The 72089-nt window shown below is 50.8% G+C and overlaps 1 protein-coding gene across 1 annotated transcript; it reads right to left on the bottom strand.

The window, feature by feature from the left end:
* Nucleotides 1-21513: 21513 nt before the first annotated feature.
* On the bottom strand, nt 21514-62801 carry tap1 (transporter 1, ATP-binding cassette, sub-family B (MDR/TAP)). The gene is made up of 12 exons (XM_060851041.1): nt 62601-62801; nt 56904-57446; nt 54194-54308; nt 39577-39707; nt 38014-38219; nt 35643-35840; nt 34514-34642; nt 34137-34325; nt 28973-29146; nt 26545-26707; nt 25520-25656; nt 21514-22326 (listed from the first exon to the last, which is right to left on the bottom strand). Exons 2-12 carry the CDS (start codon nt 57415-57417, stop codon nt 22087-22089), a joined length of 2196 nt encoding a protein of 731 aa, XP_060707024.1. The 5' UTR covers nt 57418-57446; nt 62601-62801; the 3' UTR covers nt 21514-22086.
* Nucleotides 62802-72089: the final 9288 nt, after the last annotated feature.

Below are 72089 nucleotides of genomic sequence, written 5' to 3'. Positions count from 1 at the left end.
ATTTGGTTTATTATTGTCACATCTACCGAGATACAGCAAAAAGTATTGCTTTGCATGCTATTCAGGGAAATCATACCTCGGAAACGTACTCCACTTCAGAACGATTGCTGTACTTTTCTTGTATTTGATGTTGTTATCAAATTTTGACCTGCCTTTAAGCCTTTAAAAGCACACATGAACCTTGGGCGAGATGACTGTAAGAGTCTTAACAATTACAAAATACATTCCACACCAGGTACACAGCCCATGGCAAATTCCAGAAAACATAATGGATGTAAAATGTTTCTCTTTATGCCATGAGATGTCTCATTGCATTTTAATTGCTCTGCATTTAGCCCACAGTGGCTGAGTGGTTAGCACGGCTGCCTCACAACACTAGGGACCCGAGCTCAATTGCAGCCTCAGGCAACTGTCTGTCTGGAGTTTGTGCATTCTCCCTGTGTCTGTGTGGGTTTCCTCCCACAATCCAAAGATGTGCAGCTTATATGTGTTAGCCATGCTAAATTGCCCATCGTGTTCCGGGATGTGTAGGCTAGGTGCATTGGTAAATATAGAGTAGGGGAATGGGTCTGGGTGGATCTTCAGAGGGTCAGTGCAGACTTGATGGGTGAAATGGCCTGTTTCCACACTGTAGGGATTCTATGATATACAATGGACATTGTTTGAGAGACACACATTCGGAGGGGTTCCACAGTTTTCGGTCCCTGGCCTGAAGGACTTTAGAGAGTGACCTTCCCCCACTGTCCCGATCTTTAACATGTCAAAGCAGTGAGAGGCAGGAGCCATGGGAAGGTGGCGCTGGTGCAAGGTGATTGTTGGGAAGGCCAGTAAGTCGATTTAAACTTCTTACCTTCAGGCTAGTGAGGGAGGAGCAAGCAAAGGATGTCTGGGAAGGGTAAGTGGAACAGTTCATATTTGCGTGGTTGTGTTCCCGAGATGCTACTCGGGTAGTGTCTCCCACCCACCCTCCTCCTCTAACTGAAAAAAAAGTTGTGTGAGTAATTACTTTGGGAGTTAGAATAGTAGGAATGGAGTGCAGGGCAGTGGAATGTTCCTCCTGCAGAATGTGGGAAGTGAGGGTCACCACTAGTGTCCCTGCTGACTACATCTGCGGGAAGTGCACCCAACACCAGCTCCGGGAAAACAGCGTTAGGGAACTGGAGCTGGAGTTGGATGAACTTCGGATCATTCGGGAGGCAGAGGGGGTTATTGACAGGACTTACAGAGAGGTAGTCACCCCCCAGATAAAAGAAAAAGACAGATGGGTAACAGTTAGGGGACAAAAAGGGAACCGGCAGGCAGTGCAGGGATTCCCTGTGGCCATTCCCCTCAACAATAAGTATACCGTTTTGGATACAATGGGGGGGGGTGTGTGGATGACTTACCAGGGGAAAGCAGTGGGGTACCTGCTGCTCAGAAGGGTAGGGGGAAGAGGAGCAGAGCAGTAGTCACTGGGGACTCGATAGTTAGGGGGACAGATAGGAGGTTCTGTGGGGACGAGAGAGACTCACGGTTGGTGTGTTGCCTCCTGGGTGCCAGGGTCCGTGATGCCTCTGATCATGTATTTGGGATCCTTCGGGGGAAGGGAGAGCAGCCCCAAATCATGGTCCACATTGGCACCAACGACATAGGTCGGAAGAGAGATGGGGACTTGAGCCAGAAATTCAGGGAGCTAGGATGGAAGCTTACAGCTAGGACATACAGAGTTGTTTTCTCTGGTTTGATGCCCGTGCCACGTGCCAGTGAGTTGAGGAATAGAGAGAGAAAGGCGTTGAACATGTGGCTTACAGGGATGGTGCAGGAGGGAGGGTTTCGGGTTTTTGGATAATTGGAGCTCTTTCTGGGGTAGATGGGATCTCTACAAACAAGATGGTCTTCATCCAAACCAGAGGGGGACCAATATCCTGGGGGGGAAATTCACTAAAGCTATTAAGGTGGATTTAAACTAATACAGCAGGGGGATGGGAACCAAAATTGTAGGACAGGTACAGAAGAGGATGAGAGTAGAGAATTCCAAAATCAAGTATCTGACACTGGCAAGCAAGAACCTGGTTTGAAGTGTGTGTACTTCAACACGAGGAGCATCCAAAATAAAGTGGGTGTGGGTTGGTACCCGGGACTTCAATGTTGTGGCCATTACGGAGACATGGATAGAGCAGGGACAGGAATGGCTGCTGCAGGTTCCGGGATTCAGATGTTTCAGTAAGAACAGAGAAGGTGGTAAAAGAGGGGGAGGTGTGGCATTGTTGATCAGGGACAATATTACAGTTGTAGGAAGGATGTTTGGGGACTCGTTAACTGAGGTAGTATGGGCTGAGGTTAGAAGCAGGAAAGGAGAAGCCACCATGCTGGGAGTTTTCTATAGGCCTCCGAATAGTCCCAGAGATGTAGAGGAAAGGATAGCAAAGATGATTCTCGATAGGAGTGAGAGAGGCAGGGTAGTTGTCATGGGGGACTTCAACTATCCAAATATCAACTGGGATCACTACAGTACGAGTACTATAAATGGGTCAGTTTTTGTCCAGTGTGTGCAGGAGGGCTTCCTGACACAGTATGTAGACAGGCCTACAAGGGGCGAAGCCACTTTAGATTTAGTACTGGGTAATGAGCCTGGCCAGGTGTTAGATGTGGAAATAGGTGAGCACTTTGGAGACAGCGATCACAATTCTGTCAGGTTTACTTTAGTGATGGAAAGGGATAGGTGTACTCCACCGAGCAAGAGTTACAGCTGGGGGAAGGGAAACTATGATGCAATTAGGAAAGGTTTAGGAAGCGTAGATTGGTGGAGGAAACTGCAGGGGATGAGCACATTAAAAATGTGGAACTTATTCAAGGAAAATCTCCCTGTGTCCTAGATAAGTATGTACCTGTTAGACAGGGTGGACATTAGGCTGGGGCTGTTTTCCCTGGAGCGTCGGAGGCTGAGGGGTGACCTTATAGAGGTTTACAAAATTATGAGGGGCATGGATAGGATAAATAGGCAAAGTCTTTTCCCTGGGGTCAGGGAGTCCAGAACTAGAGGGCATAGGTTTAGGGTGAGAGGGGAAAGATATAAAAGAGACCTAAGGGGCAACTTTTTCACACAGAGGGTGGTACGTGTATGGAATGAGCTGCCAGAGGATGTGGTGGGAGGCTGGTACAATTGCAACATTTAGGGGGTATTTGGATGGGTATAGGAATAGGAAGGGTTTAGAGGGATATGGGCCGGGTGCTGGCAGGTGGGACTAGATTGGATTGGGATATTTGGTCAGCATGGACGAGTTGGACCAAAAGGTCTGTTTCCATGCTGAACATCTCTACGACTCTATAGAACACGTGAGCTGTGGTTTACTAAGAAAGTGGAATCTATGGTCAAGAAGAAGAAGAAGGCTTATGATAGGGCAAAATGTGATAACTCAGATAGGGCGCTTGAGGGTTACAAGGAGGCCAGGAAAGACCTAAAAAGAGAGCTCAGAAGAGCCAGGAGACATGAGACATTGTTGGCGGATAGGATCAGGGGTAATCCTAAGGCTTTCCATAGGTATGTCAGGAATAAATGAATGACGAAAGTTTAATTAGGGTCAATCAAGGATAGTAGTGGGAAGTTGTGTGTGGAGTCAGTGGAGATAGGGGAAGCACTAAATAAATACTTTTCAACAATGTTCAACATAGAAAATGACAATGTTGGCGAGGAAGATACAGAGATACTTTCATCTACACTAGAAGAAATTGAGGTTCATAAGGAAGAGGTATTGGAATTATTACTGAATGTGAAGATAGACAAGTCCCCTGGGCCAGATGGGATTATCCTAGGATCCTCTGGGAAGCAAAGGAAGAGATTGCCGAGCCTTTGGCATTGATCTTCAAATCATCATTGTCTACAGGAATCGTAGACATTCCTGATGAAGGGCTTATGCCTGAAACTTCGAATTTCCTGTTTCTTGGATGCTGCCTGACCTGCTGCGCTTTTCCAGCAACACATTTTCAGCTCTACAGGAATCGTGCCTGAGGACTGGAGGATAGCAAATGTGGTTCCCCTGTTCAAAAAAGGGTAATAGAGACTACCCTGGTAATGACAGACCAGGGAGTCTCACTTCAGTTGTTGGTAAAGTGTTGGAAAAGGTTATAAGAGATAGGATTTATAACCATCTAGAAAAGAATAATCTGATCAGGGACAGTCAGCACGGTTTTGTGAAGGGTAGGTCGTGCCGAATGAATCTTCATGAGTTTTTTGACAAAGTGACCAAACAGGTAGATGAGAGTAAACCTGTTGATGTGGTGTACATGGATTTCAGCAAGGCGTTCGATAAGGTTCCCCACAGTAGGCTATTATACAAAATGCAGAGGAATGGGATTGTGGGAGACATAGCGGTTTGGATCAGTAATTGGCTTACTGAAAGAAAACAGAGGGTTGTAGTTGATGGAACACATTCATCTTGGTGTCCAGTTACTAGCTGCGTACCACGTCAGTGTTAGGGTCAGTGTTAGGTCCACTGCTGTTTGTCATTTTTATAAATGACCTGGATGAGGGCATAGAAGGGTGGGTTAGCAAATTTGTGGATGGCACTCGGGTAGGTGGAATTGTGGGTAGTGATGAAGGATGTAGTAGGTTGCAGGGAGACATAGATAGGATGCAGAGCTGAGCTGAGAGGTGGCAAATGGAATTTAACGTGGACAAGTGTGAGGTATTACACTTTGGACGAAGTAATCGGAATGCAAAGTACTGGGCTAATGGTAGGACTCTAGGGAGTGCAGATGAGCAGAGAGATCTCGGTGTACATGTACACAGATCCCTGAAAGTTGCCACCCTGATTGACAGGGTTGTTAAGAAGGCATACAGTATTCAAAGTTTGTGAGAAGATTTGTAGCTCGGGTGCTCGTTGTTGTGGTTCTGTTCGCCGAGCTGGGAGTTTTTCTTGCAAACGTTTCGTCCCCTTTCTAGGTGACATCTTCAGTGCTTGGGAGCCTCCTGTGCGGCGCTTCTGTGCTGATTCCTCCGGCATTTATAGTGGTTTGAATCTGCCGCTTCCGGTTGTCAGTAGCTGTCCGCTGCAGTGGCCGGTATATAGGGTCTAGGTCGATGTGTCTGTTGATAGAATTCATGGATGAGTGCCACGCTTCTAGGAATTCCCTGGCTGTTCTCTGTTTGGCCTGTCCTATAATAGTGATGTTGTCCCAATTGAATTCATGTTGTTTGTCATCTGAGTGTATAGCTGGTCGACTAGGGATAGCTGGTCATGTCGTTTCGTGTCTAGTTGGTGTTCATGGATGCGGGTTGTTAGTGTCTTCCTGTTTGTCCTATGTAGTGTTTTGTGCAGTTCTTGCATGGAATTTTGTACACTACATTGGTTTTGCTCATGCTGGGTATCGGGTCCTTTGTCCTGGTGAGTTGTTGTCTGAGAGTGGCTGTTGGTTTGTGTGCTGTTATGAGTCCTAGTGGTCGCAGCAGTCTGGCTGTCAGTTCGGAAATGCTCCTGATGTATGGGAGTGTGGCCAGTCCTTTGGGTTGTGGCATGTCCTCATTTCGTTGTCTTTCCTTAAGGCATCTGTTGATGAAATTGCGTGGGTATCCGTTTTTGTTGAATGCCTTGTATAGGTGTTCTTCCTCCTCTTTTTGTAGTTCTGGTGTGCTGCAGTGTGTTGTGGCTCTTTTGAATAATGTCCTGATGCAACTTCGTTTGTGTGTGTTGGGGTGGTTGCTTTCATAGTTCAGGACTTGGTCTGTGTGTGTGGCTTTTCTGTATACCTTCACTGTGAATTCTCCACTACCGGAAACACCAACACACAAACTGGCTAAAGAGCTACAACAGAAACTGGTTAGCGGATCCAGACACTCTATACAGTCAACACAAGAATTCTTGGACATCATTAGAAATATACACATAGACAAGGAAGAAACCATGGTTTCATTTGATGTAATGGCACGGTTCACTTCTATTGACAAAACCCTAGCCAGAGAAACAATATCCAACCTGCAGGACATACATAACAGACAACAGGACGCTGAACCTGTTAACAAAGATGGCATACTTAAACTACTGGACCTGTGCCTCACAACACACTTCACATTCAACAACCAGATATATGAACAAATCAACGGAACACCCATGGGCTCACCGATCTCCAGACTGATAGCAGAAGCAGTAACGCAAAGGTTAGAAAAAACAGTTTTAACGCAATTACAACCCAAACTCTGGGTCAGATATGCGGACGACAACTTTGCAATCATTAAAAACACAGATATAGAGAACACACACTGGATCATCAACGCCACACTCCCAGGAATCCGATTCACAAGAGAGGAAGAAAAGGACAACCAGCTCCCATTCCTGGACGTGATGGTACAGGGGACACCGAACGGAGAATTCACAGTGAAGGAATACAGAAAAGCCACACACACAGACCAAGTCCTGAACTATGAAAGTAACCACCCCAACACACACAAACGAAGTTGCATCAGGACATTATTCAAAAGAGCCACAACACACTGCAGCACACCTGAACTACAAAAAGAGGAGGAAGAACACCTATACAAGGTATTCAACAAAAACGGATACCCGAGCAATTTCATCAACAGATGCCTTAAGGAAAGACAACGAAATGAGGACATGCCACAACCCAAAGGACTGGCCACACTCCCATACATCAGGAGCATTTCTGAACTGACAGCCAGACTGCTGCGACCACTAGGACTCATAACAGTACACAAACCAACAGCCACTCTCAGACAACAACTCACCAGGACAAAGGACCCGATACCCAGCAGGAGCAAAACCAATGTATTGTACAAAATCCCATGCAAGAACTGCACAAAACACTACATAGGATAAACAGGAAGACAGCTAACAACCCGCATCCATGAACACCAACTAGCCACAAAACGACATGACCAGCTATCCCTAGTAGCCATACACTCAGATGACAAACAACATGAATTCGATTGGGACAACACCACTATTATGGGACAGGCCAAACAGAGAACAGCCAGGGAATTCCTAGAGGCATAGCACTCATCCACGAATTCTATCAACAGACACATCGACCTAAACCCTATATACCGGCCACTGCAGCGGACAGCAACTGACAACCGGAAGTGGCAGATTCAAACCAGTATAAATGCCGGAGGAATCAGCACAGAAGCACTTCACAGGAGGCTCCCAAGCACTGAGGATGTCACCTAGAAAGGGGACGAAACGTTTGCAAGAAAAACTCCCAGCTCGGCGAACAGAACCACAACAGGCATACAGTATTTTGGCCTTTATTAATAGAGGGATTGAGTTCCGGAACCTGGAGCTCATGCTGCCGCTGTACAAAGCTCTGGTACAGCCACACTTGGAGTATTGTGTACAGTTCTGGTCACCGCATTATAGGAAGGATGTGGAAGCTTTGGAAAGGGTGCAGAGGAGATTTACTAGGATGTTGCCTGGTTTGGAGGGAAGGTCTTATAAGGAAAGGCTGAGGGCCTTGAGGCTGTTTTCGGTAGAGAGAAGAAGGTTGAGAGGTGACTTAATAGAGACATACAAGATAATCAGAGGGTTAGATAGGGTGGATAGTGAGAGCCTTTTTCCAAGTATGGGGACGGCAAACACGAGGGGACACAGCTTTAAAGTGAGCGGCGATAGGTATAAGACAGATGTCAGAGGTAGTTTCTTTACTCAGAGAGTGGTAAGGATATGGAATGCATTGCCTGCAACGGTAGTAGATTCGCCAAGTTTAAGTTCATTTAAGTCGCCATTGGACAGACAAATGGACGTACATGGTATAGTGTAGGTGGGCTTCAGATTAGTATGACAGGGCAGCGCAACATCGAGGGCCGAAGGGCCTGTACTGTGCTGTAATGTTCTATGTTCTATGTCGCCAGCACACAGTCTTGGATCTTGGAATGTGCTAGTCTGCAACACCCAACCCAAGGACAAGTCTTGGCATGACTCAGGCCGAGCAAAGATCATTGCTCACCAGATTTTATTGAAGTTAAAATTAACTTCATTTCACTTTCAAATCTCTGACACGTACAGGAGCAAATCAGCCAGTTACTGGGGTGGATAACCATGAGAGAAATGAAAACAACAGAAAACCCTGGGGGAATGCGGCCGCTCTGTGGAGAAACAAAGTTAACTTTCCAAGTCCAGCGACCTTTCTTCATCACTGACGGGTTTGACATGATTAGATAATGAGACAGGGTGAGATGAAACAAAAGGGAAACTCAGGAATTTTGTGGGAGATAAGAACTCAAAGGTGCTTTAGAACACTAGCCAAAAGGACTGGGAGTGGCAGCGGATTGCTCAGGTTACTGGGTAATTGATGAGTGATGCCAAAACGAAGGGTTCAATTCCTGCACTGGCTGAGATTACCCTGAAGGTTTCTCTTTCTTATCCTCCCCTGAGGTGCGATAACACTCTGATTAAACCCTCGTGATTGAATGGTGAATGTGATTTATTGGTGAAACTGGCTGGTAAGCTGTGGGAGACACTTTGAAACGTATCATTGATTCTTAAATGTGAATGCAGGTTTGGTGCTGAGAGTCAGGGTGACTGTCCAATCTGTCCTTTATCCCTAATACTGAGGAGAATAGGCAAAAGCTATTCATTGGCTCACTTCTCAGGGCAATGCCTTGACTAATCCTGTGTATAAATGAACTTAATCAAAACTGAAAGAACTGTGGATGCTGTAAATAGCAATTGCTGGAAAAGCACAGCAGGTCTGATAGCATCTGTAGAGAGAAATCAGAGTTCACGTTTTGGATTGCGTGATCTTTCCTCACAACTGAATGAACTTGTGCACTGTACTTGTTAGACCTGTAGCTGGAGGGTGGTGTACAGTTGTGGGTGTCACACTATAAGAAGGATGTGAATACAGTGGAGAGGGAGGACAGAAGAGGTCTACGTGCATGGCTCCAGGGATGAGAAACTTCAACGATGAGGCTAGATTGAAGAAGTTGGGAGTTTTCTCCACTGAGAGAAGAAAGCTGATTGGAGGCTTGATCGAGGTTTTCAAAACCATGAGTGGGATGGACAGAGTGGAGAAGAGAAACTGTTCCTGCTCATAAAAAGGAACATGTACACAAGGACTTCGATTTAAGGTTATATACAAATGAAGCAAAGCTGATGTGAGAAATGAAGGTTTTCCCACAGCAAGGAGTTAGGGGATGGATTGCACTGACTGGAAATGTGCAGGAGTCAGGTTTGACGAAGATATTCAAGAGGGCATCGATTAGTTATTTGGATAGAAACGGTATGCAGGGATATGGGAAGACGGCACTTGGTAATCGTGCTCATTTAATGAGCTGTTGCAGAGCCTCAATGGGCCAAATGGCTTCCTTCTGTGCCATAACAATCGTGCGATTCTGTGAAAACAGAGTCAACTTGCCTGGTTTAACATATATACAAAGCTTGGTTGTTAACTGTCAGTCATCATTAACAGGTGCATTCACCAGGGCAACACCTCTATCAATCAGAGTCCAATGGCCAACCAATCAGCACCGTCCTCTCAGTCAGTGTAGCTAGTAGCTTGATCTTCGATTTAGTCCTGATGAGTTTGAGTCGAAGAGTTTTGACACAATGCGTCTTTTTTCAGCAAAACTCAAGTTCAGTGCTACCAGGCGGTTAGTTATATCGAACACTGTAAACAAATGGAGTACTTTGATCTTGAGAACATCACCCAAGTCAGTCCTGTCTTGGCTCATCTACTGCTGAAGCCTTCATTTCGCGACCTCTACACCTGACTATTCCCGCTAGCCTCCCACATCCTGCCCTCTGTCACCTGGAGGTCATCCTGCTTCCCATGTCCTAACTTGCAGGAGATCCCAACTCCCAATGCCCCCTGTACTTGATTATCTACAATGCAGCTCCCTCCCTCCTGGCGTAGGAGAAGAATCCCTGCAGTGGGGAAACAAGCCCTTTGGCCGCACGATTCCACACCCACCCTCTGAAGAGTATCCCACCCAAACCCATTCCTCTACCCTATTATTCTAAACTTTCCGCTGACTAATGCACCTAACCTACACAACTCCGAACACTGTGGGGAAATTTAGCATGGCCAGTTCACCTGACCTGCACATCTTTGGACTGTGGGAGGAAACAGCAGCACCCTGAGGAAACCATGGAGAATGTACAAACTCCACACAGACAGTCGCCTGAGTCGGGAATTGAATCCAGGTCCCTGGCGCTGTGAGGCAGCAGGGCTAACCCATGAGCCACTGTGCTGCCACAGATTTTAAAATTCTCTTGCTTGTTTTCCAATTCCGGGATGCGGAGGTGTGGGAGAGAATGTCAGTAACATGGAGAACAGGCTTAACAATGACAATTTCGGCAGTTATCGAACGCGGCATTGACACCCCAAGGATGGTAAAGAGTCAAAGCAGAAAATGAGGTGTTGCTCCTCAAGTTGAGTTGTGTTTGATTAGATTAGACTTACAGTGTGGAAACAGGCCCTTCGGCCCAACAAGTCCACACCGACCCGCCGAAGCGCAACCCACCCATACCCCTTACCTAACACTATGGGCAATTTAGCTTGGCCAATTCACCTGACCCGCACATCTTTGTGACTGTGGGAGGAAACCGGAGCACCCGGAGGAAACCCACGCAGACACGGGGAGAACGTGCAAACTCCACACAGTCAGTCACCTGAGTCGGGAATCGAACCCGGGTCTACAGGCTCATGGTGACAATGCAGCAGGGCCAGGATACAAGATGGCGGCTGATAGGTGCTCATGATTGGGGGCATTAGCGGCACCAGGCAACAGTGACACAGCCATGGCCAGGCTAGACAACTGCTTCCTGTTGGTGGACTGTAACCATGACAGACGTGGAGGTGGTGAAGGGTTGGGGATGGTTTGTCCATGACGTCCCTGAGGAGGAATGCAAGGATGGTGCCTGGCCCCACACTGGCCTGGGTCCACGGCTGGCACCAGTTGGGGCAGAGTGGCCTCAGGAACGGCGTTGGTGGAGGAGGATCCCAGAATCAAGATGCAGTCAGATGGCCAGCAGTGGCAGGATGAGCATTAAGTAAGGAACAAGGAAAGGGAAAGGCCGGAAAGCGGTATGTGAGGAGTGGGGATGTGAGGAGTGGGGGGTGTGAGGAGTGGGGGATGTGAGAAGTGGGGGATGTGAGGAATGGAGGATGTGAGGAGTGGGGGATTTGAGGAGTGAGATGTGTGGGAGTGGGGGCTGTTAGGAGTGGAGGATGTGAGGAGTGGGGTGTGTGAGAGGTGGGGGATGTGAGGAGGGGGGTGGGAGGAGTGGGGGTGTGAGGAGTGGGGGATGTGAGGAGTGGGGGATATGAGGAGTGGGGGATGTGAGGAGGGGGGTGTGAGGAGTGGGGGGTGTGAGGAGTGGGGGGTGTGAGGAGTGGGGGGGTGTGAGGAGTGTGCGATGTGAGGAGTGGGGTGTGTGAGGAATGTAAGGTGTGAGAAGTGGGGGATGTGAAGAGTGGGGGATGTGAGGAGTGGGGAATGTGAGGAGTGGGGGATGTGAGGAGTGGGGGCTGTTAGGAGTGGGGGATGTGAGGAGTGAGGTGTGTGAGGAGTGCGGGATGTGAGGAGTGGGGGGTGTTAGGAGTGTAAGGTGTGAGAAGTGGGGGATGTGAAGAGTGGGGGATGTGAGGAGTGGGGAATGTGAGGAGTGGGGGATGTGAGGAGTGGGGGCTGTTAGGAGTGGGGGATGTGAGGAGTGAGGTGTGTGAGGAGTGCGGGATGTGAGGAGTGGGGGGTGTTAGGAGTGGAGGATGTGAGGAGTGGGGAGTGTGAGGAGTGGGGGATGTGAGGAGTGGGGGTTGTGAGGAATGGGGGGTGTGAGGAGTGGGGGGTGTGAGGAGTGGGGGATGTGAGGAGTGAGGTTTGTAAGGAATGTAAGGCGTGAGAAGTGGGGGATGTGAGGAGTGGGGGATGTGAGGAGTGGGCTGTGTGAGGAGTGGGAGATCTGATGAGTGGGGGCTGTTAGGAGTGGGGGATGTGAGGAGTGGGGTTTGTGAGGAATGGGGGGTTTGAGGAGTGGGTTGTGTGAGGAGTGGGGGATGTGAGGAGTGGGGGATGTGAGGAGTGGGCTGTGTGAGGAGTGGGAGATCTGAGGAGTGGGGGCTGTTAGGAGTGGGGGATGTGAGGAGTGGGGTGTGTGAGGAGTGGGGGGTGTTAGGAGTGGGGGATGTGAGTAGTGGGGTGTGTGAGGCGTGGGGTGTGTGAGGAGTGGGGTGTGTGAGGAGTGGGGTGTGTGAGGCGAGGGGTGTGTGAGGAGTGGGGTGTGTGAGGAGTGGGAGATGTGAGGAGTGGGGGAGTGAGGAATGGCGGGTGTGAGGAGTGGGGGATGTGAGGAGTGGGGTGTGTGAGGAGTGAGGTCTGTGAGGAGTGAGGTCTGTGAGGAGTGGGGGATGTGAGGAGTGGGGGCTGTTAGGAGTGGGGGATGAGAGGAGTGAGGTATGTGTGGAGTGGGGGATGTGAGGAGTGGGGGATGTGAGGAGTGGGGGATGTGAGGAGTGGGGGGTGTGAGGAGTGGGGGGTGTGAGGAGTGGGGATTGTGAGGAGTGGGGGATATGAGGAGTGGGGGATGTGAGGAGTGGGGGGTGTGAGGAGTGGGGTGTGTGAGGCGTGGGGTGTGTGAGGCGTCGGGTGTGTGAGGAGTGGGGAATGTTAGGAGTGGGGGGTGTGAGGAGTGGGGGGTGTGAGGAGTGGGGTGTGTGAGGAGTGGGAGATGTGAGGAGTGGGGTGTGTGAGGAGTGTGGTGTGTGGGATGTGAGGAGTGGGGTGTGTGAGGAATGGGGGGTGTGAGGAGTGGGGTGTGTGAGGAGTGGGGGATGTGAGGAGTGGGGTGTGTGAGGAGTGGGGGATGTGAGGAGTGGGGTGTGTGAGCAGTGGGGGATGTGAGGAGTGGGGGATGTGAGGAGTGGGGGATGTGAGGAGTGGGGTGTGTGAGGAGTGGGGGATGTGAGGAGTGGGGTGTGTGAGGAGTGGGAGATGTGAGGAGTGGGGTGTGTGGGGAATGTGGTGTGTGTGGAGTGTGGGATGTGAGGAGTGGGGTGTGTGAGGAGTGGGGTGTGAGAGGAGTGGGGGATGTGAGGAGTGGAGGATGTGAGGAGTGGGGGATGTGAGGAGTGGGGTGTGTGAGGAGTGGGGGATGTGAGGAGTGGGGGATGTGAGGAGTGGGGGGTGTGAGGAGTGGGAGATCTGAGGAATGAGGGCTGTTAGGTGTGGGGTGTGTGAGGAGTGGGGTGTGTGAGGCGTGGGGTGTGTGAGGAGTGGGGTGTGTGAGGAGTGGGGTGTGTGAGGCTTGGGGTGTGTGAGGAGTGGGGTGTGTGAGGAGTGGGAGATGTGAGGAGTGGGGGAGTGAGGAATGGCGGGTGTGAGGAGTGGGGGATGTGAGGAGTGGGGTGTGTGAGGCGTGGGGTGTATGAGGCGTGGGGTGTGTGAGGAGTGGGGGATGTGAGGAGTGGGGTGTGTGAGGAGTGGGGGATGTGAGGAGTGGGGGATGTGAGGAGTGGGGGATGTGAGGAGTGGGGTGTGTGAGGAGTGGGGTGTGTGAGGAGTGGGGGATGTGAGGAGTGGGGGATGTGAGGAGTGGGGGGTTGTGAGGAGTGGGGTGTGTGAGGAGTCGGGGATGTGAGGAGTGGGGTGTGTGAGGAGTGGGGGATGTGAGGAGTGGGGGATGTGAGGAGTGGGGGATGTGAGGAGTGGGGTGTGTGAGGAGTGGGAGATGTGAGGAGTGGGGGATATGAGGAGTGGGGGATGTGAGGAGTGGGGGATGTGAGGAGTGGGGTGTGTGAGGCGTGGGGTGTGTGAGGAGTGGGGGGTGTGAGGAGTGGGGTGTGTGAGGCGTGGGGTTTATGAGGCGTGGGGTGTGTGAGGAGTGGGGGATGTGAGGAGTGGGGTGTGTGAGGAGTGGGGGATGTGAGGAGTGGGGGATGTGAGGAGTGGGGGATGTGAGGAGTGGGGGGTGTGAGGAGTGGGGATTGTGAGGAGTGGGGGATATGAGGAGTGGGGGATGTGAGGAGTGGGGGGTGTGAGGAGTGGGTGTGTGAGGCGTGGGGTGTGTGAGGCGTCGGGTGTGTGAGGAGTGGGGAATGTTAGGAGTGGGGGGTGTGAGGAGTGGGGGGTGTGAGGAGTGGGGTGTGTGAGGAGTGGGGTGTTTGAGGAGTGTGGTGTGTGGGATGTGAGGAGTGGGGTGTGTGAGGAATGGGGGGTGTGAGGAGTGGGGTGTGTGAGGAGTGGGGGATGTGAGGAGTGGGGTGTGTGAGGAGTGGGGGATGTGAGGAGTGGGGTGTGTGAGCAGTGGGGGATGTGAGGAGTGGGGGATGTGAGGAGTGGGGGATGTGAGGAGTGGGGTGTGTGAGGAGTGGGGGATGTGAGGAGTGGGGGATGTGAGGAGTGGGGTGTGTGAGGAGTGGGGGATGTGAGGAGTGGGGTGTGTGAGGAGTGGGAGATGTGAGGAGTGGGGGATGTGAGGAGTGGGGTGTGTGAGGAATGGGGTGTGTGAGGAGTGGGGGATATGAGGAGTGGGGGATATGAGGAGTGGGGGATGTGAGGAGTGGGGGATGTGAGGAGTGGGGGGGTGTGAGGAGTGGGGGATGTGAGGAGTGGGGGATGTGAGGAGTGAGGTGTGTGAGGAGTGCGGGATGTGAGGAGTGGGGGGTGTTAGGAGTGGGGGATGTGAGGAGTGAGGTTTGTAAGGAATGTAAGGCGTGAGAAGTGGGGAATGTGAGGAGTGGGGGAGTGGGGGATGTGAGGAGTGGGCTGTGTGAGGAGTGGGAGATCTGAGGAGTGGGGGCTGTTAGGAGTGGGGGATGTGAGGAGTGGGGGGTGTGAGGAGTGAGGTGTGTGAGGAATGGGGGATGTGAGGAGTGGGATGTGTGAGGAGTGGGGGGTGTGAGGAATGGGGGATGTGAGGAGTGGGGGATGTGAAGAAGGGCTTATGCCCGAAACGTCGACTCTCCTGTTCCTTGGATGCTGCCTGACCTGCTGCGCTTTTCCAGCAACACATTTTCAGCTCAGCGAAATGTCAGATAAACCATGTTCAGTCCCGAGCTCGCTGCAGATCATCCTGTGTCCACAAGGGGCGGCAGAGGGTGTGTCTGTCTCTCTCTTTCTCCGTGCACGGAGACTGGAAACAAACCTGATTCCATGGACTCTACCCGGCAACACTGACGTCATAGAACAGCTCTTTATTATGATTGGTCTTCATGAACAGCACTGATAGGCAGTGTGTGTCAGAATGAGTGTGAGCTGCTCACACCGGGGGAAGGAAGAGTGAGTGTGTCAGGGTGTGTGTGAGCTGCTTAAATTGTGAGGGAGGGCACATTGAGTGTGAACTGCTCACACTGTGATGGAGGGGACAGTGAGTGTGGGCTGCTCATGCTGTGATGAAGGGAATAGTGAGTGTGTCAGGGTGAGTGTGAGCTGCTCACACTGTGTTGGAGGGACAATGTCTTGTCAGGGTGAGTGTGAGCCTCTTACACTGTGATGGAGGAGACAGTGTCTGTTATCAGGGTGAGTGCAAGCAACTCACACGGTGAGAGTCATAGAGATATACAGCATGGAAACAGACCCTTCAGTCCAACCCGTCCATGTCGACCAGATATCCCAACCCAATCTAGTCCCACCTGCCAGCACCCAGCCCATATCCCTCCAAACCCTTCCTATACATATACCCATCCAAATGCCTCTTAAATGTTGCAATTGTACCAGCCTTCACCACTTCCTCTAGCAGTTAATTCCATACATGTACCACTCTCTGTGTGAAAAGGTTGTCCCTTAGGTTTCTTTTATATCATTCCCCTCTCACCCTAAACCTATGCCCTCTAGTTCTAGACTCCCCAACCCCAGGGAAAAGACATTGTCTATTAATCCTATCCATGCCCCTCATAATTTTGTAAACCTCTATAAAGTCACCCCTTAGCATCCGATGCTCCAAGGAAAACAGTCCCAGCCTGTTCAGCCTCTCCCTAGAGCTCAAATTCTCCAAACATGACAACATCCTTGTAAATCTTTTCTGAACCCTTTCAAGTTTCACAACATCTTCCTGATAGGAAGGAGACCAGAATTGCATGCAATATTCCAACAGTGGCCTCACCAATGTCCTGTACAGCCACAACATGACCTCCCAACTCCTGTACTCAATACTCTGACCCATAAAGGAAAGCATACCAAACGCCTTCTTCACTATTCTATCTACCTGCGACTTCACTTTCAAGGAGCTATGAATCTGCACTCCAAGGTCTCTTTGTTCAGCATCACTCCCTAGGACCTTACCATTAAGTGTATAAGTCCTGCTAAGATTTGCTTTCCTAAAATGCAGCACCTTGCATTTATCTGAATTAAACTCCATCTGTCACTTCTCAGCCCATTGGCCCATCTGGTCCAGATCCTGTTGTAATCTGAGATAACCCTCTTCACTGTCCACTACACCTCCAATTTTGGTGTCATCTGCAAACTTACTAACTGTACCTCTTATGCTTGCATCCAAATCATTTATGTAAATGACAAAAAGTAGAGGGCCCAGCACCGATCCTTGTGGCACTCCACTGGTCACAGGCCTCCAGTCTGAAAAACAACCTTCCACCACCACCCTCCGTCTTCTACCTTTGAGCCAGTTCTGTATCCAAATGGCTAGTTCTCCCTGTATTCCATGAGATCTAACCTTGTTAATCAGACTCCCATGGGAAACCTTGACAGACGCCTTACTGAAGTCCATATAGATCACATCTACTGCTCTGCCCTCATCAATCTTCCTTGCTACTTCTTCAAAAAACTCAATCAAGTTTGTGAGACATGATTTCCCACGCACAAAGCCATGTTGACTATCCCTAATCAGTTGACTATCCCTTTCCAAATACATGTACATCCTGTCCCTCAGGATTCCCTCCAACAACTTGCCCACCACCGACATCAGGCTCACTGGTCTATAGTTCCCTGGCTTGTCCTTACTACCCTTTTTAAACAGTGGCACCACGTTTGCCAACCTCCAGTCTTCTGGCACCTCACCTGTGACTATCAATGATACAAATATCTCAGCAAGAGGCCCAGCAATCACTTCCCTAGCTTCCCACAGAGTTCTTGGGTACACCTGATCAGGTCCTGGGAATTTATCCACCTTTACCCTTTTCAAAACATCCAGCACTTCTTCCTCGAGAGAGGGACAGTGTGTCAGCTGAGTGTGAGCTGCTCACACTGTGAGGGAGGGACAGTGTGTCAGGGTGAGTGTGAGCTGCTCACACTGTGAGGGAGGGCCAGTGTGTCAGGGTGAGTGTGAGCTGCTCACACTGTGAGGGAGAGACAGTGTGTCAGGTGAGTGTGAGCTGCTCACACTGTGAGGGAGGGACAGTGTGTCAGGGTGAGTGTGAGTTGCTCACACTGTGAGGGAGGGACAGTGTGTCAAGGTGAGTGTGAGCTGCTCACACTGTGAGGGAGGGACAGTGTGTCAGGGTGAGTGTGAGCTGCTCACACTGTGAGGGAGGGACAGTGTGTCAGGGTGAGTGTGAGCTGCTCACACTGTGAGGGAGGGACAGTGTGTCAGGGTGAGTGTGAGTTGCTCACACTGTGAGGGAGGGACAGTGTGTCAGGGTGAGTGTGAGCTGCTCACACTGTGAGGGAGGGACAGTGTGTCAGGGTGAGTGTGAGTTGCTCACACTGTGAGGGAGGGACAGTGTGTTAGGGTGAGTGTGAGCTGCTCACACTGTGAGGGAGGGACAGTGTGTCTGGGTGAGTGTGAGTTGCTCACACTGTGAGGGAGGGACAGTGTGTCAGGGTGAGTGTGAGTTGCTCAGCTGTCCCCCCCAAATAAAGTTCTGAGTATTTCCATAGAATCACACCGTATGGGAGCAAACCCTTCAGCCCAGGTTGTTTATGCTGACCCGTTTCCCTAAATAGCTCCATTTGCCTCAAACCTTCCCTATCCATGTGTTCCAAATGTTTATTAAATGTTGGAAAAGTAGGGATTCTCTGAGACTGTGCCCTGTGCTGATTGGCAGTCAAAGCAGGAAGAAGGAAGAGGGAGTTTGAGAGAAGGTGGATTGTGTGATCAAACAAAAGGAGGAATATGTGAGAGAGTAAGAGTGTGATTAACACAGAAAGACAAGAGAAGTTGTGCATGTGACGTAGAGGTTTCAGAATGAGGCGTAGTGAGAAGGAGAGACTGAGAAACATGGAGAAAGAACCACAAGCTGACATAACAGGCTGGATACCAAAAACATGGTAAGAGAGATCTGAAGGGAGTGAAAGTTGAAGAGTTAAACAGTGTCCATTCTGAAGCAGGGAAGACAGGCCCAGCTTAGGCTGAGAGCTCAGCCAGGTCCCACTAATGGATGAGGACAACACCAGACGTGACCTTTCAATAAAGGATGAACACAGAAACATAACACTGTTTCTCCCACAAGGCTGAAAATGTCCCCAAGGCTCCTGTCCCCATCAAAGTGTGCTCGGCCTATTCGGTGTGTGATCACCCTGAGCGCCGTGACTAATCTCTTCTCAATAAATACCGAGGATTCACCAGAGAAAGTGAAATTAATTAGTGGTTGTGAGGAACCCCCGTGTGTCCTTAGTGCCTGCAGACCGTTTGATGTTAATGTTGACGGTGTTGGATAGGGAAGTGGAGCCTGAGATGCAGGGTATCCCTGTTTAAACCCGACACTCTTTCTTCAGGTCTGTTGTTCCCCGGCAAGGCCAGAAAGCACGGCTGTCACCAATAAGCTGCCACTGACTTGGACACACAGGATGGTCATTCAGGATTTTCACAGAATCCCAACAGTGTGGAAACAGCCCTTGGGCTCAAGAAGTCCACACTAATCCTCCAAAGAGTAACCCTCCCAGATCCATTCCCCTACATTTATCCTGACTAATGCACCTAACCTACACATCCCTGAACACCATGGGCAATTTAACATGGCCTATTCACCTAACCTCCAAATCGCTGAACACCATGGGCAATTTAACATGGCCTATTCACCTAACCTCCACATCCCTGAACACCATGGGCAATTTAGCATGGCCAATTCACCTAACCTGCACATCCCTGAACACTATGGGCAATTTAGCATGGCCTATTCACCTAACCTACACATCCCTGAACACTATGGGCAATTTAACATGGCCTATTCACCTAACCTACACATCCCTGAACACCATGGGCAATTTAACATGGCCTATTCACCTAACCTGCACATCCCTGAACACCAAGGGCAATTTAGCATGGCCAATTCACCTAACCTGCACATCCCTGAACACCATGGGCAATTTAGCATGGCCAATTCACCTAACCTGCACATCCCTGAACACTATGGGCAATTTAGCATGGCCTATTCACCTAACCTACACATCCCTGAACACTATGGGCAATTTAGCATGGCCTCTTTACCTAACCTGCACATCCCTGAACACCATGGGCAATTTAACACGGCCAATTCACCTAACCTACACATCGCTGAACACTATGGGCAATTTAGCATGGCCTATTCACTAAGCTGCACATCTGTGGATTGTGTGGCGAAGCCGGAGCACCCAGCGGACACCCATGCAGACACAGGGAGCATATGCAAACTCGAAACTCCATTTTAATTCAAATCAGTAGGAAAAGGCAAAAAGAAAGATTATAGACAACAGAGGAAGTAAAATGTGGATTTATGTGAGTGATAGATAGGGAAATTGAATGAGCTTTATTGTCACATGTACTCAGGAGAGCACAGTAAGAGGTTTACATGTCTCAGGCACACATTTCAGGTGTGTACAACGTACATAATCTTTAGAACAAATTGTTCAGAAAAAATAATTAGAAAACTAAAGAAACAAAAAGTTCAGCATAACTGAATAAATTAGAAAATAGGGAAATAAGAAGTTCAGACCTTCCAGCCAAAGCTATGGAGGTACCTAGCCTCCAGTCCATACCAGGCCTTACCTCCTTTCCATGCTAGGCTTTACCTCCTGTCCAGGCTATGTTTCACCTGCTGGCCACTCTGGAATCATCTCAAGGCCAGAAGTTCACAATGAGGCCATGCTGGGCCAGGCTGGGCATCCAGTGGACGCAGAGATAACCACCCTAGGGTGGGAGACCACACGTCAGGGTGGGACACTATCACGCTGGGCCGGGAGACTATTACACTGGGCCGGGACCCTACCACACTAGGCCGGGAGACTATCACACTGGGCAGGGAAACCACCGCAGTGGGCTGGAAGACTACCACACTAGGCCGGGTGACTGCCGAACAGGGAAAGTGCCACATCGGACTGGGAGACCTCCACAGCAGGCCAGGAGACCTCTGTGTCCTTGTACACCAGCCACTGAAAGTGAATGCAAGAGAAGAAGGTTGTGAAGACAGCGAACGTTACGTTGGCCTTCATAGCGAGAGGATTGGAGTGCAGGAGCAAGGCTGTGGTGAGACCATATCTGGAGCATTGTGTGACATTTTGATGTCTTTATCTGAGGAAGGACGTTCTTGCAATGGGTGGAGTACAGTAAGTGTTTTCCAGACTGGGGTGGCAGTGTGACCGGGTGACTCAGATTAAGGCTAAGAGTTTAAAGGACATTTTGGACTGAGGGAACTAGAAATGTCTTCACCCAGAGAATGGTGAGTCTGTGGAATTCCCTACTGCACAAAGCAAAAACAGCCCAAAAACATTGAATGTTTTCAGGTTGGAATTCGATACAGTTCCTCGAGCTATGAAGATAAAGGGTATGGGGTTGAAAGTGGGAACTGGGTACCCAGTTGGATGATCAGCCATGATCCGAGTGAATGGGGGAGCAGATTCAAGTGGCTTCCTCCTGCTCCTATTCTCTATGTTGCTGTGATGCATGGAAGTGCTACACTGTCCCAGTTACAATGTCAAAAGTGATATAGCTCTCAATATCTTGTCTTTCAGAGAGAGAGAGAGATGAGCGAGAGAGGGTATTTGAAAGAGGGCGGATCAGGACAGTGGACAAGATTTTTAAAAAAGTTATTTACAGGATGGGGGTATCATTGGCAGGAGCAACATTTATCACCCATCCTTAATTACCCAGAGGGCAGTTCAGAGTCAGCCACATTGCTTTGGGTCTGGAGTCATGCGTAGGCCAGACCAGGTAAAGATGGCAGATTCCTTCCCTTATGAGCATTAGTGAACCACGTGGACTTTTCCAGTGATTGACAATTAATCTGTGGTTATCATTTGACCCTTAATTTCAGAGTTTTGTTGAATTCAAATTCCAATGTGAACCTGTCCCCACCCCAGCCACACACCCCCCCTCCCCCCGTCCTCAGCACCTTACCTGGATCTCTGGATTAACAGTCCTGCAATAACATCACTGGGTCATCACCTCCAGTACAACAGACAGAGAAGATAAACTAGATCTAAGGGAGAGAGACTCAGAGAGACACTATCCGAGATTAGGATGAGGGAGAGAGATAATTAAGTATTGAGTTGGACTTTTAGGAGAGAAAAGTAATGTTTCTGATCCAGTGACCTTTCATCAATAACATTCCCATGGTTTCTCTCTGCCAGACCTACTGAGTTTCTCCAGCAGTCTCTATCTGTTTCAGATTTCCAGCATCAGCAGTAATTTGCATTTGGAAGAATTGTACAGGGTGTTTTAACCTGCAGATTTCCAACCCGTGGGGTTACAGAAACAACTTTTATTGAACAGTATCTACAGTCGAAAATACACTCAACGTCAAGCATCGAATGACATAATAATTCATGGACAATTTACAACGCGGAGAATTTACAAAACAAAGTCAGGAAGTGTAAGCATGTACAGTAATAAAAAATGGATTTCCAGTCACCCGGACTGGCCTCTGACCCGATCTGTCACTGAATGTGAGCTCCATCAGTCTTTGAACTGGTCTGTCGTGACTGGCTTCTCTCTGTCTCTGTCTACATCTCTGCCTGTCTGTCCACATCTCTATCTCTGACTATCTGTCTCAAGGTGGTGTCATTGTCTGTCTGTCTGTCTCTCTGTCCATGTTTCTGTCCACCTCTCTGTCTGTCTGTCTGTCCCTGTTTGTCTGTAAATATCTCTGTCTGTGTCTCTGTCTATGTTTTTGTCTGTCTCTCTGTGCTGTCATTGTCTGTCTGTCCACACCCAGTCTCTCTGTCTCCGTCAGTCCCTGTGTACTGTGACCTCCCAGCCTGTCTCCAGCTCCTGGACCTGACGGACTCCCTCAGTTCTCCAATAGCTCAGGCTCTTCCTCTTCCGTAATCTTTCCAAAGCCCTGGAAGTGTTTCTGGAGCAGCCGCTGGTAACAGCCGCCGTTTTCCCGCAGCTCCTGATGTGTGCCTTCCTCCACCACGGTGCCAGCCTCCAACACCACAATGTGGTCAGCCCTCTCGATGGTACTGAGACGGTGAGCAATGACTAACACTGCACGCTGCCGGTTACCATTGTACACAGACTGTAGCACCTGTGGGGAGGGGAGAGGCAGCGGGGTGGTTAGGTACACCGAGAGAATGAGAGAGAGAGAGAGAGAGACGGTGGGGTGGGCGTTAGATACGCGGAGAGAGAGAGAGTGAGAGAGAGAGAGACAGAGGGATGGTTAGATACAAGGAGAGAGAGAGAGAGAGAAGTGGAGGATGGTTAGATACATGGAGTGAGAGAGAGACAGAGACAGGGGTGGTTATATAGAACATAGAACATAGGACAGTACAGCACAGAACAGGCCCTTCAGCCCACCATGTTGTGCCGACCACTGATCCTCATGTATGCACCCTCACATTTCTGTGACCATATGCATGTCCAGCAGTCTCTTAAAGGTCCCCAATGACTGCACTTCCACAACTGCTGCTGGCAACGCTTTCCACGCTCTCACAACTCTCTGTGTAAAGAACCCGCCTCTGACATCCCCTCTATACTTTCCTCCAACCAGCTTAAAATTATGACCCTTCGTGTTAACAATTTCTGCCCTGGGAAATAGTCTCTGGCTATCAACTCTATCTATGCCTCTCATTATCTTGTATACCTCAATTAGGTCCCCTCTCCTCCCCCTTTTCTCCAATGAAAAAAGTCCAAGCTCAGGCAACCTCTCCTCATAAGATAAGCCCTCCAGTCCAGGCAGCATCCTGGTAAACCTCCTCTGAACCCTCTCCAAAGCATCCACATCTTTCCTATAATAGGGCGACCAGAATTGGACACAGTATTCCAAATGAGATCTAACCAAAGTTTTATAGAGCTGCAACAAGATCTCACGGCTCTTAAACTCAATCCCCCTGTTAATGAAAGCCAAAACACCAAATGTTTTCTTAACAACCCAGTCCACTTGGGTGGGCATTTTAAGGGATCTATGTACCTGCACCTCAAGATCCCTCTGTTCCTCCACCCTGCCAAGAATCCTGTCTTTAATCTTGTAATCAGCTTTCAAGTTTGACCTTCCAAAATGCATCACCTCGCATTTATCCAGGTTGAACTCCATCTGCCACCTCTCAGCCCATCTCTGCATCCTGTCAATGTCCCGCTGCAGCCTACATCAGCCCTCTATACTGTCAACGACACCTCCAATCTTTGTGTCATCTGCAAACTTGCTGACCCATCCTTCAATCCTCTCATCCAAGTCATTAATAAAAATTACAAATAGTACAGGGCCAAGGACAGAGCCCTGTGGAACACCACTCACCACAGACTTCCAGGCAGAATATTTTCCTTCTACTACCACTCGCTGTCTTCTGTCGACCAGCCAATTCTGTATCCAGACAGCTACATTTCCCTGTAACCCATTCCTCCTGACCTTCTGAATGAGCCTATCATGGGGAACCTTATCAAATGCCTTACTGAAGTCCATATACACCACATCCACTGCTTGACCCTCATCCACTTGTCTAGTAACATCCTCAAAGAACTCGATAAGGTTTGTGAGGCATGACCTGCCCCTCACAAAGCCGTGTTGACTGCATTTAATCAAGCCATGCTCTTCCAGATGGTCATAAATCCTATCCCACAGAATCCTTTCTAACACCTTGCAGACGACAGACGTGAGACTGGTCTATAATTGCTGGGGATTTCCCTATTTCCTTTCTTGAAGAGAGGAATTGCATTTGCCTCCCTCCAGTCCTCAGGTACGACTCCAGTGGAGAGCGAGGATGCAAAGCTGTTCTCAAATGGCGAAGCAATCACATTTCTCGCTTTCCAAAGCAGCTGAGGACAAATCTGGTCTGGCCCTGGCGACTTGTCAATCTTAATGTTTGTCAAAATTTTCAGCACATAGCTTCCTCAATCTCTATCCGTTCCAGCCTGCACACCGGCTCCTCAATGGTTTCATTCACTACAAGATCCTTTTCTTTTGTAAAGACAGAAGCAAAAAAACTCATTTAGGGCTTCCCCTACCTCCTCAGACTCTATACACAAGTTCCCTATGTTATCCCTGATCAGCCCTACTCTTTCTTTGATCATTCTCTTATTCCTCACATACGTGTAAAATGCCTTTGGATTCTCCCTAATCCTTCCTGCCAAGCCTTTTTCGTGCCCCCACCTGGCTCTCCTCAGACCATTTTTGTTCTCCTTCCTCACCTGCCAGTAATCCTCTAGAGCTGAGCAAGACCCGTGCTTGCTCCACCTTACGTGAGCTGCCTTCTTTCTTTTGACGAGAAGCCCCTCTGCTCTCGTCATCCAAGGTTCCTTGATCTTACCCCTTCTTGCCTGTCTCAGAGGATCACATTTATGCATCACTCGCAACAACTGTTCCTTAAAAAGTCTCCACATGTCTATAGTGCCCTTTCCATGGAACAATTGCTCCCAGTCCATGCTTCCCAACTCACATCTGATAGCATCATAGTTTCCTTTTCATATACAGAGAGAGAGAGAGAGAGAGAGAGAAAGAGAGAGAGACAGGCATAGTTATATACATATAGAGAGAGAGAGAGAGAGAGAGAGAGAGAGAGAGGGGGGTGGTTGTATACATGGAGAGAGAGAGAGAGAGAGAGACAGGGGTAGTTATATACATGGAGAGAGAAGGGGGTGGAGAGGGGTGGTTGTATACATGGAGAGAGAGAGAGAGAGACAGTGGTAGTTATATACATAGAGAGAGAGGGGGGTGGAGAGGGGTGGTTGTATACATGGAGGGAGGGAGAGAGAGAGAGAGAGAGAGACAGGGGTGGTTAGATACGTGGGGGGAGAGAGAGAGAGAGACTGAGAGGTGGGGTAGTTAGATACACGGGGAGAGAGAGAGAGAGAGAGACGGGGTGGTCATATACATGGAGAGAGAGAGAGACAGGGGTGGTTAGATACATGGGGGGGAAGAGAGAGACTGAGAAGCGGGGGTGGTTAGATACATGGGGAGAGGGAGAGAGAGCGAAAGAGACAGAGATGGGAGGGGTGGTTACATACCCGGAGAGAGAGAGAGAGAGAGGAAATAGATATAAAGTGTGAAAGACTTGGGGATTAGACCCCAGGCGGAGAGACAGAGAGAGAGACATGGGGGTTTGACATGGGGATGTTGGGGGGGGCGGTGGAGGGTGTGTGTGAGGGGGTTAGAGGGAAGTTGTGTGTAAAGGAGAAAAAGCGAGTGTGAGGGAGGAAAAGGAAGAGAGTGTGTGTGTGTGCGGGAGTGTGTGGGAGTGAGGTGATGAGAGATAGTGCTCAGGAATGACGACCCCTCCCACACTCACCGTGTTCTCACTGATTCCGTCCAGGCAGCTGGTAGCATCATCGAGAATCACGACAAGGGGGTGTCGGATCAGAGCTCGGGCAATGGCCACTCGCTGCTTCTGACCCCCGGAGAGCTGTTTGCCCTTCTCACCGACATCTGCAGATTGATGGGAGAGAGAGAGAGAGAGAGAGAGGAGTGAGGGGGCAGCTCAGCCAGAAAACAAGACACTGTCCCCAACAGGAGCACTCGGTGCTCACAGCACACAGGCCCTCACTCCGACACACCGAGAGGGGCACTCAGCAACAACAACACCACCCACCCGCCAAAACCCCAGCCTCCCATGGGACTCTGAACCCCCATCACTCCGTGTCTGGTTGCCCCCCACGCCCCCAACTCCATGCCCAGTTATCCCCTCGCTTTGTGCCAATTGCTATCTTCACTGCTCAGGGCCCAATTGCATTCTTCTCTATGCCCAGTTGACTCCATTCTGTGCCTAGTTGCCCCTACTCCAGGCCCAGTCGCCCCCCCCCGCACTCTGTGCAGTTATCCCCACACTTCGTGCCTAGTTATCCCCCACTCCGTGCCCAGTCACCCCTCTCACTCCGTGCCTAGTTACCCCCCACTCCGTGCCCAGTCACCCCTCTCACTCCGTGCCTAGTTACCCCCCACTCCGTGCCCAGTCACCCCTCTCACTCCGTGCCTAGTTACCCCCCACTCCGTGCCCAGTCACCCCTCTCACTCCGTGCCTAGTTACCCCCCACTCCGTGCCCAATTACCCCCACACTTTGTGCCCAGTCACCCCCCACTCCGTACCCAGTTACCCCCCACTCCGTATCCAGTTGCCTCTCCCACTCCATGCCCAGTCACCCCCCCACTCCATGCCCAGTTACCCCCCCACTCCATGCCCAGTCGCCCCCCCCACTCCATGCCCAGTTACCCCCCCCACTCCATGCCCAGTTGCCACCCTCCACTCCATGCCCAGTCGCCCCCCCCACTCCATGCCCAGCTGCCACTCTCCACTCTGTGCCCAGTCGCCCCGCTCACCAGTCTTGTATTGCTCCTGCAGTGTGGTGATGAAGTGGTGAGCATCAGCGCGGGTAGCTGCCTCCTCCAATGTAGATGGCAGTGGCTGCTGGTCCAGGCCATACGCAATGTTCCTCTCCACTGAGCGAGCGAAAAGCACCGGCTCCTGACTCACCAGTGCCACCTGGGGACCACGCACAAGCAGCAGCTCAGAAATCCCACCAGCAACAAGATGGGGGAGTCCCAACAGGGAAGGGGGTCACGCTCACCGTGCACAACACACCGAGCAAAGTTCCACACGAAAGGCTTGTGATCAGAGCCCTGCTCTGGGATGGACGAAGGCTCTGCAGGCTAAGGATTGCTTTCCTGTGCTACTAGACTAGACAGGATTGAGCTACATAAGGAGGAAGTGTTAGCAATTCTGGAAAGTGTGAAAATAGGCAAGTCCCCGGGGCTGGATGGGATTTATCCTAGGATTCTCTGAGAAGCCAGGGAGGAGATTACCGATCCTTTGGCTTTGATCTTTATGTTGTCATTGTCTACAGGAATAGTACTAGAAGACTGGAGGATAGCAAATGTTGTTCCATAGTTCAAGAAGGGAAGTAGAGACAACCCTGGCAATTATAGACCTGTGAGCCTTACTTCGGTTGTGCTAAAGCGTGAGGAAGGGTTATAAGAGATAGGATTTATAATCATCGAGAGAGGAATAAGTTGGTTAGGGATTTGGTTTTGTGAAGGGTAGCTTGTGTCTCACCAACCTTATTCAGTTCTTTGAGAAGGTGACCAGACAGGTGGATGAGGGTAAAGCAGTTGATGTGGTGTATATGGATTTCAGTGAGGTGTTTGATAAGGTTCCCCATGGTAGGCTATTGCACAGAGGCATGGGATTGAGGGTGATTTACTGTTTTGGATTAGAAGTTGGTGAGCTGAAAGAAGAAAGAGGGTGGTGGTTGATGGGAAATGTTCATCCTGGCATTCAATTACTAGTGGTGTTCTGAAAGGATTGGTATTGGAGCCACTTTTGCTGTTCATTTTTATAAATGACCTAGATAAGGGCGTAGAAGGAGGAGTTGGTAAATTTGTGGATGACACCAAGGAGAAAGCAGGTGAATAGAGTTGTTAACAGTGCGGATGGATGTTGCAGGTTACAGAGGGACGTAGATAAGCTGCAGGGCTGGGCTGAAAAGTGACAAATGGAGTTTAATGCGGAAAAATGTGAGGTGATTCAGTTTGGAAGGAGTAACAGGAATACGGAGTATTGGATGAATGGTAAGATTCTTGGTAATATGGATGAGCTGAGAGATCTTGGTGTCCATGTGCATAGATCCCTGAAAGTTGCCACCCAGGTTGATAGGGTTGTTAAGAAGGCATAAGGTATGTTCGCTTTTATTGGTCGAGGGATTGAGTTTCATAGCCATGAGGTCGTGTTGCAGCTGTACAAAACTCTGGTGCGGACGCACTTGGAGTATTGCGTACAGTTCTGGTCACTGCTTTTTGGGAAGGATGTGGAAGCTTTGGAAAGGATTCAGAGGAGATTTACGAGGATGTTGCCTGGTATGAAGGGAAGGTTTTATGAGGAAAGGCTGAGGGACTTGAGGCTGTTTTTATTGGAGAGAAGAAGGTTGAGAGGTGACTTAATTGAGGCATATAAGATGAGGGTTAGATAGGGTGGGCAGTGAGAGCGTTTTTCCTGGGATGGTAATGGCTAGCATGAGGGGACATAGCTTTACATTGAGGAGTGATAGATATAAGACAGACGTCAGGGGCAGTTTCTTTACTCAGACAGTAGTAGGGGCATGGAATGCCTGTGGAGACAATAGTTTCCTCGAAATCTTTAAGGGCAGTTAAATGGTCATTGGATAAACATATGGATGAGATTGGAATAGTGTAGGATAGATGGGCTTCAGATTGGTTCCACAGGTCTGCGCAACATTGAGGGCCAAAGGGCCTGTACTGCGCTGGAATGTTCTAGGTTCTATTACCAGGAATTGCAATATAACCCCTGATTATCCTGCAGTATTTTGCACTCCTAGGAGGGTTGTATATGACCCTCTCTCTCTCATACACATTCTCCCAGGATGGGGTGTGTATATGACTCTCTGTCTCTGTCCCTGGCTAGAGATGTATGACCCTCTCACTGCCCCTTATGGGTATGTGACCTTCCCTATGCTCCTGGGGGTGAGGGTGTAAGTGACCCTCTCTGCCCCTGGAGGTTCTCCCCACCTCCCCTTCTCTCTGCCTGTCACTAGGGGAAGGTATGCGACACACTCCCCTTGGGGGTGGGTTGGTAAATAATACTGTCTCCCTGCTCCTGAGGGATATATGACCCTCTCCCTCTGCTCCTTTGGATACATGAAACAATCACGCTGTCTCTAGATGATATATGGCACATCCACCCCCCTCCCCCATTCCGCCAGGGTCAGGGTGTATATTCCATGCTGTGCCTTACCTTGCTGTGGTAATATTTATGTTCATATTCCTCAATGGGTCTGCCATCCAGCAGGATCTGTCCGGACTGAGGTTGATAAAACCTCTCCAGCAGGTTCACACACGTCGTCTTACCCCCTCCGGAGGGTCCCACCAGGGCCGTGATCTCACCACACTTCAGCTCAAAGGAGACGTTCTGGAAATGGGGGCAGACTCAGTCAGATATTGCTCACGGTTTGAATCAGTTTCCCATCTCTCTGTGGCCAGAAACACCAGGAATGGACTCTCCAGTGTGTCACCTGACACAATGTAATCATTCCTGACCTGAATGTGTCTTCCCTGCTTTCTCATAGCCCTCCATCCCTCATGGGAAACACCACTTCTCAATCTTAGGTCTGACTCATATGGAAAATAAAGACCATGAAAGCATGGGAAGGGTGAAAGCATGAAGCCCACTGGCCATCTGTGGTCTGTGGAAGGCAGGGTGGGATAAGAAATGTGGAACATTCTTACACTAATTAGCAAAGAAAGGTTAAGGCTGAAAGGGCACTATGGCAAGATGAGATAACACAAGTAATAAAGTAAGTTAAGTATCATTGTGACAAGATTGGGACCATAAATATTTGGGACACAACATTAAAATATCTAATTAATAGTTAGTAGAGTCAGCTTGAGACTATTATAATAGATGGAATAGCTAAATATCTATCTATTAGTCTGGAATGGAAGATCACTGTTGCAGAGTTAGCACTAAATATCTAACTGTGACATTAGAATAACATTAAGCAGAATGTACAACTAAAGAGATAATGGGAACTAACATCACCGGTTTATTGTGTAGTTAGAGTGAGATACTTTGATTAATAAAGTTGGACTTGCTGATAAACTAACAGAAACATGATAAAAATAAAATAAAAATCCATGGACCCTGAGGTTCGTTGAGAATCTGCTTTCTCAGTGTCACGGTTTTTTGTTTGCAAATAAAAGACCTACTTCTTGAAGAACTCTCTGCGTCCCTATATTTTCTCCACCACACTCGCCGAACCAGCGGCCTGTCGTGGGGACAGAGTTTGAGGTTCCCGGTATTGCTCTGTGTGAAACGTTCTCCCTTGCCTTGACCCTTGACAGCCTGGCTCACACGACAAAGCCCTGCAGGCGTTCTTCTGGACAGACCCTGACAGGGAAACAGCCCATCCCCTTCAATACGTCACCCCCATGGCTCCGACAGTCAAACCCAGCCTGGCTCAACTGGTGAGGACTGCAGATGCTGGAGAGTCAATGGTAGGAAGGGCACAGCCGGTCAGGCCGCATCCGAGGAGCAGCAGAGTCGACGTTTCGGCCATAAGCCCTTCCTGATGAAGGGCTGCTGTGCTTTTCTAGAGCCACTCTTTTCAAGTCTGTATCAACTGGCCTCTCATAGACTGCAGGATACAGGAGCAGAATCAGGACGTTCGGCCCATTGAGAGTCTGCCTCACCATTTGATCAAGGCTGAGAGATTTCTCAACCCCATTCACCTGCTTTCTCCTTGTAACCCATGGTCCCCTTACTACCTCTCCATTTCTGTTTTGGATACACTCAGTGAGGTGGCCTCTGGGGCAATGGGTGCCACTGACGCCCCACACACCTCATCTCAGATCTGAAGGGCTACCCCTTCACTCGGAGGCTGTGCCCTTGGGTCCGAGTGGAAACATTTTCTCCATATCCACTGTATCCACGTTTTTCAGTATCCTACCCTCTAACCGCCATCAAGTACAGATGCAGAGTCCTCAACCACTCTTCATATGACAAGCCCTTCATCCCCAGGATCATTCCTGTAAACGTCCACTGGACTTGCTGCAATAGCCCAACCACAAGTGGCCCAAAACCACTCACCATATTCCACATGCAGTCTAATACAGCCTCAGCTGTACATCTCTGGTATTCTAGCTCGCTTGAAATGAAAGCTAACATTGTATTTGATTTCCTAACTGCCTACTGATCCTGCCTGTCAATCTTGAGACAATCCTGAACAAGGATACCCGAGTCACTTTGTATTTCAGAATCTTGAAGCCTTTTCCTGTTTTAGAACACCTCTACTCTTCCTAGCAAAGGGCACGACCTCACACTTTGCCACATTATATTCACCTCTATTCAACTTCTTTACCATTCCTGCGAGCTTGTCTGAGTCCTTCTACAGCTCCCTCAATGTTAGCAACAATGCCCTCAGTTCCTTCATTAGAAAGAATGTACAACATGAATCGTTGTAGTCAAAGGCCTTCAGAACTCCAAATAGATCATGTCCACTAGCTCTCCTTGTTCTAACTTCCTCGTTATCTCCTCAATAACTTCTAACAGATTTGTCAGACATGACCTCCCCCGTGCTGACTCAGCTTGATTTTACCAAGCACTTCCAAATAATCCACAATCTCATCCTTAATAATACACTCTATGATCTGACCAATGACCAAAGTCTGGCCAACCGGCCTATAATTTCCTGTCTTCTGCCTCCCTCCCATCTTAAAGAGGGGTGTTACATTAACCATTTTCCAGTCCTCTGGGACCCTCCCTGACTCCAGTGATTCCTGAAAGATCACCACCCATGCCTCCACCATCTCCTCAGCTCTCTCCTTCAGAACTCTGGTGTACAGCCATGGAGATAGAGTCATAGAGATGTACAGCTCAGACACAGTCTCTTCTATCTAACTCATCCAGATATCCTAAATTAATCTAGTCCCATTTGCTAGCACCCGGCCCATATCCCTCTAAACCCTTCTTGCTCATATACACATCCAGATGCCTTTTAGAGTCATAGAGTCATAGAGATGTACTGCATGGAAACAGACCCTTCGGTCCAACCTGTCCATGCCGAACAGATATCCCAATCCAATCTAGTCCCACCTGCCAGCACCCGGCCCATATCCCTCCAAACCCTTCCTATTCATATACCCAACCAAATGCCTCTTAAATGCTACAATTGTACCAGCCTTCACCATTTTCTCTGGCAACAGATTCCATGCACATACCACCCTCTGCGTGAAAAAGTTGCCCCTTGGGTCTCTTTTATATCTTTCTCCTCTCACCCCACCCCAGGGAAAAGACCTTCCCTATTCAACCTATCCATGCTCCTCACGATTTTGTAAACCTCCATAAGGTCACCCCTCAGCCTCTGACGCTCCCGGGAAAACAGCCTCAGCCTGTTCAGCCTCTCCCTGTACGTCAGATCCTCCAACCCTGGCAACATCCTTGTAAATCTTTTCTGAATCCTTTCAAGTTTCACAACATCTTTCCGATAGGAAGGAGACCAGAATTGTATGCAATATTCCAACAGTGGCCTCACCAATGTCCTGCACAGCTGCAACGTGACCTCCCAACTCTTGTACTCAATACTCTGACCAATAAAGGAAAGTATACCTTCTTCACTATCCTATCTACCTGCGACTCCACTTTCAAGGAGCTATGAATCTGTACTCCAAGGTCTCTTTGCTCAGCTACATTCTCCAGGACCTTACCATTAAGTGTATAAGTCCTGCTCTGATTTGCCTTTCCAAAGTGCAGCACCTCGCATTTATTGAAATGAAACTCCATCTGCCACTCGCCCGTTGGCCCATCCCTCTGGTCTGGGTGATTTATCCACCTTGACACCATCTTCCCCAGCACCTTCTCCTCAGTGAAACCCACTACACTCACCCCTGTCCCCTGACTCTCTTGAAGTTCTGGGAAACTATTGGTATCTTTCACTGTGAAAACTGTTGCCAGGTATCGATTTGGTTCCTCTTCCATTACTCCTTCATCCACCTTATTTCCCAGCTGTCCTTTCCTGTCTCTCTCTTCCCTTTAGCTATCAAAAGAGAACTCTTACAATTCCTGTTACTTGCTAGCTTAGTCTCATATTTCATCTTGCCTCGCCTTAATTTTGTTTTGGTTATCATCTGCTGGTTTGACAGCTTCCGAAACCTCTGGCCTCCCTGTAATCTTCACTGCATTGTATGCTTTCTCTTTGAAGCTGTTCCTGATTTGCCTTGTCAGCCATGGTTCCCTATTCCCCCTCCTTTAGTATGTTTCTTCTTCCTTGGGATGAATTTCGGCCGTGCATCCCAGAATTCCAGCCATTGCTACTCCACTGTCATCCCTGCTAGGCCCCCTTTTCCTACCAGTTCTGGTCACCTCCTTCCTCATGTCCTTACTTGACGATAATACCATTACATCGGATTCAGGCTTCAATCAACTGCAGAGTCAATTCGATCACATTTTGGTCAATGGACCAGAGGTGTTCCTTCACCTTCAGCTCCCTAATCGAGTCTGCCTCATTACACAGCAGCAAATCTAAACATGCTTGTTCCCTCGTCCGCTGCTCCAAACAACCATCGCATAGGTATTTCACAAATTCCTTTTTGTCAGATCCACCACTACCCTGCTTTTCCCAGTCCACCTCCATGTTGACAGTCCACATGAGTATTATCACAGTGCCATTTAAAGGCCTTTTCTACTATTGATTTATTTTCTGCTGCATTTTAGCTCAGGAATATTCTATGGAATCTACACTGCAAAGCTAACTTCTCCTTCCTTCATCTCTCTAGCTCTTCTGTGCCATTCTCTCTCCCTCTCTCTCCCCCCATCCCTCTGTCTCTGCGTCTTCCTGTCTGTCTGTCTGTCTGTCTCTCTCTTTTTCTTCCCCTTTCTCTCTCCCCGTCTCTCTTTCTCTCCATCTCTTTCATTCTCAAATCTCTCTCCATTTTTATCTCACCCCTTCCTCCCTCTGTTTTTCTCTCTCTTTTCTTCCTGTGTCTTTCTTTCTCGCCCACTGCCTTTCTTTCTCTCTCTCCCCCCTCCATTTTTCTCTCCCCATATCTCTTTCTGTCTCTCCATATATCTCTCTCTTTTTCCCTCTGTTTTTCTCTCTCTCTTGCCCCCCTCCCTCTATCACTCTCCTTCCCCCTCTGTTTCTCCCTCTCCTTCCTGTGTCTTCCATCTCTCTGTCTCCCCACCCCCATCTATCTGCCTGTATCTCCCCCTCTACCTCCCCTCTCTCCCTCCATCTCTCTGCCTCCCCCTCCTCTCCCTGCCCAGGCTCTCCCCCACACCCCTACTCCCCCTCTCCCTCCATCTCTCTCTCTCTCTCTCACACAGTGTCCCTCTAGTTGGCACTGACTGGGACCTTGCCATCCCACAAGGTCATGTGATGTGAGAGGTAACAGGGTGCCGGTACCTTCAACACGGGTGTGTTTGGTCGTTTCGGGTACGAGAAGGTTACATTCCGGAACTCGACGTGTGCCCGGAGTGACTGTGGTGCCAAGGTGCCCAGTGTAGCGGGATCAGGCGGCTGGTCTATGTACTCAAACACCTTCTCTGATGCCCCAACAGCTTTCTTCACATTGGGATAGACAGAGATCAGCACCTAGGGTCAGATGCACAGGTAGGATCAGAGGTCAGGGAGGTCAGAGGTCAAGGGAGGCCGTGAGAACCAAGGTCAGCGGAATCGCAGAAACAGAGGTCAGTGGAGGTCATGGGAATGGAAGTCGGGGGGGGGTCATGGAAACCGAGGTCAGCAGGGGGTCACAGGGAATGGTGTGCCTCATCACTCACCTCGATGGCAGTGGTGAACTGTAGCTGGTAGAAGATCATGGAGACGAGAGTCCCACTCGAAACACTGCCTCCTGAGACCAGGCAACCTCCGATGTAGAGCAGGGTGACCTTCAACGCCAGGTCTGACAGCTGAGGTGTGTAGGAAAAACCATCGAGAGAGAGAGAGAGAGACACACACACAGAGACACAGAGAGAGTATGAGAGAGAGGGAGAGTGAGAGAGGGGGCAGGGAAGAGGAAGAGTAGGGAGTGGGACGAGTGAGAAAGAAGGTGAGAGTGAGAGAGAGGCAGAGAGAGAGAGAAGGAGAGGGGGGGGAGAGAGGGAGGGAAAGAAAGAGGGAGGGAGAGGGGTGATAGAGAGTGAAAGAGAGAGAGTCACCAACAGATTTACAAAGGGATTTGGACACTAGCCCCATTTCCATCCCACTGCCCTCTCCCTCACAACCCCTACTCATCCCCCACAACCCATCCCCCTCCCTAACAACCCCTCCCCTTCCCTGACAAGCCCTACCCATCCCTCACAACTCCTACCCATCCCAAACCTTACCCTCCTTCACAACCCCTCTGCCTCCCTCACAACCCCTCCCCTTCCCTCACAACCCCCACCCATCCCAAACGCTACCCCTGTCTCCCAACCCCCACCCATCCCAAACCCTCCCCCTCCCTCCCAACCTCTCCCCCTCCCTCACAACCCCTCCCCTTCTCTCACAACCCCAACCCATTCCTCACAACACCTACCCATCCCAAACCCTACCCCTCCCTCACAACCCCTCCCCCGCCCTCACAACCCCTCCCCTTCCCTCACAACCCCCACCCATCCCAAACCCTCCCCCTTCCTCACAACCTCGCCCCCTCCCTCACAACCCCCACCCATCCCAAACCCTACCCCTCCCTCACAACCCCAACCATTCCCTCACAACCCGTACCCCTCCCTCACTCTCTCCCTTACTCTCACTCCTCCTCACTTCCCCTCCCCCTCCACCCTCACCCTTCCACTACCCCTTCCCTCATCATCACTGCTACGTTAATCCAGTTGCCCCGGTCTCACTGTAGAAGTTGACACCTGGCTGTGACCCTGAGTGAACGGAGGGTCCCCCTGGACTGCCCCTGGGAAAGGGAAAGTCCCTTACGCTGTTGGTCCACATGAAGCCAGCGTAGGCTGCTGCCTCCTTCTTGTTGAGGCGGTATGTGTCCTCCAGCCGGTCACTATAGCGACGAGACTCGCCATCCTCATTGGCAAAGCTCCGCACAGTCTTCATTGAGGAGAAGGTTTCCATCGCCACGTCGTTCGCCTTGGCCAGGGATTCCTGAACATCGACTGCCAGTTTCTAGCACACCCGCAGAGAGAGAGAGAGAGAGAGTTAGTGAGTTGTTACAGTTAGTGACTGTTAGAGAGAAAGTTAGTGAATGTGAGGGAGAGAGAGATACTGAATATGAGGGAGAGAGTGAGTGTTAGAGAGTCAGTGAGTGTTAAAGAGAGGGTGTGTGTTAGAGAGAGTTAGTGAGTGTTAGAGAGAGAGAGAGAGAGAGTTAGTGAGTGTTAGAGAGAGAGTCAGTGAGTGTTAAAGAGAGAGTTAGTGAGTGTTACAGAGAGTTAGTGCATGTTAGAGAGAGACAGTCAGTGAGTGAGTGTGAGAGAGACTGAGAATTAGTGAGTGTTCGAGGGAAAGTTAGTGAATGTGAGGGAGAGAGAGCTAGTGAGTGCTAGAGAGAGAGAGAGTTAGTGTGTGTTAGAGAGAGAGTTAGTGAGTGTGAGAGAGGCTGAGAATTAGTGAGTGTTAGAGAATTAGTGTGTGTTAGAGAGAGTTAGTGAGTGTTAGAGAGAGAGTTAGTGAAGTTAGTGAGTTTTAGAGCGAGTCAGTGAGCATTAGAGAGAGAGAGAGTGTGTTTGAGAGAGTCAGTGAGTGTTAGAAAGAGAGTCAGTGAGTGTGAGAGAGAGGGTCAGTAAGTGTTAGGAGTGGTAAGGACTCAGTCATCACAGAACGACTCCAATATTAGACACTGAGGGAGTTTATATTGTGCTTAATGGGGAATGAGTCTGATATTCGACACTGAGGAAGTTTATACAGTGTTTAATGGGGACTGAGGCTGATATTAGACACTAGGAGAATGTGAGGAATGCAGATGCTGGAGATCAAAGTCAAAGAATGTGGTGCTGGAAAATCACAGCAGGTCAGGCAGCAACATGTCCTCATTCCTGATGATGGGCTCATGCTCAAAATGTCGATTCTGCCGCCCCTCAGGTGCTGTGACTTTCCAGCACCACACTCTCGCCTCTGATATTAGACACTGGCCAGGTGGGCAGATGAGGACAAAGCTTTTGATGTTGTCTACTTGCACATCAGCAAGGCTTTTGAGAAATTCCTGCCTTGGAGACGGATAGCAAAGGTCAGAGCCCATGGGATCAAAGGAAACTTGGCAAACTGACTCCAGGGTTTACCGAGTGGCAGGAAGCAGACGGTGAATGGCTGAGGGGTGTTTTTCCGACTAGAAGTCTGTATCTAGTGGGCTCCCATAGGGATCAGTGTAGGGGCCCCTTGCTGTTTGTGGTTTTATCTTGAATGACTTAAACTTGGAAGTTGGATGATTGATTCATAAGCTTGTGGGTGACATGCACATTGGTGGGGGTGGAAAATAGGAGGAGATCCTTAGATGAGGGGATGGTATAGACAGTCTGGCCAAACGCACTGATCATTGGCAAATAGAGTTCAGTCTGGATCAGTGTCAGGTGATGCACTTGGGCAGGTCAAACAAGGTAAGAAAATATACCTGGGAAGCACACAGGATCAGAAGGTGTGTACAGACAGCCATTACATGAGGTATCAGCACAGGTAAGTAAAGTAGTTAAGAATATACACAAGGTATACTTACATTTATTAACCCAATTTTAAGAGCAGGGAGATGATGCTGGAACTGTATACAATGTTTGGCCACAATCAGAGAATTGTGTGCAGTTCTGGAATCCACATTATCGGAGGGATGTGATTGAACTGGAGAGGGGTGCAGAGGAGATCCAGGGCCGGAGAAGGGAGAAGGGTTATGAAGGGAGATTAGAAGCACCAGGGCTGTTTGATTCAGAGCAGAGGAGGTCGAGGTGGGGACAGGATTGAGGTGTATACACTCATGACGGACATAGATGGGGACAGAGAGGAAGAGTGTTTTCCTGATGGAAGGATCAATGAGCCGGGTGGGGGGGGGGGGGGCAGAGATTTAAGGTAAGGGGAAGATTTAAGGTTTAACTTTGAAATATGAGGAAAAACCTTTTCACCCAGAGAGTGGTGGGAATCTGGAACTCACCGCCTCTGAGATTAGTCCAGGCAGAAACCCGCACAATAATGACGTATTTAAATGTGCATCTTGTGATTCCTAGGGATATAGGACTAAAGGCTAAGTGCTAGACAATGGGATTACAATAGTTAGGTAGTTGGCTAGTGCGGGCCTGATGGGCCTATTCCTGTGCTGTAGGCCTGGCTGACTAGAATGAGAACGTAGTAAATGTACCTGGTAGTATTTGCCGGTGTACTTCGGGACGATACTGATGATGAACATGCCTATGATGCTGAACAAGGTCAGTTTAAAGGACAGCTTGACCATAAAGATCAGGAGAAAGAAGGCCCGCATCAGGTACCACATCAACAGGCTCAATTTCTCGGTCAGTGACTCACTCATAGTGTTCGTATCCGTGGTGATCCGGGATGTGATGTCACCTGGGCAACAGGCAGGGAGACAGCATCAAAACCTGCTTCCTCTCTGGAATATAGTATCCCTGAAAGCTCCCAGCTCTCTGTCAAACACTGTCTGTGGTGTTCCTGAGCTCATCATCTGTCACACAAATTACCATGACTCGGGGCACATCATCTCCTTGCATAGTTCTGTACTGAACATCACTGCAGGTCTGAGTCTCTCACTGTCCACAGCCTGTTTCTCCCTCTCTCTCTTTCTCTCTCCCTCTCTATCCTCTCTCTCTGTCCACAGGCTGTTTTTCTCTCTCCCTCTCTATCCTCTCTCTCTGTCCACAGCCTGTTTTTCTCTTTCTCCCTTTCTCTCTCCCTCTCTATCCTCTCTCTCTGTTCACAGGCTGTTTCTCTCTCCTTCCCTATCCTCTCTCTCTCTCTGCCCACAGGCTGTTTCTCTCTCCCTCTCTATCCTCTCTCTAATCACACCCCATCTCTCTCTAATCACTGCTTATTTTTCTCCTTTTTTTGATTTAATTTGATTTGTTATTGTCCCATGTACCTGGGTACAGTGAAAAGTTTTGTTTTGCGAGCAGACCATACTACACAATGATCAGAGGGTCATTGAACCGAGTGGGGAATACAAAGTTCCGGCTGTACAGAAGCAAGGCCGACACTAGGTTTGACATGAGAGAGGTCCATACAGAAGTCTAACAACTGCAGGGAAGAAGCTTGAATCAGTGGGTACAAGTGTTTATGTTTTTGCCTGACAAGAGCTTGGAAGAGACTAAAACCAGCGTGGGGGTCGTCTTTGATGGCAGGGGCTTCTCTCTGTGACTGACACTCTCCCTGCTCTCTCTCTGTGACCCACACTCCCCCCCCAGTGTCTCTCATTCTCCACACCTTCTCTCTCTCATGCCCCACCCCTACCCAGTGGCTCTCAATCTCACACCCCTCTTTCTCTGTGTTTCTTACTCTCCCTTTTTTTCTCTCTCTCTCTCTCTCCCTTTATTTCTCTCTGTACCTCACATTCTTCTCCCTCTCTCTCTCTCCCTCTCTCTCTGTCTCTCATTCTCCCTCTCTCTTTGAGACTCTCACTTTCTCTCTGTACCTCTTACTCTCCCCCAACTTTCTCTCTCTCTCTCTCTCTCTGTGCCTCTCACTCTCTCCTCTCTCTGTGCCTCTCACCCCCCAACCTCTGTGCCTCTTACTCTCCCCCCTTTCTGCCTGTCATGCCCTCCCCCATCCCACTCACGCTCTCCCTGTGGCTCTCACTCTCCATCCCGTTCTCTCTCTCTCTATTTCTGTGCCTCTCACTGTCCCCATCCCTCTCTCTCTGTGCCTCTCACTCTCCCCCCTCTCTCTGTGTCTGTTGCTCACGCCCCCTTACCTGTGTGCTCTGTGTCAAAGAAACAAATCTTCTGCTTGACCACTGATCGAAACACGGAGCTCTGGATACGTGTGTGGATACGCGTCATTGTAACATTGTAGACACAGTCACAGATAAACTCTGTCAGAGCACTGTGGGAGAGACAGGGAAACAGGCATCACTGCAGTTAGACAGCACTGTGGGAGACACAGGGATCACTGCGGTTAGACAGCACTGTGGGAGGGACAGGGATCACTGCGGTTAGACAGCACTGTGGGAGACACAGGGATCACTGCGGTTAGACAGCACTGTGGGAGGGACAGGGAGCACTGCGGTTAGACAGCACTGTGGGAGGGACAGGGATCACTGCGGTTAGACAGCACTGTGGGAGACACAGGGATCACTGCGGTTAGACAGCACTGTGGGAGAGACAGGGATCACTGCAGTTAGACAGGACTGTGGGAGAGACAGGGATCACTGCGGTTAGACAGCACTGTGGGAGAGACAGGGATCACTGCGGATAGACAGCACTGTGGGAGGGGCAGGGATCACTGCGGTTAGACAGCACTGTGGGAGAGACAGGGATCACTGCGGTTAGACAGCACTGTGGGAGGGACAGGGATCACTGCGGTTAGACAGCACTGTGGGAGAGACAGGGAAACAGGGATCACTGCGGTTAGACAGCACTGTGGGAGAGACAGGGATCACTGCGGTTAGACAGCACTGTGGGAGAGACAGGGATCACTGCGGTTAGACAGCACTGTGGGAGAGACAGGGATCACTGCAGTTAGACAGCACTGTGGGAGATACAGGGATCACTGCGGTTAGACAGCACTGTGGGAGAGACAGGGATCACTGCAGTTAGACAGCACTGTGGGAGGGACAGGGATCACTGCGGTTAGACAGCACTGTGGGAGAGACAGGGATCACTGCGGTTAGACAGCACTGTGGGAGGGACAGGGATCACTGCAGTTAGACAGCACTGTGGGAGAGACAGGGATCACTGCAGTTAGACAGCACTGTGGGAGAGACAGGGATCACTGCGGTTAGACAGCACTGTGGGAGAGACGGGGATCACTGCGGTTAGACAGCACTGTGGGAGGGACAGGGATCACTGCGGATAGACAGCACTGTGGGAGAGACAGGGATCATGCAGTTAGACAGCACTGTGGGAGAGACAGGGATCACTGCGGTTAGACAGCACTGTGGGAGAGACAGGGATCACTGCGGTTAGACAGCAGTGTGGGAGGGACAGGGATCACTGCGGATAGACAGCACTGTGGGAGGGGCAGGGATCACTGCGGTTAGACAGCACTGTGGGAGAGACAGGGATCACTGCGGTTAGACAGCACTGTGGGAGAGACAGGGATCACTGCGGTTAGACAGCACTGTGGGAGGGACGGGGATCACTGCGGTTATACAGCACTGTGGGAGAGACTGGGATCACTGCGGTTAGACAGCACTGTGGGAGGGACGGGGATCACTGCGGATAGACAGCACTGTGGGAGAGACAGGGATCACTGCGGTTAGACAGCACTGTGGGAGGGACAGGGATCACTGCGGTTAGACAGCACTGTGGGAGGGACGGGAATCACTGCGGATAGAAAGCACTGTGGGAGGGACAGGGATCACTGCGGTTAGTCAGCACTGTGGGAGAGACAGGGATCACTGCGGATAGACAGCACTGTGGGAGGGACAGGGATCACTGCGGTTAGACAGCACTGTGGGAGACACAGGGATCACTGCGGTTAGACAGCACTGTGGGAGACACAGGGATCACTGCGGTTAGACAGCACTGTGGGAGAGACAGGGATCACTGCGGTTAGACAGCACTGTGGGAGGGACAGGGATCACTGTGGTTAGACAGCACTGTGGGAGAGACAGGGATCACTGCGGTTAGACAGCACTGTGGGAGGGACAGGGATCACTGCGGTTAGACAGCACTGTGGGAGAGACAGGGATCACTGCGGTTAGACAGCACTGTGGGAGGGACAGGGATCACTGCGGTTATACAGCACTGTGGGAGGGACAGGGATCACTGCGGTTAGACAGCACTGTGGGAGGGACAGGGATCACTGCGGTTAGACAGCACTGTGGGAGGGAGGGGGATCACTGCGGTTAGACAGCACTGTGGGAGACACAGGGATCACTGCGGTTAGACAGCACTGTGGGAGGGACAGGGATCACTGCGGTTAGACAGCACTGTGGGAGAGACAGGGATCACTGCGGTTAGACAGCACTGTGGGAGAGACAGGGATCACTGCGGTTAGACAGCACTGTGGGAGGGACAGGGATCACTGCGGTTAGTCAGCACTGTGGGAGAGACAGGGATCACTGCGGTTAGACAGCACTGTGGGAGACACAGGGATCACTGCGGTTAGACAGCACTGTGGGAGAGACAGGGATCACTGCGGTTAGACAGCACTGTGGGAGATACAGGGATAACTGCGGATAGACAGCACTGTGGGAGAGACAGGGATCACTGCGGTTAGACAGCACTGTGGGAGAGACGGGGATCACTGCGGTTAGACAGCACTGTGGGAGGGACAGGGATCACTGCGGATAGACAGCACTGTGGGAGAGACAGGGATCATGCAGTTAGACAGCACTGTGGGAGAGACAGGGATCACTGCGGTTAGACAGCACTGTGGGAGACACAGGGATCACTGCGGATAGACAGCACTGTGGGAGACACAGGGATCACTGCGGTTAGACAGCACTGTGGGAGGGACAGGGATCACTGCGGTTAGACAGCACTGTGGGAGAGACAGGGATCACTGCGGTTAGACAGCACTGTGGGAGACACAGGGATCACTGCGGGTAGACAGCACTGTGGGAGACACAGGGATCACTGCGGTTAGACAGCACTGTGGGAGACACAGGGATCACTGCGGTTAGACAGCACTGTGGGAGAGACAGGGATCACTGCGGTTAGACAGCACTGTGGGAGAGACAGGGATCACTGCGGATAGACAGCACTGTGGGAGGGACAGGGATCACTGCGGTTAGACAGCACTGTGGGAGAGACAGGGATCACTGCGGGTAGACAGCACTGTGGGAGGGACAGGGATCACTGCGGTTAGACAGCACTGTGGGAGGGACAGGGATCACTGCGGTTAGACAGCACTGTGGGAGAGACAGGGATCACTGCGGATAGACAGCACTGTGGGAGACACAGGGATCACTGCGGTTAGACAGCACTGTGGGAGGGACAGGGATCACTGCGGTTAGACAGCACTGTGGGAGAGACAGGGATCACTGCGGTTAGACAGCACTGTGGGAGGGACAGGGATCACTGCGGTTATACAGCACTGTGGGAGGGACAGGGATCACTGCGGTTAGACAGCACTGTGGGAGAGACAGGGATCACTGCGGTTAGACAGCACTGTGGGAGGGACAGGGATCACTGCGGTTAGACAGCACTGTGGGAGAGACAGGGATCACTGCGGTTAGACAGCACTGTGGGAGGGACAGGGATCACTGCGGTTAGACAGCACTGTGGGAGGGACAGGGATCACTGCGGTTAGACAGCACTGTGGGAGACACAGGGATCACTGCGGTTAGACAGCACTGTGGGAGAGACAGGGATCACTGCGGTTAGACAGCACTGTGGGAGACACAGGGATCACTGCGGATAGACAGCACTGTGGGAGACACAGGGATCACTGCGGTTAGACAGCACTGTGGGAGAGACAGGGATCACTGCAGTTAGACAGCACTGTGGGAGATACAGGGATCACTGCGGATAGACAGCACTGTGGGAGGGACAGGGATCACTGCGGTTAGACAGCACTGTGGGAGGGACAGGGAAACAGGGATCACTGCGGTTAGACAGCACTATGGGAGAGACAGGGATCACTGCGGTTAGACAGCACTGTGGGAGAGACAGGGATCACTGCGGTTAGACAGCACTGTGGGAGAGACAGGGATCACTGCAGTTAGACAGCACTGTGGGAGAAACAGGGATCACTGCAGTTAGACAGCACTGTGGGAGGGACAGGGATCACTGCGGTTAGACAGCACTATGGGAGAGACAGGGATCACTGCAGTTAGACAGCACTGTGGGAGAGACAGGGATCACTGCAGTTAGACAGCACTGTGGGAGATACAGGGATCACTGCGGTTAGACAGCACTGTGGGAGGGACAGGGATCACTGCGGATAGACAGCACTGTGGGAGGGGCAGGGATCACTGCGGTTAGACAGCACTGTGGGAGAGACAGGGATCACTGCGGTTAGACAGCACTGTGGGAGAGACAGGGATCACTGCGGTTAGACAGCACTGTGGGAGGGACGGGGATCACTGCGGTTATACAGCACTGTGGGAGGGACGGGGATCACTGCGGATAGACAGCACTGTGGGAGAGACAGGGATCACTGCGGTTAGACAGCACTGTGGGAGGGACGGGGATCACTGCGGTTATACAGCACTGTGGGAGAGACTGGGATCACTGCGGTTAGACAGCACTGTGGGAGGGACGGGGATCACTGCGGATAGACAGCACTGTGGGAGGGACAGGGATCACTGCGGTTAGACAGCACTGTGGGAGGGACGGGAATCACTGCGGATAGAAAGCACTGTGGGAGAGACAGGGATCACTGCGGTTAGACAGCACTGTGGGAGAGACAGGGATCACTGCGGTTAGACAGCACTGTGGGAGACACAGGGATCACTGCGGTTAGACAGCACTGTGGGAGAGACAGGGATCACTGCGGATAGACAGCACTGTGGGAGGGACAGGGATCACTGCGGTTAGACAGCACTGTGGGAGACACAGGGATCACTGCGGTTAGACAGCACTGTGGGAGGGACAGGGATCACTGCGGTTAGACAGCACTGTGGGAGAGACAGGGATCACTGCGGTTAGACAGCACTGTGGGAGGGACAGGGATCACTGTGGTTATACAGCACTGTGGGAGAGACAGGGATCACTGCGGTTAGACAGCACTGTGGGAGGGACAGGGATCACTGCGGTTAGACAGCACTGTGGGAGAGACAGGGATCACTGCGGATAGACAGCACTGTGGGAGGGACAGGGATCACTGCGGTTAGACAGCACTGTGGGAGAGACAGGGATCACTGCGGTTAGACAGCACTGTGGGAGGGACAGGGATCACTGCGGTTAGACAGCACTGTGGGAGAGACAGGGATCACTGCGGTTAGACAGCACTGTGGGAGGGACAGGGATCACTGCGGTTAGACAGCACTGTGGGAGGGACAGGGATCACTGCGGTTAGACAGCACTGTGGGAGAGACAGGGATCACTGCGGTTAGACAGCACTGTGGGAGGGACAGGGATCACTGCGGTTAGTCAGCACTGTGGGAGAGACAGGGATCACTGCGGTTAGACAGCACTGTGGGAGACACAGGGATCACTGCGGTTAGACAGCACTGTGGGAGAGACAGGGATCACTGCGGATAGACAGCACTGTGGGAGACACAGGGATCACTGCGGTTAGACAGCACTGTGGGAGGGACAGGGATCACTGCGGTTAGACAGCACTGTGGGAGGGACAGGGATCACTGCGGTTAGACAGCACTGTGGGAGAGACAGGGATCACTGCGGTTAGACAGCACTGTGGGAGGGACAGGGATCACTGCGGTTAGACAGCACTGTGGGAGGGACAGGGATCACTGCGGTTAGACAGCACTGTGGGAGACACAGGGATCACTGCGGTTAGACAGCACTGTGGGAGAGACAGGGATCACTGCGGTTAGACAGCACTGTGGGAGACACAGGGATCACTGCGGATAGACAGCACTGTGGGAGACACAGGGATCACTGCGGTTAGACAGCACTGTGGGAGAGACAGGGATCACTGCAGTTAGACAGCACTGTGGGAGATACAGGGATCACTGCGGATAGACAGCACTGTGGGAGGGACAGGGATCACTGCGGTTAGACAGCACTGTGGGAGGGACAGGGAAACAGGGATCACTGCGGTTAGACAGCACTATGGGAGAGACAGGGATCACTGCGGTTAGACAGCACTGTGGGAGAGACAGGGATCACTGCGGTTAGACAGCACTGTGGGAGAAACAGGGATCACTGCAGTTAGACAGCACTGTGGGAGGGACAGGGATCACTGCGGTTAGACAGCACTATGGGAGAGACAGGGATCACTGCAGTTAGACAGCACTGTGGGAGAGACAGGGATCACTGCAGTTAGACAGCACTGTGGGAGATACAGGGATCACTGCGGTTAGACAGCACTGTGGGAGGGACAGGGATCACTGCGGATAGACAGCACTGTGGGAGGGGCAGGGATCACTGCGGTTAGACAGCACTGTGGGAGGGACAGGGATCACTGCGGTTAGACAGCACTGTGGGAGAGACAGGGATCACTGCGGTTAGACAGCACTGTGGGAGGGACGGGGATCACTGCAGTTATACAGCACTGTGGGAGGGACGGGGATCACTGCGGATAGACAGCACTGTGGGAGAGACAGGGATCACTGCGGTTAGACAGCACTGTGGGAGGGACGGGGATCACTGCGGTTATACAGCACTGTGGGAGAGACTGGGATCACTGCGGTTAGACAGCACTGTGGGAGGGACGGGGATCACTGCGGATAGACAGCACTGTGGGAGGGACAGGGATCACTGCGGTTAGACAGCACTGTGGGAGGGACGGGAATCACTGCGGATAGAAAGCACTGTGGGAGAGACAGGGATCACTGCGGTTAGACAGCACTGTGGGAGACACAGGGATCACTGCGGTTAGACAGCACTGTGGGAGAGACAGGGATCACTGCGGTTAGACAGCACTGTGGGAGACACAGGGATCACTGCGGATAGACAGCACTGTGGGAGACACAGGGATCACTGCGGTTAGACAGCACTGTGGGAGAGACAGGGATCACTGCAGTTAGACAGCACTGTGGGAGATACAGGGATCACTGCGGATAGACAGCACTGTGGGAGGGACAGGGATCACTGCGGTTAGACAGCACTGTGGGAGGGACAGGGAAACAGGGATCACTGCGGTTAGACAGCACTATGGGAGAGACAGGGATCACTGCGGTTAGACAGCACTGTGGGAGAGACAGGGATCACTGCGGTTAGACAGCACTGTGGGAGAGACAGGGATCACTGCAGTTAGACAGCACTGTGGGAGAAACAGGGATCACTGCAGTTAGACAGCACTGTGGGAGGGACAGGGATCACTGCGGTTAGACAGCACTATGGGAGAGACAGGGATCACTGCAGTTAGACAGCACTGTGGGAGAGACAGGGATCACTGCAGTTAGACAGCACTGTGGGAGATACAGGGATCACTGCGGTTAGACAGCACTGTGGGAGGGACAGGGATCACTGCGGATAGACAGCACTGTGGGAGGGGCAGGGATCACTGCGGTTAGACAGCACTGTGGGAGAGACAGGGATCACTGCGGTTAGACAGCACTGTGGGAGAGACAGGGATCACTGCGGTTAGACAGCACTGTGGGAGGGACGGGGATCACTGCGGTTATACAGCACTGTGGGAGGGACGGGGATCACTGCGGATAGACAGCACTGTGGGAGAGACAGGGATCACTGCGGTTAGACAGCACTGTGGGAGGGACGGGGATCACTGCGGTTATACAGCACTGTGGGAGAGACTGGGATCACTGCGGTTAGACAGCACTGTGGGAGGGACGGGGATCACTGCGGATAGACAGCACTGTGGGAGGGACAGGGATCACTGCGGTTAGACAGCACTGTGGGAGGGACGGGAATCACTGCGGATAGAAAGCACTGTGGGAGAGACAGGGATCACTGCGGTTAGACAGCACTGTGGGAGAGACAGGGATCACTGCGGTTAGACAGCACTGTGGGAGACACAGGGATCACTGCGGTTAGACAGCACTGTGGGAGAGACAGGGATCACTGCGGATAGACAGCACTGTGGGAGGGACAGGGATCACTGCGGTTAGACAGCACTGTGGGAGGGACAGGGATCACTGCGGTTAGACAGCACTGTGGGAGAGACAGGGATCACTGCGGATAGACAGCACTGTGGGAGACACAGGGATCACTGCGGTTAGACAGCACTGTGGGAGGGACAGGGATCACTGCGGTTAGACAGCACTGTGGGAGAGACAGGGATCACTGCGGTTAGACAGCACTGTGGGAGGGACAGGGATCACTGCGGTTATACAGCACTGTGGGAGGGACAGGGATCACTGCGGTTAGACAGCACTGTGGGAGAGACAGGGATCACTGCGGTTAGACAGCACTGTGGGAGGGACAGGGATCACTGCGGTTAGACAGCACTGTGGGAGAGACAGGGATCACTGCGGTTAGACAGCACTGTGGGAGGGACAGGGATCACTGCGGTTAGACAGCACTGTGGGAGGGACAGGGATCACTGCGGTTAGACAGCACTGTGGGAGACACAGGGATCACTGCGGTTAGACAGCACTGTGGGAGAGACAGGGATCACTGCGGTTAGACAGCACTGTGGGAGACACAGGGATCACTGCGGATAGACAGCACTGTGGGAGACACAGGGATCACTGCGGTTAGACAGCACTGTGGGAGAGACAGGGATCACTGCAGTTAGACAGCACTGTGGGAGATACAGGGATCACTGCGGATAGACAGCACTGTGGGAGGGACAGGGATCACTGCGGTTAGACAGCACTGTGGGAGGGACAGGGAAACAGGGATCACTGCGGTTAGACAGCACTATGGGAGAGACAGGGATCACTGCGGTTAGACAGCACTGTGGGAGAGACAGGGATCACTGCGGTTAGACAGCACTGTGGGAGAGACAGGGATCACTGCAGTTAGACAGCACTGTGGGAGAAACAGGGATCACTGCAGTTAGACAGCACTGTGGGAGGGACAGGGATCACTGCGGTTAGACAGCACTATGGGAGAGACAGGGATCACTGCAGTTAGACAGCACTGTGGGAGAGACAGGGATCACTGCAGTTAGACAGCACTGTGGGAGATACAGGGATCACTGCGGTTAGACAGCACTGTGGGAGGGACAGGGATCACTGCGGATAGACAGCACTGTGGGAGGGGCAGGGATCACTGCGGTTAGACAGCACTGTGGGAGAGACAGGGATCACTGCGGTTAGACAGCACTGTGGGAGAGACAGGGATCACTGCGGTTAGACAGCACTGTGGGAGGGACGGGGATCACTGCGGTTATACAGCACTGTGGGAGGGACGGGGATCACTGCGGATAGACAGCACTGTGGGAGAGACAGGGATCACTGCGGTTAGACAGCACTGTGGGAGGGACGGGGATCACTGCGGTTATACAGCACTGTGGGAGAGACTGGGATCACTGCGGTTAGACAGCACTGTGGGAGGGACGGGGATCACTGCGGATAGACAGCACTGTGGGAGGGACAGGGATCACTGCGGTTAGACAGCACTGTGGGAGGGACGGGAATCACTGCGGATAGAAAGCACTGTGGGAGAGACAGGGATCACTGCGGTTAGACAGCACTGTGGGAGAGACAGGGATCACTGCGGTTAGACAGCACTGTGGGAGACACAGGGATCACTGCGGTTAGACAGCACTGTGGGAGAGACAGGGATCACTGCGGATAGACAGCACTGTGGGAGGGACAGGGATCACTGCGGTTAGACAGCACTGTGGGAGACACAGGGATCACTGCGGTTAGACAGCACTGTGGGAGGGACAGGGATCACTGCGGTTAGACAGCACTGTGGGAGAGACAGGGATCACTGCGGTTAGACAGCACTGTGGGAGGGACAGGGATCACTGTGGTTATACAGCACTGTGGGAGAGACAGGGATCACTGCGGTTAGACAGCACTGTGGGAGGGACAGGGATCACTGCGGTTAGACAGCACTGTGGGAGAGACAGGGATCACTGCGGTTAGACAGCACTGTGGGAGGGACAGGGATCACTGCGGTTAGACAGCACTGTGGGAGAGACAGGGATCACTGCGGTTAGACAGCACTGTGGGAGGGACAGGGATCACTGCGGTTAGACAGCACTGTGGGAGGGACAGGGATCACTGCGGTTAGACAGCACTGTGGGAGAGACAGGGATCACTGCGGTTAGACAGCACTGTGGGAGGGACAGGGATCACTGCGGTTAGTCAGCACTGTGGGAGAGACAGGGATCACTGCGGTTAGACAGCACTGTGGGAGACACAGGGATCACTGCGGTTAGACAGCACTGTGGGAGAGACAGGGATCACTGCGGATAGACAGCACTGTGGGAGACACAGGGATCACTGCGGTTAGACAGCACTGTGGGAGGGACAGGGATCACTGCGGTTAGACAGCACTGTGGGAGGGACAGGGATCACTGCGGTTAGACAGCACTGTGGGAGAGACAGGGATCACTGCGGTTAGACAGCACTGTGGGAGGGACAGGGATCACTGCGGTTAGACAGCACTGTGGGAGGGACAGGGATCACTGCGGTTAGACAGCACTGTGGGAGACACAGGGATCACTGCGGTTAGACAGCACTGTGGGAGAGACAGGGATCACTGCGGTTAGACAGCACTGTGGGAGACACAGGGATCACTGCGGATAGACAGCACTGTGGGAGGGACAGGGATCACTGCGGTTAGACAGCACTGTGGGAGAGACAGGGATCACTGCAGTTAGACAGCACTGTGGGAGATACAGGGATCACTGCGGATAGACAGCACTGTGGGAGGGACAGGGATCACTGCGGTTAGACAGCACTGTGGGAGGGACAGGGAAACAGGGATCACTGCGGTTAGACAGCACTATGGGAGAGACAGGGATCACTGCGGTTAGACAGCACTGTGGGAGAGACAGGGATCACTGCGGTTAGACAGCACTGTGGGAGAAACAGGGATCACTGCAGTTAGACAGCACTGTGGGAGGGACAGGGATCACTGCGGTTAGACAGCACTATGGGAGAGACAGGGATCACTGCAGTTAGACAGCACTGTGGGAGAGACAGGGATCACTGCAGTTAGACAGCACTGTGGGAGATACAGGGATCACTGCGGTTAGACAGCACTGTGGGAGGGACAGGGATCACTGCGGATAGACAGCACTGTGGGAGGGGCAGGGATCACTGCGGTTAGACAGCACTGTGGGAGAGACAGGGATCACTGCGGTTAGACAGCACTGTGGGAGAGACAGGGATCACTGCGGTTAGACAGCACTGTGGGAGGGACGGGGATCACTGCAGTTATACAGCACTGTGGGAGGGACGGGGATCACTGCGGATAGACAGCACTGTGGGAGAGACAGGGATCACTGCGGTTAGACAGCACTGTGGGAGGGACGGGGATCACTGCGGTTATACAGCACTGTGGGAGAGACTGGGATCACTGCGGTTAGACAGCACTGTGGGAGGGACGGGGATCACTGCGGATAGACAGCACTGTGGGAGGGACAGGGATCACTGCGGTTAGACAGCACTGTGGGAGGGACGGGAATCACTGCGGATAGAAAGCACTGTGGGAGAGACAGGGATCACTGCGGTTAGACAGCACTGTGGGCGAGACAGGGATCACTGCGGTTAGACAGCACTGTGGGAGACACAGGGATCACTGCGGTTAGACAGCACTGTGGGAGAGACAGGGATCACTGCGGATAGACAGCACTGTGGGAGGGACAGGGATCACTGCGGTTAGACAGCACTGTGGGAGGGACAGGGATCACTGCGGTTAGACAGCACTGTGGGAGAGACAGGGATCACTGCGGATAGACAGCACTGTGGGAGACACAGGGATCACTGCGGTTAGACAGCACTGTGGGAGGGACAGGGGTCACTGCGGTTAGACAGCACTGTGGGAGAGACAGGGATCACTGCGGTTAGACAGCACTGTGGGAGGGACAGGGATCACTGCGGTTATACAGCACTGTGGGAGGGACAGGGATCACTGCGGTTAGACAGCACTGTGGGAGAGACAGGGATCACTGCGGTTAGACAGCACTGTGGGAGGGACAGGGATCACTGCGGTTAGACAGCACTGTGGGAGAGACAGGGATCACTGCGGTTAGACAGCACTGTGGGAGGGACAGGGATCACTGCGGTTAGACAGCACTGTGGGAGGGACAGGGATCACTGCGGTTAGACAGCACTGTGGGAGGGACGGGGATCACTGCGGTTAGACAGCACTGTGGGAGACACAGGGATCACTGCGGATAGACAGCACTGTGGGAGACACAGGGATCACTGCGGTTAGACAGCACTGTGGGAGAGACAGGGATCACTGCAGTTAGACAGCACTGTGGGAGATACAGGGATCACTGCGGATAGACAGCACTGTGGGAGGGACAGGGATCACTGCGGTTAGACAGCACTGTGGGAGGGACAGGGAAACAGGGATCACTGCGGTTAGACAGCACTATGGGAGAGACAGGGATCACTGCGGTTAGACAGCACTGTGGGAGAGACAGGGATCACTGCGGTTAGACAGCACTGTGGGAGAGACAGGGATCACTGCGGTTAGACAGCACTGTGGGAGGGACAGGGATCACTGCGGTTAGACAGCACTGTGGGAGACACAGGGATCACTGCGGTTAGACAGCACTGTGGGAGAGACAGGGATCACTGCGGTTAGACAGCACTGTGGGAGATACAGGGATCACTGCGGATAGACAGCACTGTGGGAGAGACAGGGATCACTGCGGTTAGACAGCACTGTGGGAGAGACGGGGATCACTGCGGTTAGACAGCACTGTGGGAGGGACAGGGATCACTGCGGATAGACAGCACTGTGGGAGAGACAGGGATCATGCAGTTAGACAGCACTGTGGGAGAGACAGGGATCACTGCGGTTAGACAGCACTGTGGGAGACACAGGGATCACTGCGGATAGACAGCACTGTGGGAGACACAGGGATCACTGCGGTTAGACAGCACTGTGGGAGAGACAGGGATCACTGCGGTTAGACAGCACTGTGGGAGAGACAGGGATCACTGCGGTTAGACAGCACTGTGGGAGACACAGGGATCACTGCGGGTAGACAGCACTGTGGGAGACACAGGGATCACTGCGGTTAGACAGCACTGTGGGAGACACAGGGATCACTGCGGTTAGACAGCACTGTGGGAGAGACAGGGATCACTGCGGATAGACAGCACTGTGGGAGGGACAGGGATCACTGCGGTTAGACAGCACTGTGGGAGAGACAGGGATCACTGCGGGTAGACAGCACTGTGGGAGGGACAGGGATCACTGCGGTTAGACAGCACTGTGGGAGGGACAGGGATCACTGCGGTTAGACAGCACTGTGGGAGAGACAGGGATCACTGCGGATAGACAGCACTGTGGGAGACACAGGGATCACTGCGGTTAGACAGCACTGTGGGAGGGACAGGGATCACTGCGGTTAGACAGCACTGTGGGAGAGACAGGGATCACTGCGGTTAGACAGCACTGTGGGAGGGACAGGGATCACTGCGGTTATACAGCACTGTGGGAGGGACAGGGATCACTGCGGTTAGACAGCACTGTGGGAGAGACAGGGATCACTGCGGTTAGACAGCACTGTGGGAGGGACAGGGATCACTGCGGTTAGACAGCACTGTGGGAGAGACAGGGATCACTGCGGTTAGACAGCACTGTGGGAGGGACAGGGATCACTGCGGTTAGACAGCACTGTGGGAGGGACAGGGATCACTGCGGTTAGACAGCACTGTGGGAGACACAGGGATCACTGCGGGTAGACAGCACTGTGGGAGAGACAGGGATCACTGCGGTTAGACAGCACTGTGGGAGACACAGGGATCACTGCGGTTAGACAGCACTGTGGGAGGGACAGGGATCACTGCGGATAGACAGCACTGTGGGAGAGACAGGGATCACTGCGGTTAGACAGCACTGTGGGAGAGACAGGGATCACTGCGGATAGACAGCACTGTGGGAGGGACAGGGATCACTGCGGTTAGACAGCACTGTGGGAGAGACAGGGGTCACTGCGGATAGACAGCACTGTGGGAGACACAGGGATCACTGCGGTTAGACAGCACTGTGGGAGACACAGGGATCACTGCGGGTAGACAGCACTGTGGGAGACACAGGGATCACTGCGGTTAGACAGCACTGTGGGAGGGACAAGGATCACTGCGGTTAGACAGCACTGTGGGAGAGACAGGGATCACTGCGGTTAGACAGCACTGTGGGAGGGACAGGGATCACTGCGGTTAGACAGCACTGTGGGAGAGACGGGGATCACTGCGGTTAGACAGCACTGTGGGAGGGACAGGGATCACTGCGGTTAGACAGCACTGTGGGAGAGACAGGGATCACTGCGGTTAGACAGCACTGTGGGAGACACAGGGATCACTGCAGTTAGACAGCACTGTGGGAGAGACAGGGATCACTGCGGTTAGACAGCACTGTGGGAGAGACAGGGATCACTGCGGATAGACAGCACTGTGGGAGAGACAGGGATCACTGCGGTCAGACAGCACTGTGGGAGAGACAGGGATCACTGCGGTTAGACAGCACTGTGGGAGAGACAGGGATCACTGCGGTTAGACAGCAATGTGGGAGAGACAGGGATCACTGCGGTTAGGCAGCACTGGGAACGCACATCCCGGGAGATTCAGATATTGCACACTGCTTGACCAACAGGAATCTCCAGCAATACAGCACTCCAAGTGGGATGTGTAAAGTGGAGTAATCCCAGTGAGCCAGCATTGAGTGCATGGTGAATCCAATTACCTTGCGCTGGTGATCAGGGACATTGCGATGATAGAGTTGGTGAACGCTGATGGGTCGTCCTCGTTCATCACCCAGTCGGTCATCCGGCCAGTGTAATAGGGTATCGCCATCTCCCCTGGGAACACAGCAAGCCAAGTCTGACCAATAATAACCAGGACTGTTTCCAATCCCCTTCACCAGCCTGAGAAACCATCCATCCCTGACCTCCTCACCCAAACTCACTCCCAACCCCAGACCAGGGACTCTAACTTCAAACATTGACCTTTTTATCATGTCAGTTCAGTACGTGTAGATTAGGGTCCATTCAACAAGGTCATAGTGAATGTTACCACAACATCTGCTACACACATCTAAGGGAATTCACTTTCTTAGTGTCATGTGTCCATAATGTTGTGACCCTCCCCTGAACATTAGTCTGTAAGTTGTGTATTCACACACACTCAGGCACACACAGACTCAAACACACACACGCACACAGACGTATACCCACACACGTGTACACACACACTCACGCGCACACACCCACACATCTGCACATACACACAGACTCACACACACAAACACACACACACACACAGACTCTCACACACATGCAAACACACACACACACGCACAAACACGTGCACATGCACAGAAATCTGCTGCTTTGTTGCAATGGCTGATGTAAAACGTGTCATGTGTTTTACTATTTTAAGTGCACTAACCCACACAGTTAACAACAAGTGACTGATGATTAGACTATCATCATTCCAACATGGCAGCCTCTGGTTCACATGCCAGTCTAAACCCGATAACCAAGCAGTCCCTTGTCAGTCCCTTCATATTCCGACAGACAGATTTCAGGAGGGAATTCCAGAGCTTGGGATCTCGGCAGCATAAGGAACTGCCCCCAGGGGTGGATCAAGAGACCAGAACTGGAGGAGCACTGTGATTCTGGGCTGGGGAAATGGGAATCAGACTCCAGTGGATGAGAGAGATTGGGAGGGCTGAGGGGACAGTGGGGTTGGGGAACAAGAGGGAAAACTTTAAAATCAAAACATAACCAGCCCATGATCGAAAGTACAAATCTCCATATACAGGGGGTGAAGGGGGGATGACTCAGTGTGGGCTAAGACGTGGCCAGCAGAGTTTTGGATATTTAGGGAGGGTAAAATGTGGGAGACCAGATGGGAGTGCGTTGGTATAGTCGAGACTGAAAGGAATGAGGGCAGGTTTGAGGCTCTCAACAGCCAATGAGTTTCAGCAATGGCAACATTTGCGAATCTAGATCTGGGTGTTCTTGTACACCAGTCACTGAACGTCAGCGTATTGGTAGAACAGGCCGTGAAGAGCGCAAATGATACATTGGCCTTTATAGCAAGAGGATTCGAGTATGGGAACAGGGATATCTTCCTGCAATTCTACAGAGTCTTGGTATGATCACACCTGGGGTATTGTGTGCAGTTCCGAGTCTCCTTATCTGAGGAAGTATGTTGTGGAAAGGGAGGGAGCGCAGCAAACATTTACCAAACCGATTCCTGGGATGGCAGGACTGATGTTATGAAGAGAGTTTGGATCAGTTAGGAGTAGATTCACCTGACTTTAGAAGAATGCTGTAGAGTAAACACAGGAAGCATGTTCCCATTGACCAGAGAATCCAGAACCGGGACCACAGTCTCAGGACACCGGGTCGGCCATTTTGGACTGAGATGGAGAGAAGTGTCTTCACTCAGAGAGTGGGGAGCCTGGGGAATTCTCTGCCACAGAAAGTAGTCACAGCCAAAACATTGTATATTTTCAAGATGGAGTTGGATATAGTTCTTAGGACCAAAGGGATCAAACAGTATCAGGGAGAAAGTGGAACAAGGTACTGAGTTGGGTGCTCAGCCATGATAATACTGAACAGGGAGGTGGGCTTGAAGGGCTGAATGGCCTACTCCTGCACATATTTTCTTTGTTTCTACATAATTTTTGATTATAAACATGGAAATCTGCAGTCATAATAACAGCATGGAGATAATGGTCAGAAGGTCATCTCAGAGTCAAATGTTAGTTTATTCTTATTATTCTCTCATGGGCTGAGCCAGTATTTATTGCCCATCCCTAGTTGCCCCTTGAGAAGGTGGGGGTGACATGCCTTCTGGAACTGCTGTCGGTAGACCCACGATGCCCTGAGGGCACTTTGACCCAGCAACACTGAGGGAATGGCGATACATTTCCAAGCCAGGATGGTGAGTGGCTTGGAAGGGAACCAGTGGTGTTCCCATGGATCCAATGACCTTGTTGTTTTCACTGGCAGTGGTGGTGGGTTTGGAAGGTGGTTTCTGAGGATGTTTGATGAAGTTAAGACTGAGCATGCAAACTACCTGATCCAACTGTAGACAGCCGCCTGGGAGAGGGATGGGAGTCGATGGCGGTGCCATCTTCGAATGGTTGGCAAACCTATTCTTCTGGCCTGTCGACTGACCCGCCCACCCCGATCCTTATGGCACTAGCCGACTCCCATTCCCCTCCCCATTGGCACACTTGACCCATTCTTCACCCTGCCAATGATACCAAGCCTCCTAACCTTGTTCCCTCCTTACCAGCCCTGGACTCCTGACCCCCAGGTAACTGCCTGCAGATAGCCAATACAGCACCGAGCCCGACCCCCCACTCCCCCTCCCACCAAACCATGTTCCCACTGTCCGGCGTGACGCTGCCCGGTCAGCGATGCCAGTGCCCATCTTACCCAGTGAAGACAGGACCAGGAACAGAGCCACTAGGAGGAAGTGGCCGATGTTGGGTTTCATACAGGCCAGCAGTCGAGACAGGGTGGCCTTGGAGCCGGCCTCGCCCACGGGCTGCCCGTCGGAGCTAGGGGGAAAGAAGTGCCAGCGCAGGAGGAAGACCAGGCCCGTGCTGGCATAGTTGAGGGCCAGGGCGCTCCAGTTGTGCAGCCCGTACAGCATCTCAGCGGAGGGGAGGCCGGCGGCGGCTGACAGGCTGACGTAGGCCGGAGTGAGCAGGCTGGAAACGAGCAGTATCCAGGAGAGCTCCTGGGGCTGCAGCCAGGCCGGCAGCTCGGACTGGGAAAGCGAGCAGGCCTGCAGCATGACAGTCAGCAGACCCACACGCAGCAGCGAGAGCAGCCAGAGAGCCAGCACTGGCTCAGCCAGGCCCCAGTGACACAGAGCCAGGTTCAGAGTCCAGGTAGCAATGACATCCAGCAGGGGAACGCAGAGCAAAGGAACACAGAGGGTCATCTTCCTTCACCAGTGTTAGCCCAGAGAGTCTGTAAAAACAGAACAGAAACCTTCATTAGATACTGTTACTGGGAGTTTAAACTCAGTTAAACACTGTTACTGAGGGTTTAAACCAAGCTAAACACTGTTACGGGGAGTTTAAACTCAGCTAAACACTGTTACGGGGAGTTTAAACTCAGCTAAACAGTGTTACGGGGGTTTAAACTCAGCTAAACACTGTTACTGAGAGTTTAAACTCAGCTAACACTGTCGCGGGGAGAAAGTGAGGACTGCAGATGCTCAGTCAGAGTCAGAGTCGAAAATTATGGCACTGAAAATAGCATCATACTTTTAGGCTCTAATTACTATTACTGACATCTTAAACCCGGTTAAGTCCTATTACTGAGTAAATAACCATTACTGAAAGCTTAAAACAGGTTAAATACCACCGCTGTGAGAATAAGCTAGGTTAAATACCATTACTGACTTCTTAAACCAGGTTTAACACTGTTACTGAGAGATTAAACAGGGTTACATTCCTTCACTGTGAGATTAACCTGGGTAAAATATTGTCACTGAGTGATTATGCCAGATTAATTGATGTTGCTGAGTGTTTTAACTGGTTGCATCCTGTTACTGAGATCTTAAACCAGGTTAAGTACTATTACTGAGTGAATAAACCAGGTTAAATACTATTATTGATTGTTAAACTGATTACACCCTGTTATTGAGATCTTAAACCAGGTTAAATACTATTACTGAGTGATTATACCAGGTTATATCCTGTTACTGAATATAAGAACTAGGAAGAAGGAGTAGGCCATTCAGCCCCCTTTAGCCTGCTCCACATTTAATCCAGTCATGGCTGATCTCCTCTCAGCCTCAACTCCACTTTCCTGCCGAGTTCATTGTATCTATTCTCAGGATGAAGGCATCTCTGGCTAAGCCAGTGTTTTGTACCCACCTCTAGTTGCCCAGAGTGTAATTAATGGCTAACCAATTTGCTCTGGGTTTGGAGTCAAATGTAGGCCAGACCAAGTTAGAATGGCAGTTTCCATCCCAAAAGGACAGTAGTGAACGCCCCCTCCCCCACCTCCTCCGCTCCCCCAAACCCCAGTCAATCAGCAATGAATTTGCTTGGCTTCTTATTCCAGATTTTTACTGAATTCAAATTGCACCATACACCATTGCAAGATTTGAACCCAGGTCCCCAGAACATTACATAGGGTGTCTGGATTTACAATCCAGCAGCAAGATCACTAGGCCTTCACCTCCATTTTCCATAATCCCTCAAGCCATTACTCATTAAAAACCTATCTATCTCCCCCATAAATATACTTCATGTTCCGGCTTCACTGCATTCTGGGGTAGTCAATTTGACAGATTCACAATCCTTTGAGAGGAGTAATTTCTCTGTGTTTCTGTTTTAAATATGCTGCCCCTTATCCTGAAACTGTAACCTCTCATTCTAGACTGGCCCAAGGGGAAACATCCTCTCCATGTCTATTTTGTCAAATCTCATTTAGCATTTTATATACCTCAGTTAGATCGCCTCTCATCACTCTAAACTCCAGACAGTGTCAAACTAAATTGCTCAATCTTTCTTCACAGACAAATCTCATATCTCTGGAATCAATCGAGTGAACTTCCACTGACCTGCCTCCAATGAAACTACATCCTTCCTCAATTAAGAGAAAGAAATGCAGTTCCAGTCTCACTAATGCCTTGTGCAGTTACAGCAGGATTTCTCTACTTTCATATTCCATTTTAGCAATAAATGCTGAAATTCGATTTGCCCTCCTTACCTTCTGTATACCAATTTTCTGTGATTCATGCACAAGAACCCCCAGCCCCCTCTGCACTGAAGAAGTCTCCAAGTTTCTCTCCATTTAGATAATCAATTGCCTTTCTATTCCACTGGCCAAAATGGATAACCTCCTACAAATCTACATTCAGCCCCAGTCACCTAACCTATCCATGTCCAGTTGATTGAGGAGTGGACCGAATAAGTATAACAGCACAGACTTTAACCTGGGTTAAAATTATTTTTTTGCCTGGATTAAAAGTCTAATCTGGGCTACAAATCTAACACTGCACCAACTATTCCTGTTCAACGAGCTAGTGCCTGTTGAATTGAACCATCTATTTGTCTTGGAGCTCTGCCCTCTACAATAATGATTCCATGCCAAGTGAACACCAGAAACCCAGAGCGTACAAATACAGCATTGCTGTTCGATAATCTGCATATAAAAATTATCACTGATGCAAACATTATACCAGGATATACTGCCAGACCTGCTGCGCTTTTCCAGCAACACATTTTCAGCTCTGATCTCCAGCATCTGCAGTCCTCACTTTCTCCTATTTCATGAAACAGTCCAGCATAGGAACAGGCCCACAATGTTGTGTTGAACATGATGTTAAATAAAATCCCTTCTGCCTGCTCATGGTCCATATTACTCTATTCCCTGCTTATTCATGTGTTTATTTAAAAGCCCTTGTTGCATCTGCCTCCAACACAACTCCCAGCAGTATGTTCCGAACTCCTACCACTGTCTGCGCAAAAAACTTGCCCTTCACATCTGCTTCGAACTTTTCCCCCAACCTCAAATGCATGCTCTCCAGTATTAGACATTTCAACTCTGACAAAAAAAAAATTCTGACTGTCAACTCTACTAATTGTTGTTGAACAATGCAGCTTGTTAGGCCTTTAAGGCTCAAGCCCAAGTGGGTCTGGAGTCACATGTAGGCCAGACCAGGTTAGGACAACAGGTTCTGTTCCCAGAAAGAAGTTAATGAGCTGGACAGGTTTTTTTAATGATCAGTGACAGTTTTGTGCTCACGGTCACAGAGCTTAACTTTCTATTGGGTAACTTTCTAAATGGATTCATCAGGCTTCAGTACCACCAGCTCCTGTGATCTTTACATTGCCAGTCCTGAGACAGTGTCTCTGCATTTTTATCTCCGCATGTATACTCAGCCCTGGAACATGTATACCATCTATAGATGTGTACCTGGTTTAATGTTTGTACAAACAGGAAGACAGCTAACAACCCGCATCCATGAACACCAACCAGCCATGAAATGACACGACCAGCTATCCCTAGTAGCCATACACTCAGATGACAAACAACATGAATTCGATTGGGACAACACCACTATTGTAGGGCAGGCCAAACAGAGAACAGCCAGGCAATTCCTAGAGGCATGGCACTCATCCACAAATTCTATCAACAGACACATCAACCTAAACGCTATATACCGGCCACTGCAGCGGACAGCAACTGACAACCGGAAGCGGCAGATTCAAACCACTATAAATGCCGGAGGAATCAGCACAGAAGCGCTTCACAGGAGGCTCCCAAGCACTGAAGATGTCACCTAGAAAGGGGACGAAACGTTTGCAACAAAAACTCCCAGCTCGGCGAACAGAACCACAACAACGAGCACCCGAGCTACAAATCTTCTCACAAACTTTAATGTTTGTACATTATCTCTGGAAGTGTACCAAGCTTTCAGAACAAATATGTTATCTCTGGATACATATATGGATCCAGGGCAAGTATATTTCTCTAGATACATACATCGACACAGGGAAAGGATATTACCCCTGGAGATGTATGTGGTCCTGAATTATGTATATTACCCCGGATGTGTATGTAGTCCTGGGTCATATATATTATTCCTGTATGTATACATGGCCCTAGGTTGTATATATTATCCCTTGATGTGTACATAGTCCTGGCTTGTGTGTCTTATCCCTGGATGTGTACATGGTCTTGAATCATATATATTAGCACTGGGTGTGTACATGGTCCTGGGTCACATATATTAGCCTGAGGTGTGTACATGGTCCTGGGCTGTTAATATTAGCCCTGGGTATGTACATGGTCCTGGATCATATATATTTGCCCTAGGTGTGTACATGGTTCTGCGCTGTGTATATTAATCCTGGGTATGCACATGGTCCTGGATCATATATATTAGCCCTAGGTGTGTACAAGGTCCTGGGCTGTGTATATGGTCCTGGGCTGTGTATATTAGTCCTGGGTGTGTATATGGTCCTGAATCATATATATTAACCCTCGGTGTGTACAAGGTCTTGGGCTGTGTATATGGTCCTGGGCTGTGTACATTAGTCCTGGGTGTGTACATGGTCCTGGACAGTGTATATTAGTCCTGGGTGTGTACATGGTCCTGGACAGTGTATATTAGCCCTGGATGTGTACATGGAACTGGATCATAGATATTAGCCCTGGATGTGTACATGGTCCAGGCTTTTTATATATATATATATATATATATGGGGAAAGTGAGGACTGCAGATGCTGGAGATCAGAGCCGAGAGAGTGGCGCTGGAAAAACACACCAGGTCAGGCAGCATCCCAGGTGTAGGAGAATTGATGTTTCAGGCAAAAACTCTTCATCAGGAGCCATGGGCTGTGTACCGTCCCAGGAAAGCAACGTTCCCAAAGTGAGTGGGATCAAAGGGGCCCTGTCTGAGGGACAGAAAGTAGACAGCGCTGGGGATTAAGTGGTGAGAATCCAGGCTTGGACACAATACTGACTCCAAGCAGTTAGCAACACAGAATGCCTGGGACTCTTCCAGCCCTGAATGAGGCCATTCGGCCCCATCGCGCTGGCACCGACACTGCTGGGGAGCGGTGTCTCATTCGACTTTCTTTTCGGTTCAAATGACCATCTAATTCCCCCCTCCTAAATACCTGACTTGGACCTGCCTTCCTTCCCCCTCCTCTTGACGCCGTACAGCCCACCCACAGGGCTGAGGGAGAAGGGTTTCTCTCACATGTGTCAACTTTTCCATCTCACAGTGAGCCCAGCTCCTGTGAAACTGCCGGCTGGATGAATGGCCGAGGAGCAAGGCGTCATTTTAAAAATAAATAAGTGCGTGTTTTCAGCTGAGAATACAATGATGGTGGCAGAATTCAAAATAATCTGCTGGACGGGGTGCAGATAGCAAACTGAAAACAGCAAAGAGTGAGATAGTAAAACGAGAAAGGGCTGTATTAATCTGATGGGGCCAGATTACAGCGGGGTGGGAGGGAGGGAGATGTAAACATTTTGAAAAAGAGTCTACATGCTCCTGAAAGCTCAAGACCCTTCTCTTCAGACACAGACACAGAATAATTCTGTAACCTAGACGCTGAGACGCTACAGTTTCCGGGAAATAGACAGACACTGACCTGTTTCTGCTGGAGGATAGCGACCGGCGCGCTCTCTCTCTCTCTCTCTCACACACACATACACAGACAGACGCTGCTCAGGAGTTGGAGCTGTCTTCGGGAAAGCAGCAACACAAAAAAAATGGCTTGAGATACCGGCCTCTCGGTAAACCTTACAGCCGGGAATTCCCCCAGCTCCCCCTTACAACGGGTTCGGTACCGCCTCTGTGCACTGGGATAGTGAAAGTGAAACTTTAGTTCAGCTGGGTTCCTGGTCACGACAATGTTCAATATATAAAGTGGCAAATATAGATGGTGTTCTGTTAAGATAGTGGTTCTCTCTCTCTCTCTCTCACACACACACACACGGGTTAACCGGACATTGTAGAAGAGGCCCTTCGGTCCATCGAATCTTCACTGCTAGTAAATATTACACCAGACCCATCTTCCCACACTCAGTCCATAACCACCTCAGTTGAAAATGTGTTGCTGGTTAAAGCACAGCAGGTTAGGCAGCATCCTGCTACCTAACCTGCTGTGCTTTAACCAGCAACACATTTTCAACTGTGATCTCCAGCATCTGCAGACCTCACTTTTTACCATAACCACCTCACCCAAGTACAGTACCTTACTAAAGGTTGTGAGGTGATTAGCCACAGCTATATTCCCATACAGAACATTCCAGATCCCCTGCCACCTTCTGGGTGCAAATGTGTTCCTCCTATCCCCTCTAAACCTCCTGCCTTTCATTTTAAACTGTTGACCACTTCCCTGCCGTTAATGACCCTTCTACAGGGAACAGTTGCTCTTGGTTCACCCATTCCTGATGAAGGGGCTTTTGCCCGAAATGCGATTTTTCCTGCTCCTCCAATGCTGTCTGACCTGCTGTGCTTTTCCAGCACCACTCTGATCTCTGTTGTCTATTCACCTTAACCCTTCACAGGCCTCTGTCATGTCCCCTCTCAGCCTTCTCTGCTCCAACAACCCGAACTTATCCAGCCTCTCTTCGTCACTAAATCACTCCATCCCACGCAACATCGTGATGAATCTCCAATGCACCCCCTCGGTGTAATCACACCCTTCCTATAGTGCGGTGACCAGAACTCCAGGTGTGGCGGCACCAAAATTCTGGACATCGCCCAACACTATCTCCTTGCTCACATAGACAATAGACAATAGGTGCAGGAGTAGGCCATTCTGCCCTTTAAGCCTGCACCACCATTCATTATGATCGTGGCTGATCATCCTCAGTCAGTATCCTGTTCCTGCCTTATCCCCATAACTCTCGATTCCACGATCCTTACGAGCTCTTTCCAACTCTTTCTTGAAAGTATCCAGAAGCATGACCTCTATAGCCTTCTGGGGCGGAGCATTCCATACACCCACCAGTCTCTGGGTGAAGAAGTTTCTCCTCAACTCTGTTCTAAGTGGCCTACCCCTTATTTTTAAACTGTGTCCTCTGGTTCAGGACTCACCCATCAGTGGAAACATGCTTCCTGCCTCCAGAGTGTCCAATCCTTTAATAAACCGTAGGCAGCACGGTGGCACAGTGGTTAGCACTGCTGTCTCACACTGCCTGAGACCCGGGTTCAATTCCCAACTCAGGCAACTGACTGTGTGGAGTTTGCACATTCTCCCCATGTCTGCGTGGGTCCCCTCCGGGTGCTCTGGTTTCCTCCCACAATCCAAAGATGTGCGGGCCAGGTGAATTGGCCATGCTAAATTGCCCGTAGTGTTAGGTAAGGGGTAAATGTATGGGTGGGTTGTGCGTCGGTTTGGGCTGAAGGGCCTGTTTTCACACTGTAATTAATCAAATCTTATACGTCTCAATCAGATTCCCTCTCAGCCTTCTAAACTCAAGGGTATACAAGCCCAGTCGCTCCAATCTTCCAACGTAAGATAGTCCCACCATTCAGGGAATTGACCTCATGAACCTACGCGGCACTTCCTCAATAGCCAGAATGTCTTTCCTCAAATTTGGAGACCAGAACTGCACACAATACTCCAGGTGTGGTCTCACCAGGGTCCTGTACAGCTGCAGAAGAACCTCTTTGCTTCTATACTCAATTCCTCTTGTTATGAAGGCCAGAATGCTATGAGCTTTCATCACTACCTGCTGTACCTGCATGCTTGCCTTCATTGACTGGTGTACAAGAACACCCAGATCTTGTTGTACTGCCCCTTTACCTAACTTGACTCCATTTAGGTAGTAATCTACCTTCCTGTTCTTGCCACCAAAATGGAAAACCACACATTTATCCACATTAAACTGGATCTGCCATGTATCTGTATGGCATAACATATGCCATGACTGATAAAGAAAAGTCGAGAGTGTGGTGCTGGAAAGGCACAGCAGGTCAGGCGGCATCTGAGGAGCAGGAAAATCCACATTTCAGGCAAAAGCCCTTCATCAGGAATAGAGCTGTGAGCCTGAGTGGGGAGGGTGGGGGGGGGGTAGGTGGAGAGAAAAATGGGAGGGAGTGGGGCTGGGGAGAAGGTAGCTGAGAGTGCAATAGGTGGATGGAGGTGGGGGTAAAGGTGATAGGTCGAAGGGGAGGGTGGAGCGGATAGGTGGGAAGGAAGATTGGCAGGTAGGACAAGGCATGAGGGTGGTGCTGAGCTGGAAGGTTGGCGCTGGGGTAAGGTGGGGGGAGGGGAAATGAGGAAACTGGTGTAGCCCACATTGATGCCCTGGGGTTGGAGGGTCCCGAGGTGTCAGGTGGTGAGGGAGTGATGGTGGAGGAGGCCCAGGACATGCATGTCCTCGGCAGAGTGGGAGGGGGAGTTGAAATGTTGGGCTACAGGGTGGTGAGGTTGGTTGGTGCGGATGTCCTAGAGATGTTCCCTAAAGCGCTGTATGAGGAGGCGTCCAGTCTCCCCAATGTAGAGGAGACCACATTGGAAGCAATATATACAATAAATGACATTGGTAGATGTTTCGGAGAAATTTTGAGGGATGTGGAAGGGCTTGGATGGAGGTGAGTGGGGAGGTGTGGGTGCAGGTTTTGCAATTCCTGCGGTAGCAGGAGAAGGGGAGGGTGGAGCGGATAGGTGGGAAGGAAGATTGGCAGGTAGGACAAATTATGAGGGTGGTGCTGAACTGGAAGATTGGAGCTGGGGTAAGGTGGGGTAAGGAAACTGGTGAAGCCCACATTGATGCCCTGGGATTGGAGGGCCCCGAGATGAGGGAGTGGCGGTGGAGGAGGCCCAGGACATGCATCTCCTTGGCAGAGGAGGAGGGGGAGGGGGAGGAGCAGGAGAAGGAGAAGGTGTGAGTAGATGGTTGGGGGGGGGCGGCGTGGACCTGACCGGGTAATCGTGGAGGGAATGGTCTTTGTGGATAGCAGATAGGGTTGGGGAGGGAAATAAATGCCTGGTGGTGGGGTCTGTTTGTAGTTGGCAGAAATACCAGAGAATGATGTGATGTGTATGGAGGTTGGTGGAGTGGAAGGTGAGGACGGAGTGGAGCGGCGCGGTGGCTCAGTGGTTAGCACTGCTGCCTCCCAGCGCTAAGGACCCGGGTTCGATTCCAGCCTCGGGTGAGTGTCTATGTGGAGTTGACACATTCTCCCCGTGTCTGCATGGGTTTCCTCCCACAATCCAAAGATGTGCAGGTTCAGGTGGATTGGCCATGTTAACTTGCCCCATGGTGTTCAGGGATGTGTAGGTTAGGTGCATTAGTCGGGGGTAAATGTAGAGTAATACGTTTGGTGGGCGGCACAGTGGTTAGCACTGCTGCCTCACAGCGCCTGTAGACCCGGGTTCAATTCCCGACTCAGGCGACTGACTGTGTGGAGTTTGCACGTTCTCCCCGTGTCTGCGTGGGTTTCCTCCGGGTGCTCCGGTTTCCTCCCACAGTCACAAAGATGTGCGGGTCAGGTGAATTGGCCAAGCTAAATTGCCCGTAGTGTTAGGTAAGGGGTAAATGTAGGGGTATGGGTGGGTTGCGCTTCGGCGGGTCGGTGTGGACTTGTTGGGCCGAAGGGCCTGTTTCCACACTGTAAGTCTAATCTAATCTAATCTAGACTGAGGGGGATGGGAGGGTCTCTGTCCTTGTTGCAGTTGCAAGGATGGGGTTTGAGGGTGGAGGTGTGAGACGTGGATGAGATGCACTGGAGAGCATCATCGACCACATGGGGGTGGGGGGGCGAAATTATGGCCTATAAAGAAGAAGGCCATGTGATGTGTTCTGTGGTGGAACCGGTCCTCCTGGGAGCAGGTACGGCAGCGGTGGAGGAATTGTGAATACGGGATAGCAGTTTTACAGAAGGCAGCGAGGGAGGAGGTGTAATCCAGGTAACTGTGGGAGTCCCCCTCCCACTCTGCCAATGACATGCAGGTCCTGGCCCTCCTCCATTCCCACTTCCTTATCACCCGATACCTGGAGGAAGAACACCTCATCTTCTACCTTGGGATTGTCCAACCCCAGGGCATCAATGCGGACTTCACCAGTTTCCTCATTTGCCCTCCCCCCACCTTACCCCAGTTCCAACCTTCCAGCTCAGCACCATCCTCATGATCCATCCCATCTGTTCATCTTCCTTTCCACCTATCCGTGCCACTCTCTGCTCCGTCATATCACCTTTACTCCATCCACCTATTGCACTCTTAGCTACCTTCCCCCCAGCCCCACCCTCCTCCCATTTATCTCTCCAACCCTGAGGCTCCCAGCCTCATTCTTGACGAAGGGCCTTTGACCGAAACGTTGATTTTCCTGCTCCTTGGATGTTGCCTGACCTGCTGTGCTTTTCCAGCACCACACTCTTGACTGTAATTGCCAGCATTTGTAGTAGTCACTTTCACCTGTATGCTTCTTCACTAGCCTATTGACTTGTTCTGTCACCTTCGGGGTTCTGTGGACAAGAATCTCAAGGTTCCTCTAACCCTCTGAGCTTCCTCGTGGCCAACCATTCATTGACGACCCCTTTGCTCCTACTTTCAAAGTACATTACACATAACATTGATAAAGTCATAGAATCCCTACAGTGTGGAAACAGGTCATTTGGCTCAACAAGTCCACAATAACCCTCGCAAAAGTAACCCACCCAGACCCATTACTCTATATTTATCCCTAACTGATGCAACTAACCTACACATTCCTGAATACTATGGGCAATTTAGTATGGCCAATTCACCTGATCTGCACATCTTTGTGACTGTAGGAGGAAACCCGCAGAGAGAACATGCAAACTCCACACAGACAGTCACCCGAGGCTGGAATCGAACCCAGTTTCCTGGCGCTGTAAGGCAGTGGTGCTAACCACTGAGCCACTTTGTCATAGAGATGTATTGTAACTGGAAATACTCAACACTCCTCCTCCAGCTTTCTGTCTTCACATACATCACTTTCCCCATCCCTCAAATATCTGCCTGATGATGAAAATCCATCAGCACATTGAAAGCACCCAATTCATCCACGCCAACCAGATATCCTAAATTAATCTAGTCCCATTTGCCAGCCCTTAGCCATTCCTCTAAACCCTTCCTATTCATATACCCATCCAGACTCCTTTTAAATGCTGTGATTGTAACAGCCTTCACCACTTTCGCTGGCAGCTCATTCCATACACGTGCCACCCTCTGCGTGAAAAAGTTACCTCTTGGGTCCCTTTTAAATCCTTCCCCTCTCACCTTTCACAACATCCTTCCGATAACAGGATTAACCTCCATCTACCATTGATCTGCCAATATGACCAATCCATTTATATCCTCCTGTTACCTATCACCTTCCTCCTCACTGTCAGCCACCCAGTCAATTTTTGTGTCATCCACAAATGGAGTTATTATTCCCATCCCCGCATCGGCGTTGACATGATTTCTGAATATCACAAAAAGTGGGGACCCAGTACTGATCCCTGTGGTATCTCACTGCACACCAGGCTCCAGTCACACAAACAGTCTACAACCACCAACCTCTGTCTCCTGTAACAAAGCGAAGTTTGGATCTATCTTGCTAAGTTGCCATCAGCTTTTCCCTCCTTTGTCAGTCTCCCATTTGAGATCTTGGCAGAGGTTGGAATCCATATAAACGACATCAATTTGCCTTAATCTCATCGACATCATGGTCACCTCCTCAAAAAGTTTCATCTGAATTGTTAAGCATGTCCTCCCTCTGACAAAGCCAAACTGTCTCTCTCCGATCAAACCTTGCCTCTTTAAATGGAGATTAATCTTTTCCTTCACTATTTTCTCCAGTAGTTCCCTCCTACTGATATTAGACTCATTGGTTTATAGTTCCCTAGTCTATCTCTACCACTCTTCTCGTAAAGAGGGACCACATTCGCTGTCCTCCAGTCCTCAGGCCCCTTTCCAGAGAGGAATTAAACATTTGGAACTGGGCCCCTGTGATTTCCTTCCTTGTCTCCCACAGCAGCGATGCAGACAGCTTTCAATAAACATCACTTTTAATGCAGTCTTCAATCGGAGAGAGTTTTTGACAAAAATTTGCAGATGAGTCACAGGACATGAAATGAAAACTGTTTTGTTCTCTCCAGAGATGCTGCCAGTTTCTCCAGGTCATTCTGTTCCTGTTGGTTTCAGATCTGCAGTTCCTTGTTTTAATTTCAACCAGGCCATGTTTACTGTACAACAAAGAGACTGGGTGCATTCTCCTGTTGAATGTTGGCTGGTCTGGGATCCCCATGGAAACAGACAACGCAAGTCAATGCACGAGGTTCCTGCATGCTGGAAATCAAGGAGTGGGACTATTTCTCCCACTATTCCTGGGCATGGAATTGAATGAGCTGCATTTTTCCAGCCAGTTCAAGTCATTCACAAACATTTCCCTGGGCTGCTCTGTGCCTGTTTCCACGGGGACCCCAGACCAGTTTGCAGTCTCTCGAACTGTTTGCAAACCTGCTGATCCTGTATGACCCAGGTGGTGGAGGAGGACGTGGTGTAAGATGTCCCGGGCAGTGGAGTGAGTCTTACTTTTGCAGATAGAGGGAGTTTGTGTCGAGGCTTGACTCCCAACAGCCATTGGGATTGAAAAGACCGGACATAACTCTCCACAATTCTCCCCCCGTCTTAAGGGGAGGCAATGGCTGGGTGGTATCATCACCGGACTATTAATCCAGAAACTCAACCAATGTTCTGCTCAGTGCAGGGGAGAGATCAAGCCCAGTGAGGGGGCAAGAGCCCTGAGTGGGAGAGAGATTGAGCCCTGAGTGGGAGAGAGATTGATCCCAGTGTGTGCGTGTGGGGGTGAGGACGGGGTCTGTGTGTGTGATGGGAGATTGACTAAGTAAACACAAGGACTGCAGATGCTGGAAACCAGAGTCTAGATTAGTGTGGTGCTGGAAAAGCACAGCAGGTCAGGCAGCACCCGTGGAGCAGAAAAATAGACGTTTCGGGCAAAAGCCCATCATCAGGAATAGAGGCAGAGTGCCTGCAGGGTGGAGAGATAAATGAGAGAGGGTGGGGGTGGGGAGAAAGTAGCATAGAGTACAATTGGTGAGTGGGGGTGGAGATGGAGGTGATAGGTCAGAGAGGAGGGTGGGGGAAGGTAGCAAAGAGTACAATGGGTGATTGGAGGTGGGGATGAAGGTGATAGGTCAGAGAGGAGGTTGGAGCAGCTAGGTGGGGAGGGAGATTGGCAGATTGGACGGGTCATGGGGATGGTGCTGAGCTGGAAGGTTGGAACTGAGGTAAAGTGGGGGGAGGGGAAATGAGGAAACTGGTGAAGTGCATATGGATGAGCTGGGGTTGAAGTGGATGCTGCCTGACCTGCTGTGCTTTTCCAGCACCACCCTGAAGGGAGATTGTGCCCAGTGTGAGGGGAAGGAAGTTGAGCCCTGTGTGTGTGTGTGTGTGTGTGTATGGGGGGGTGGGGGGGAAATGGTGGAGAGATCAAGCCCAGTGTGGGGAGGAGGGAGAGATTGAGCCCAGTGCTGGGGGAGGGGGAGGGAGGTCAAACCTGGTGTGTGTGTGTGTGTGTGTGGAGGGGGGGGAGGGGTGGGAGTGAAGGAGATTGAGCCCAGTGTGGGGGGGAGGGAGTTCGAGCCCAGTGTGGGGGGAGGGAGTTCCAGCCCAGTATGGGGGAGGGAGAGATCGATCCCAGTGTGAGGGGGAGGGAGATTGAGTCCTCATGGGGAAAAGCCCAGTGTGGAGTGACTGCAGGCCCGTGGCTAAAGAAGGAGTTAAAGTTGTCATTTTTAATTTTATTTCTTATTTACTAGTTTGTATTGAGTAATGTTGAACTTTTCACTTATTTCTTTCCTCTTTTTTTAAACCAAAGATTTTGTTTTGTGGTACCTTGTACCTAAATGGTGCTGTAAATGGCCACAGTGTAATTTTTTTCACCGTACTCCTGTATCTCTGTACTTGAACATACCTGACTATAAAACCTTACCCTAACTCACATCATTAGAACTAAAGAATTCTGAGAATTTGATAAACCTGTTCGAAATGGTGGCAGTCACCACAGTTAATGGGAGTTCCTACCTTTACAACAAGAATAGCTGCAGGAGTAGCTGGCCTTCCTGCACCACCATTCAGTATGATCATGGCTGATCATGCAATTACAATATCCCCTTCCCATTTTCTCTCCATGCCCCTTGACCCTTTAGCCACAAGGGCCATGTCCTGTTCCCTCTTGAACTGGCCCCAACAGGAGGCTCCTGAAGAAATGCTTTGGAGCAAACTTCGATCCCAAGCTGAGAATTTCAAAAAATTGTGTGAAACTTCAAACAGGCGTAAGTGAGGACTGCAGACGCTGGAGATCAGAGTCGAGAGTGTGGCGCTGGAAAAGCACAGCAGGTCAGGCAGCATCCGAGGAACAGGAGAATTGACGTTTCAGGCATAGGCCCTTCCTGATGAAGCCCGAAACATCGATTCTCCTGCTCCTCGGATGCTGCCTGACCTGCTGTGCTTTTCCAGCACCACACTCTCAACTCTGAAACTTCAAACATCTTTCATCAAATACAGTGACCCACGAGCCCTCATTAGCTACCGCAATGCCAAAGGGCAGTACTTTGCTTGCATAGTGAATTGAGTGTGATGTCTGAACAAACATGCTCATTATTTGCCATGTTTTGCAATCCATGATTTTCACTACATTTCATTGTTTTTAGCTGCTACGTTCAAATCATAGAATCCCCCTACTGTATGGAAAGAAACCATTCTGCCCATCCTTTCTGCACCGAACAGCATCCTATCCCGACCCACAATCTATCCCTGCAATGACACAGTTGCCATGGCTACTTCACCCCCTGGAGATTCTGGACTTGGGGAGGAAATCAGAGCACCCAGAGGTAACCTGTGCAGATGCGGAGAATGTGCAAACTCTGTTGCCTGAGGCTGGAATTGGAGCCCAGTCCCTGGCATTGTGAAGCAGCAGTGCTAACTACTGAGCCACCGTGTCTCCACCCTCAATCCCCTCCACCCCCGAGACTCTCAGATAGTGGGAGATGCGTATAGATTAGTGAAAGAATTGCACTACAATACCATGGTTCTCCAACTTGCTGTTAAGGCCATCAGATAATAAGGCAACTCAATTGGTTGTACTTTGAT

Source organism: Hemiscyllium ocellatum, chromosome 35 (assembly GCF_020745735.1).
Source record: "Hemiscyllium ocellatum isolate sHemOce1 chromosome 35, sHemOce1.pat.X.cur, whole genome shotgun sequence".
Classification (NCBI taxonomy): Eukaryota; Metazoa; Chordata; class Chondrichthyes; order Orectolobiformes; family Hemiscylliidae; genus Hemiscyllium; species Hemiscyllium ocellatum.
This window is presented reverse-complemented; position numbering and strand designations above follow the sequence as displayed.

Bases quoted from the DNA above. Each gene is read 5' to 3' on its own strand.
- tap1 (XM_060851041.1), bottom strand. From the start codon at position 57,417: ATGACCCTCTGTGTTCCTTTGCTCTGCGTTCCCCTGCTGGATGTCATT. The intron at 26,708-28,972 runs GTAAGGCACAGC...CGTGGTCCCCAG, and splicing joins ATAAATATTACCACAGCAAG to GTGGCACTGGTGAGTCAGGA. The intron at 25,657-26,544 runs GTGAGCGGGGCG...ATCAATCTGCAG, and splicing joins GCAGGAGCAATACAAGACTG to ATGTCGGTGAGAAGGGCAAA.